At 42.6% G+C, this 72,089-nt stretch overlaps 10 non-coding genes and 2 pseudogenes across 10 annotated transcripts; 8 read left to right on the forward strand and 4 right to left on the reverse strand.

The window, feature by feature from the left end:
* Positions 1 to 10,084: 10,084 nt before the first annotated feature.
* On the forward strand, positions 10,085 to 10,253 carry LOC140286459 (U2 spliceosomal RNA; annotated as a pseudogene).
* A 410-nt stretch (positions 10,254 to 10,663) lies between these two features.
* Positions 10,664 to 10,777, forward strand: LOC140286474 (U5 spliceosomal RNA). The gene has a single exon (XR_011911277.1). It is a non-coding gene; the product is annotated as a U5 spliceosomal RNA (small nuclear RNA).
* A 275-nt stretch (positions 10,778 to 11,052) lies between these two features.
* LOC140286461 (U2 spliceosomal RNA) lies at positions 11,053 to 11,238 on the forward strand. The gene has a single exon (XR_011911266.1). It is a non-coding gene; the product is annotated as a U2 spliceosomal RNA (small nuclear RNA).
* A 529-nt stretch (positions 11,239 to 11,767) lies between these two features.
* Positions 11,768 to 11,955, reverse strand: LOC140286455 (U2 spliceosomal RNA). Its single transcript, XR_011911261.1, has one exon. It is a non-coding gene; the product is annotated as a U2 spliceosomal RNA (small nuclear RNA).
* Positions 11,956 to 12,230: 275 nt separating this feature from the next.
* Positions 12,231 to 12,344, reverse strand: LOC140286476 (U5 spliceosomal RNA). Its single transcript, XR_011911278.1, has one exon. It is a non-coding gene; the product is annotated as a U5 spliceosomal RNA (small nuclear RNA).
* Positions 12,345 to 12,754: 410 nt separating this feature from the next.
* On the reverse strand, positions 12,755 to 12,945 carry LOC140286460 (U2 spliceosomal RNA). The gene has a single exon (XR_011911265.1). It is a non-coding gene; the product is annotated as a U2 spliceosomal RNA (small nuclear RNA).
* Positions 12,946 to 43,413: 30,468 nt separating this feature from the next.
* Positions 43,414 to 43,590, reverse strand: LOC140286462 (U2 spliceosomal RNA; annotated as a pseudogene).
* A 4,697-nt stretch (positions 43,591 to 48,287) lies between these two features.
* Positions 48,288 to 48,478, forward strand: LOC140286472 (U2 spliceosomal RNA). Its single transcript, XR_011911275.1, has one exon. It is a non-coding gene; the product is annotated as a U2 spliceosomal RNA (small nuclear RNA).
* Positions 48,479 to 48,889: 411 nt separating this feature from the next.
* On the forward strand, positions 48,890 to 49,003 carry LOC140286477 (U5 spliceosomal RNA). Its single transcript, XR_011911279.1, has one exon. It is a non-coding gene; the product is annotated as a U5 spliceosomal RNA (small nuclear RNA).
* Positions 49,004 to 49,278: 275 nt separating this feature from the next.
* LOC140286479 (U2 spliceosomal RNA) lies at positions 49,279 to 49,466 on the forward strand. The gene has a single exon (XR_011911281.1). It is a non-coding gene; the product is annotated as a U2 spliceosomal RNA (small nuclear RNA).
* Positions 49,467 to 71,236: 21,770 nt separating this feature from the next.
* On the forward strand, positions 71,237 to 71,350 carry LOC140286467 (U5 spliceosomal RNA). The gene has a single exon (XR_011911270.1). It is a non-coding gene; the product is annotated as a U5 spliceosomal RNA (small nuclear RNA).
* Positions 71,351 to 71,662: 312 nt separating this feature from the next.
* LOC140286454 (U2 spliceosomal RNA) lies at positions 71,663 to 71,846 on the forward strand. Its single transcript, XR_011911260.1, has one exon. It is a non-coding gene; the product is annotated as a U2 spliceosomal RNA (small nuclear RNA).
* The last annotated feature ends 243 nt before the right edge of the window (positions 71,847 to 72,089 follow it).

Genomic DNA, 72,089 nt, shown 5'->3' on the forward strand with positions numbered 1-72,089 from the left:
TGAAGCAAAAACACACAGTTATATTGCCCGCTCATCACGTCATCTGTCTTTGGTTGATAGTTGATTGTTCTTCTAACTTTCCTCCCCAACCATCAGTTTAGGTTACCCAAAAGGAGTGTATTGCTCCATCACAAGTATGCTTCTTTCACATACAGGGTAATATGAAGAATTTTATGCCTAAAACCTATTTAGACATGCAAAAATATGAAGGACAAAGCAGTTTTAACTTGGTTTGAGTGAAGGAATTCATTTAATATCAAAATCCGGAATTGTGTAGAACTCGTGAAAAGAAGCTTATTCTTGGATTCCTGAAAAAATTTAGTGTTGTTGTTTCCTATCCTGAAACGTACTACGTTCGTTTTTGTTTAAAGCTATTTAGACATGGATAAATATGAAGGACAAAGCAGTTTTAACTTGGTTTGAGTGAAGGAATTCATTTTATATCAAAATCCGAAATTGTGTAGAACTCGTGAAAATAAGCTTATTCTCGGATTCCTAAAGGTTTAGTGTTGTTCTTTCCTATCCTGCAAAGTACAACGTTCTTTTTTGTTTAAAGCTATTTAGACATGGATAAATATGAAGGAAAAAGCAGTTTTAACTTGGTTTGAGTGAAGGAATTCATTTTATATCAAAATCCGGAATTGTGCATTATGTCAGCAGAATTGTAGTCTGAATACCTTTATGCCAAACAGATTTGCTTTGCCAAGGGAAGTTTTATAAATGTTTATTGTTTATGTTTACAATATATAAACTAGCAGAATAATTAATTCATCCTCCTGGTCCCTCCCACCCCGGAGAGGGCAGCCAGAGACTGGCTGCAATAGGCATCCCCGCTACCTGGGACCCAACACAGGGCAGGAGGGCCTGATGTCCACCAGGCTCGGGGCCTGCAGTCACCATATTCCGGGAGCTACTGTACCCCCAGAAGGAACCCATCCCGCCCCACCCCACTCAACCCAACCCCACCCCGGAGGACCTCTACAAAAACAAACAAACAACAACAAAAATCAAACAAACAAACAAACAAATCACCCGGTCACACCAGTCGCAGCAGCGAGACCCACCATCACCCAGGCCCCCCCAGGCCCCCCCCAACAGGGGAAAAGCACACCCCCACACAGACCCCCTCCCCCTCACCGCACGCCCCAACACCCTAAAGAAAATAACCACCTGCGGACACCTTGGAGTTCCCAGAGCAACAAGGCCGGCACCAGGACCTGCACCAACCCACGCATATTGTGGCATGTCCAGGGCAACCCAGACCCCCCAGGCACAGGCAGGGCCCCGCCTCGGGCGCAAGGCAGCGGCAAGCCACCAGGTCCAGGCCCAGCTCCACCACCCACGCCAGAGCGGCCCGGTCACCCGGTACAGAGCCAGCAGCCACCACCCCAAGGCCCCTAAGGGACCCCGCCCCACACCGCAAGACAGCCCCACCCGCAAGCCCCCAAAACTGCCCTCCAAGCCCGACACACAGTCCCCCCCAGCAATGACCAACCCGGTCCCCACGACCCGAGAGACCACCAGACGCCCGAAGCCACACAGCCCCCCCCAGCACACACCCAACCGCCCAGAGCGACGGGACAGCAACCCACCACCAACACTATGTGATCAAGCTAATAAGAGGGGACCAGAGAGAATTAAATTCAGCCAATTGATGTTTTGAGGAGGCAGACATTGTTTCCATGCTAATATAATCTAAAAGAAAATTTCTAAACTGGTTAATACACAGATTGTTCTTCGCTTTCCAGTTCATGAGAATAGTTTTCTTTGCTATACATAACACTGTGAGGATCATGTGTGCTAAGCTAAATTCCACGTTGATGTTGTCTAAGTCACCCAGTATGCACAGTGTGGGGCATGCAGGAATGCTACACTTTAGCCATGTTGATAGGTCCGCACAGACTTCAAGCCAGAACTTCTGGACAGGCGCACAAAACCACAAAGCGTGTGCATAATCATCAGGTGTGTTATCTGTGCAATGTGAGCAGATGTTTGAGTGTGTTAGACCCATCCTGAACATCCTTTGTCCTGTATAGTGTGTTCTATGAAGAATTTTGTATTGTATGAGCTGTAAATTAGGATTTTGAGTCATTCTGAAGGTGTTCAAACATATTTGTGGCCAGAAGCTATGACTAGAACTGATGGATAAATCTGCCTCCCATTTTGAGGATGGTAGAGACATTGTGTCATCTATCTTAGACAATAATTTATATATTTTTGATAGTAGTTTTGGGGTGCAGATGCTTAGAAATTCTGCTACCCTAATCGGGAGTTGTAAGTCTGGTTGGTGGAGGATATATTTCTTTGTTATTATAGACTTAAGTTGTTGATATTCTAGGAATTTATTGCTGCCTATCTCATGTTGTGATATGAGCTCATCAAATGAAATAAAATGTCCATTTTGGATTATATGTTCCAGATATTTGATTCCTTTGATCTTCCAGAGAGTAAAGTTTAGCATTTTTTTGTTTTGCAGGATGTCAGGATTGTTCCAGATGGGTGTAAGCTTACACGGGACAAGTGAAGACTTTGTTATTTTAAGAAATTCCCACCAGGCTGTCAGAGAGGTGCTGATGTTAATGCTTTTGAAACATTTGTGATTTTTTACGTTTTGACTAATAAGTGGCAGGTCAGAGATTTCCAGATTATCACACAATGCTTGTTCTATATTTATCCATGTTCATCTATTGGGCTAGGTTTAAACCATTTTTATATATACCGTAACCTATTGGCTAAGGAATAGTGCTGAAAATGAGGTAAATCTAATCCACCACTGTCCTTGGTCTTCTGTAGGGTTTTTAAACTAATACGTGGTGGTTTGTTTTTCCACAGAAATTTGGAGATGCATGAATCTAGTGACTTAAACCAAGTAGCAGGTTGGTTTTATGGGGATCATTGAGAACAAATAGTTAACTTTTGGTAGTATCATCATTTTAATGGTTGTAACTCTCCCCATAAGTGATATAGGTAAGGACTTCCAACGAGAGAGATTGTCCTCTACTGTCTTTAATAATTGCACATAAATTAGCTTTGTTAGCTCTGAGAGCCTGGAGGAAATGTTTATGCCTAAATATCTAATATTTCCTGACTGTAAAGTGATCGCAGGTACATTCTGGACCCTACAGTTAATGGGCAGAACTGTGGTCTTAGACCAATTGATAGAGTAGTCAGAAAGTGCTGAGAATTTATTTATGAGTGTGATCGTGTGAGTGAGAGACGTCTGTGAGTTCTGAAGGAAAAGTAATACATCATCAGCATAAAGACTTATTTTATGCTCAATATTTTGGGGTTGGATGTCTTTAATATTTCTATCTTGTCTGATAGCAGCTGCTAAAGGTTTGATGAAAATAGCAAAAAGTGAGGGAGAAAGTGAGCAACCCTGTCTTGTACTTCTCTGCAGACTGAAGCTTGGAGAAGTTTGATCATTTGTCCTGACACTTGCATTTGGGGAGTCAGTTATTTTCTTGTGAGGAGATAAGAGACTTTAATAATAATATCTTGCAAGAGAGAACAACACAGTACAGAATACAGAGTTGCTCTGACCACTGAAGCAAAAACACACAGTTATATTGCCCGCTCATCACGTCATCTGTTTTTGGGTATAATTGATTGTTCTTCTAACTTTCCTCCCCAACCATCAGTTGAGGTTACCCAGACACACTCGTAAATACCAGCCTAACCCTGTCCCCCCTAAAGTGCAGCTATCTCATTATAACAAGCCCACCATTGTAAAGAGGAATTTAAGAAAACAGGGCAGGGTGGTACCTTGCAGCTCGGTCATTTGCAGGTTATACACAGTAACACTCAATACAATGCATATAAGAATTATTTTCCATTACATTCCTCCCTTTTGATTATAATAATACCATTATATTAATCAACCCAAAAGAAACAAGGAAAATAATAACTTTATCTGTAAAACATCAGCCTGCATTTGCACACAACGTGAGTTTAAAATGCAGGCATCATAGTAATAAAGGGTCCAATGATAAACAATCAAAACATGAACAATTAAACATGATTATCTTCATCCCTCTCTAAGTCAGCGTCACTAGAGGAAAGATTTTGAAAGCAAGAAAGTTATTTGAGTCATTTGGTCTTTTTCACACTGTTGTTTAGATGGACTACATAAAAGGATGTCATCCACATACTGCAAAAGAGCAGAGCCTGTGGTTGATTGAAGTTAATCCAGACTAGCTTTGAGGGCAGCATTGTAAATAGTGGGACTTTCACAGTACCCCTGGCATAACCGGGTAAAAGTCCAAGATCTCCCTTCAAACTAAAAAGCAAACCAAAATGGGCTATCAGGGTGCACTGGCGACAAGTCAACCACTGAGAAAAACTGTGCATCTGATGTAATTTGAGACAAAATAGTGTGTGGGTTGGGCACAGTAGGAGCATGTGGCTGAACTGCAGCATTCACCGCTTGGAGGTCCTGTACAAAACGCCATTCATCTGGCTGGCCAGCATCTTTAATCTTTTTAACAGGAAACAATGGAGTAAGCACAGGTGAATTTTCAAAAGGAACAATAACGCCTGTTTTCTGAAAAGATTGAAAAACAGGTTTAATCCCTTTAATTGCTTCAGGCTTAAAAGGGTATTGTTTTTTACATGGACAAAAGTCTGATTTAGGGGTGACAATTACTGGTTCACAGCCTTTTATCAACCCCACATCATATTTGCTCTTAGCCCAAAGATCATTGGGCACTTCAGCCAACATGGGTATCGAAGACAAATCTGTTTCAGATAAAAAACATGCTTCAAAATGTGATTCTGTGGTAGGAATTAAGTCCACAGTTCTTTGACAATGCATTGTACTCAAAAATGTTTTTTTGTATGCTGACAATCGTTCAGAAAACATCAAATTTGGATCAGCAGGTGAAACAGTCCACTCCATTTCTTTCTGACATGTAACAACAAACTCTCCCACACCTTGTCACTGCCAGTGTGTACGTTTGGCCAAGGAAATGTGAGGGCGAGTACCACAAACATTAAAAAAATCGAAGTGCTCTGGAGTGAGCGACACAGCCAATAAAGTAGGCGCACATATTTTTTCACTTCTTCTCATAGTCATTGTCAGGCCCCAAAGAAATGTGTGATGTGCAGTGCAAATCAGTAGGTTGCATGAAATCAGAAAGGGGTGAAACTAACGCTTTTGCTTCTTCCACTAGTTGTTGTGAAAAAGGAGAGCTGGGAAGTTTCCACTCATAAGCATATGTAAGTGCCGATGAATCAAACTGCACTGCTGTGAAAACTTTGTCAGGCTGTAACATAACCTTAACACCCTCTGGTGTAGAAGTTAAAATAATGCCTAATTTACACATGAGATCACAGCCCATCAGGTTAATGGGACACAACTCTGATAACAAAAATGAGTGTTTGAAGGAGAGCTCATCGGGAGTGACAACACGCAATGGGCATTGTCATTTTCTCCTTCACAACCTGGCCTGATGCAGACATACAGTAAACGTGGTTTCCACTTAACTTTGGAGGACAATCAAACTCCCCTGACGTCACTACTGATGAACATAAGTTCCTATATTCTGAGAGAAATATCTTTGCTCTAGGACGGAAATAGCATGCAAAACTTTACTACGTGAATCACAGTCGGCAAGCGTTGCTTCACTACACAGAGCAGGAAAAATGTGTGAGTGTGTTTGTGCTATCACCCATTAGTGGAGGTTCCGCTGCCGCGTGACGTCCAGAACCTGCCTCCCACCCTCAGTCAGCCTTTTGCCCAATTTCATCACTTTTTAGCTGTGGACAGTCCTTCTTCCAGTGTCCAGTCTGGCCACAGTAAAAACAAATATTCGGATCATAGCTCTGGCGTGGCCCATTTCGACCTCCTCTCCCACACGTCCACGTCTTCGACTTCGGCCTCGTCCTCTGTTTACACCAACTGCGTAATACATGGTCATGGATGCCAAATGCAGCTCCTTTTCACACTTGTCCCTTTTGGTTGTCTTACGCGTCTCAACTTGGTTCTGAGCATGGCGAGTATATCGGCGAACGTCAGCCAAACGAGGACCCTCACACCATCCCACGTAAATGTTCTTTACTTCAGTGGCGACATCTATATAATATTGTCTGGGTCCCGTTAAAACATGTATTTTTCTTGTTTGCTTTAAAACAAGTATTCCCCATTTTCTATCCCTTCAGTAGCCAACCAGTTTGTATGGAGTACACTGGAGCAACTTGACTGATCAGTAAAACACTGCTTTTGTTGTCACCGCAAGGCTTCCCCCGTCGGTTGTTTCACTGAGACACTACTGAGTAACTACAACTCAACACAGTTTATACACATAACATTCATATACATACTAACAAACAAACAAACAATAATTTATCGCAATTTTCTCATCTCTGTTTGAACGTACACCCAGGTAAATATTCCTGTAGTCTTCTCATACCGACTATGGACCCATTCATTGTTTAACTTCACTGTTTTGCAAATCCTAATTGAATATTACACATTGACATTGAACTTTACTGGATAAGCAGGTCTTCATTGCATTCAGCAGCCTATATGTGAGCATCTATGTGTAAGCTGTTCTTCTTTGCATTTATCAGCAGCAAGCAATTCTTCACTGCACATGCATATGTAAATAGTAAAACAATTCCAATGTGTTAGCGAAACCTTCTATATCACAGTGGTTTCTAAGATCTATTTTAAGTTCTTTGCCATCAGTGAGATGACATAGCTTACAAAGTGTGTCAAATTATCACTGAAGATCTTTTCAGGAATTTCAAATCTAGAAATGAGTTATTTTACGCGTGATTTTGCTACTGAGAGTGCATCTGCTTGTGCACATGGAAATATTTCAGACCATTTGGTAAAAACCTCTGTTGTCACTGAGCAGAATCGTTTCCCTTAACATTAATTTAGTTCAATGAAATCTACACAATAATGAAATAATGAAATCCAAACAAATATGTTGAAAAAGATACACTGGCTTAGGGAATTATCTTCGTTTTGGTCTTAGATTGCCCTGTGGAATGTATTTTGCACATATTTGACCTGCTAGACAAAACTTTATTCATTTATTTATTCTAAAAAAAAAAATTCAATAATAAGTAAAACCATATGCTGTAAAAACCTTGTTCATTATTGCTTCCATCCCTCCTGTTGAGACATGACATGGTCCGTGGCTCAATACTGCAGCATATTTAAACAAATTCTTTGGCAGTATGGTTTTCCTTCCGGTCATTCATACGAGTCTATTGTAGATGGCAATTGAATAACATCTAATAATGCTAAAATATTTGTAGTTTATACATTTAGCTGTGGATGTCAACATACCTGTTTTTCCAATGCTGTGTTAACACATGTACAGTTGAGAAGGCATACTGACTGTCAGTGTAAACGTTAACAACCTTTTTGTTATTTAATTTACAAGCTTCAGTTAAAGCTACCAATTCGACTGCTTGAACAGAGTAATTTTTTGGTAGTGGTTGTTTTAAGAAAACTTCAGTTTCTGTTACTACTGCAAATCCTGTAGCATTTGTGCCATCAGGGTTTTTTGCTTGACCTGTTGAATAAATATAGTTATTTCTGCATTTTCATAACGTATATCAGTTAAGTCTGGCCTGGGTAAAACACTGATGGTTATTTCTGACATGCAATCATGAGGCTTTCCATCTGTGGGGTAGGTAGCAGTGTGGATGGATTAAGTGTAGCACATCTCTCGACAACAAGGTGTGGCTGTGAAAGAAGAACTGTTATGTAGGAGAGATGTCTGGTAAAGATATTTTGTTAAGTAACCATATCACAGCCACTGCATGAGGTACCTTAAGTGTTAATGGGTGAAATAACACCATTATTGTTGATGCCTGCACTGCCAATGGCTTCTGGCCATTGATTCAAAAGTACGATCTCGTCCCTGTTTCCCCCTTTCAGTGGACACTGGCCCCTAATTACCGCAATTCAGCAGGGGGTCTTTCATTAGGAGTACTGGACTCCCCCGTGCACGGTTTCAGCTCTGACCCTGGAAAGCGGAAAAAACGTTGAGATCTGGTTTGAGGACCCAATTGTTGAGAAAAGTCTCTCAATGAGACTCAGAGTTGCTGGAGTCAGTTAATGCAAATGTTTAATCTTGCAGCAAGTTCAAGAATGTGTGTGTGTATGGGTGTATGTGTGCGAACGTGTGTGAGTTTGTGTGTGTGAGAGTTTAAAGAACCTGTTATCCACATGCCGGTCTTAAGTAGTATGGCACAGGTCCAGCCTGTCTCATCTTTTTTGGAAGGTCCAGCGCTCGGCCGTAACCCTTCTGTCTGTTTGGACTCTCACATACATTCGGTTAATCATAGAAAAAAAACGAGAACAAAACTTTTTAGCCCCTTAAATTCATAAAACAGACATGGTGCAGTTATTTCCATTCTAGAAAATAAGAGTAATCACCACCATTCCTATAAATTCTGGATATTCTAACAATCTGAATCTTTTTTAAATGTTCGATGAAGCCCTTTGCTGTTCTGTTTAGAGACTCAGCTGATCATAAACCAAGTTTTGCTCTTGAACCAAGCTTCTAAACTCTTCACCTTTTTCATTTCTCAGTTAGTATTCACTTTAAAACTGATTAAAAGAAAAATTAAATGAATGCCTATCAACAAATGTGGGATCTAAACTCTAGTGCTTTCTCTAAAATAATTTCCTTTCTCAATTCAGAAATGTGTGTGTGTAAGTCACAACACCCGTGACACCAAAATGGCTTTCTTTTCTCTCTTTTCTCTACACTCTGCACTGTGAGCACACACACCAAATCAGAAAGGCTTTTTTCTCTCTTTTCTACATTATGGACTGTGGGGACACAAAACCGCTCTCTCTCTTTTTTTTTTTTGATTGTGTGCCAGGGCGTTGTCTCACGTATTAGATTATGCTTAAGATACGAATGGGTTTATCAGTCACATCAGAATCCATACATACTGATCCTCCCGTAAGAAAATGGTCGGATCTTATCAAACACACTTTGTTTCTTGTGACAAGTCAGCGAAACAGCGTATACACGTCAAGACACTGAATCAAGTTTGCCACAAGAACTCATAAGTTTGGCAGTATTGCTCTGCCGTCAGCAATCATACACCCATTTTATTTTCATGAGACATGTGCAGGCACCTGTTCATCTACTGTTCTATCACTATGAATTAGTTTATCTATTATCAATAAGGATACTTCTACAACTACTATCAAAGTATGTCCGGACTTCTTATGTTGTCAGTTGCTATATATGAATAAGTGGGTTGCTACTGAAAAGCATTAAGCATGTCACACAGCCCAAACATATAACATTTCAGGACACACCACACAGTTAACAACCACAGTGAAGCGTGTCAAAGCCCAAACATGTAACATTCAACAGGACACTTACACAACACATTCAAATCAAACAGTCAGACAACATACAAGAACATATACCCCAGCCGGCATTGCTCCCTGCCTATTTTCCTACAACTCACTATGTGTGCGCACACCTTTATTCACAAACTCTTCAACTTATACTCTTTTACCGAAGCTGCTACAGCTCGATTGGCCAAATACCCTTAGATCCTATTTCGGTGAATTTGACATCTGCCTTGTATGTAACAGATTAGCGGTTTAGCAGTTTTAATTTAGTTTGAGTGAAGGAATTCATTTTATAGCAAAATCCGAAATCGTGAAGAACTCATGAAAGTAAGCTTATTCTCGGATTCCTGAAACTTTAGATTTGCTCTTTCTTTTACTGCAAAGTACAACGTTGAGCAGCACTAATGAGTTGTTTCTATTTTTGGCAGGCTTTACCTTTGCGGATGAAGCCCTTTCTGTCTGTGCAAAAGAAATCTTGTTACTGTGCAGAGTGACTTCTCTGAGTAGAGTCGCCTTACTTGTTGCGACTGTGCCGATGTTCGAAGCTGGAGTGCAAAGTTGTTGCTTGAATGGTGCTCGCTGGAGCGTGTGGTAGTGTAAAGTTATACCATTTAAAAGGGCTGAAGAGTGCTCAGTGCAGCGGGTGGGCGGAGGTGCAAAGTGACACTATGGCCATAAAAAGAACACCGCTACAAGTGCGCATTGTGCCAGGAAGGGCCCTCGGACGTGAACCAGTGGACAGTTATCGCTTCTCTGCCTTTTGGCTAAGATCAAGTGTAGTATCTGATATGTCCTCTATGCGAGACTACATATTAAATGGATTTTTATCAATAGGAGTTGAAAAAGGAGCTTGCTCCGTTCACTCCAAGCATCGACCCGGTACTGCAGTGCCGCTGGGAACGGTGCGCTCTCCTCTGCTCTTGTGAAAAAGCAAACAGCGGTGCAGGATGGAAGTTTCAGGGAGCCTAAGATGAAACTTTCTTTTAATCTGCTGAGAAAAGAGAGTGAATGCGAAGCAGACTTTAACACGGCTCTGGGAGCGAGCCGAGTGCGGGCTAACCGGGACAATTGCTTGAAAGAAACGCGACACCGAATGAGCAGTCAGAACAAAGCCTCAATACGGTGTTCCCGTGTTGTTTGTGGCTGCCTTGTCTTTTGCACAGAGTAAAAGACAAGGCAGCCATCGAATAGGGCCCGATTGTTCCTACTTGGTCAGCCGAGGAGCAAGGGGGGGAGCAAGCGTCTCAACCAAGCAAAGCTCACCATGGGGAAGGTGGCTATGCCAACTAGCCTGATGCCCTGCTCCCGCAGTGATGGATAATCGTACACTGGTTTCTCTTCATAATGTACAAGTCTTTCGCCTTTTACTAAAGACTTCCGTGGAGAGCAGCACTAATGAATTGTTTCTATTTTTGGCAGGCTTTACCTTTGCGGGTGAAGCCCTTTCTGTCTGTGCAAAAGAAATCTTGTTACTGTGCAGAGTGACTTCTCTGAGTAGAGTCGCCTTACTTGTTGCGACTGTGCCGATGTTGCTTGAATGGTGCTCGCTGGAGCGTGCGGTAGTGTAAAGTTATACCATTTAAAAGGGTTGAAGAGTGCTCAGTGCAGCGGGTGGGCGGAGGTGCAAAGTGACACTATGGCCATAAAACGAACACCGCTACAAGTGCGCATTGTGCCAGGAAGGGCCCTCGGATGTGAACCAGTGGACAGATATCGCTTCTCGGCCTTTTGGCTAAGATCAAGTGTAGTATCTGTACTTATCAGTTTAATATGTGATATGTCTATGCAAGGACTACATATTAAATGGATTTTTATCAATAGGATTTGAAAAAGGAACGGTGCGCTCTCCTCTGCTCTTGTGAAAAAGCAAACAGCGGTGCAGGATGGAAGTTTCTTTTAATCTGCTGAGAAAAGAGAGTGAATGCGAAGCAGACTTTAACACGGCTCTGGGAGCGAGCCGAGTGCGGGCTAACCAGGAGAATTGCTTGAAAGAAACGCGACACCGAATGAGCGGTCAGAACAAAATCTCAATACGGTGTTCCTGTGGTGTTTTTATAAAATGCGGTGTAAAAAAAGGTGTGAATGCCCCATAGAAAACTAAAAGGTGGAGCGGAAGTGTTCGGCTGCAAGAAGGTGTGAATGTCCGACTATATTTGGTGAAAAGCAGGTGAAGCAAGGTCTGAATGCCTTAACCTTTTCTTACCCGCTTTTTACCAACTATGGTCGGACATTCGCAGCATCTTACAGCCGAACACCACCTCTCTAGCTTTTGATGATGTATGGTTGGGCATTCGCACCTTTTCTTAGCCATTTTTGAGGAATTATGGGTGGACATTCACACCTTCTTGCAGCTGAACACCTCTTCTCCCACTTATGATCATGTGCGGTTGGATATTCGAAAAATGTTTGCTTTTTCACAAGAGCAGAGGAGAGCGCACCGTTCCCAGCGGCACTGCAGTACCGGGTCGATGCTTTGAGTGAACGGAGCAAGCTCCTTTTTCAACTCCTATTGATAAAAATCCATTTAATATGTAGTCCTTGCATAGACATATCACATATTAAACTGATAAGTACAGATACTACACTTGATCTTAACCAAAAGGCCGAGAAGCGATATCTGTCCACTGGTTCACGTCCGAGGGCCCTTCCTGGCACAATGCGCACTTGTAGCGGTGTTCGTTTTATGGCCATAGTGTCACTTTGCACCTCCGCCCACCCGCTGCACTGAGCACTCTTCAACCCTTTTAAATGGTATAACTTTACACTACCGCACGCTCCAGCGAGCACCATTCAAGCAACATCGGCACAGTCGCAACAAGTAAGGCGACTCTACTCAGAGAAGTCACTCTGCACAGTAACAAGATTTCTTTTGCACAGACAGAAAGGGCTTCACCCGCAAAGGTAAAGCCTGCCAAAAATAGAAACAATTCATTAGTGCTGCTCTCCACGGAAGTCTTTAGTAAAAGGCGAAAGACTTGTACATTATGAAGAGAAACCAGTGTACGATTATCCATCACTGCGGGAGCAGGGCATCAGGCTAGTTGGCATAGCCACCTTCCCCATGGTGAGCTTTGCTTGGTTGAGACGCTTGCTCCCCCCCTTGCTCCTCGGCTGACCAAGTAGGAACAATCGGGCCCTATTCGATGGCTGCCTTGTCTTTTACTCTGTGCAAAAGACAAGGCAGCCACAAACAACACGGGAACACCGTATTGAGGCTTTGTTCTGACTGCTCATTCGGTGTCGCGTTTCTTTCAAGTAATTGTCCCGGTTAGCCCGCACTCGGCTCGCTCCCAGAGCCGTATTAAAGTCTGCTTCGCATTCACTCTCTTTTCTCAGCAGATTAAAAGAAAGTTTCATCTTAGGCTCCCTGAAACTTCCATCCTGCACCGCTGTTTGCTTTTTCACAAGAGCAGAGGAGAGCGCACCGTTCCCAGCGGCACTGCAGTACCGGGTCGATGCTTGGAGTGAACGGAGCAAGCTCCTTTTTCAACTCCTATTGATAAAAATCCATTTAATATGTAGTCCTCGCATAGAGGACATATCAGACATTAAACTGATAAGAACAGATACTACACTTGATCTTAGCCAAAAGGCCGAGAAGCGATAACTGTCCACTGGTTCACGTCCGAGGGCCCTTCCTGGCACAATGCGCACTTGTAGCGGTGTTCTTTTTATGGCCATAGTGTCACTTTGCACCTCCGCCCACCCGCTGCACTGAGCACTCTTCAGCCCTTTTAAATGGTATAACTTTACACTACCACACGCTCCAGCGAGTACCATTCAAGCAACAACTTTGCACTCCAGCTTCGAACATCGGCAAAGTCGCAACAAGTAAGGCGACTCTACTCAGAGAAGTCACTCTGCACAGTAACAAGATTTCTTTTGCACAGACAGAAAGGGCTTCACCCGCAAAGGTAAAGCCTGCCAAAAATAGAAACAACTCATTAGTGCTGCTCAACGTTGTACTTTGCAGTAAAAGAAAGAGCAAATCTAAAGTTTCAGGAATCCGAGAATAATCTTACTTTCATGAGTTCTTCACGATTTCGGATTTTGCTATAAAATGAATTCCTTCACTCAAACTAAATTAAAACTGCTAAACCGCTAATCTTTTACATACAAGGCAGATGTCAAATTCACCGAAATAGGATCTAAGGGTATTTGGCCAATCGAGCTGTAGCAGCTTCGGTAAAAGAGTATAAGTTGAAGAGTTTGTGAATAAAGGTGTGCGCACACATAGTGAGTTGTAGGAAAATAGGCAGGGAGCAATGCCGGCTGGGGTATATGTTCTTGTATGTTGTCTGACTGTTTGATTTGAATGTGTTGTGTAAGTGTCCTGTTGAATGTTACATGTTTGGGCTTTGACACGCTTCACTGTGGTTGTTAACTGTGTGGTGTGTCCTGAAATGTTATATGTTTGGGCTGTGTGACATGCTTAATGCTTTTCAGTAGCAACCCACTTATTCATATATAGCAACTGACAACATAAGAAGTCCGGACATACTTTGATAGTAGTTGTAGAAGTATCCTTATTGATAATAGATAAACTAATTCATAGTGATAGAACAGTAGATGAACAGGTGCCTGCACATGTCTCATGAAAATAAAATGGGTGTATGATTGCTGACGGCAGAGCAATACTGCCAAACTTATGAGTTCTTGTGGCAAACTTGATTCAGTGTCTTGACGTGTATACGCTGTTTCGCTGACTTGTCACAAGAAACAAAGTGTGTTTGATAAGATCCAACCATTTTATTACGGGAGGATCAGTATGTATGGATTCTGATGTGACTGATAAACCCATTCGTATCTTAAGCATAATCTAATACGTGAGACAACGCCCTGGCACACATTATGGACTGTCCCCACAGTCCATAATGTAGAAAAGAGAGAAAAAAGCCTTTCTGATTTGGTGTGTGTGCTCACAGTGCAGAGTGTAGAGAAAAGAGAGAAAAGAAAGCCGTTTTGGTGTCACGGGTGTTGTGACTTACACACACACATTTCTGAATTGAGAAAGGAAATTATTTTAGAGAAAGCACTAGAGTTTAGATCCACCATTTGTTGATAGGCATTCATTTAATTTTTCTTTTAATCAGTTTTAAAGTGAATACTAACTGAGAAATGAAAAAGGTGAAGAGTTTAGAAGCTTGGTTCAAGAGCAAAACTTGGTTTATGATCAGCTGAGTCTCTAAACAGAACAGCAAAGGGCTTCATCGAACATTTAAAAAAGATTCAGATTGTTAGAATATCCAGAATTTATAGGAATGGTGGTGATTACTCTTATTTTCTAGAATGGATAACTGCACCATGTCTGTTTTATGAATTTAAGGGGCTAAAAAGTTTTGTTCTCGTTTTTCTATGATTAACCGAATGTATGTGAGAGTCCAAACAGACAGAAGGGTTACGGCCGAGCACTGGACCTTCCAAAAAAGATGAGACAGGCTGGACCTGTGCCATACTAGTTAAGACCTGCCTGTGGATAACAGGTTCTTTAAACTCTCACACACACAAACTCACACACGTTCGCACACATACACCCACACACACACACACATTCTTGAACTTGCTGCAAGATTAAACATTTGCATTAACTGACTCCAGCAACTCTGAGTCTCATTGAGAGACTTTTCTCAACAATTGGGTCCTCAAACCAGATCTCAACGTTTTTTCCGCTTTCCAGGGTCGGAGCTGAAACCGTGCACGGGGGAGTCCAGTACTTCTAATGAAAGACCCCCTGCTGAATTGCGGTAATTAGGGGCCAGTGTCCACTGAAAGGGGGAAAAAGGGACGAGATCGTACTTTTGAATCAATGGCCAGAAGCCATTGGCAGTGCAGGCATCAACAATAATGGTGTTATTTCACCCATTAACACTTAAGGTACCTCATGCAGTGGCTGTGATATGGTTACTTAACAAAATATCTTTACCAGACATCTCTCCTACATAACAGTTCTTCTTTCACAGCCACACCTTGTTGTCGAGAGATGTGCTACACTTAATCCATCCACACTGCTACCTACCCCACAGATGGAAAGCCTCATGATTGCATGTCAGAAATAACCATCAGTGTTTTACCCAGGCCAGACTTAACTGATATACGTTATGAAAATGCAGAAATAACTATATTTATTCAACAGGTCAAGCAAAAAACCCTGATGGCACAAATGCTACAGGATTTGCAGTAGTAACAGAAACTGAAGTTTTCTTAAAACAACCACTACCAAAAAATTACTCTGTTCAAGCAGTCGAATTGGTAGCTTTAACTGAAGCTTGTAAATTAAATAACAAAAAGGTTGTTAACGTTTACACTGACAGTCAGTATGCCTTCTCAACTGTACATGTGTTAACACAGCATTGGAAAAACAGGTATGTTGACATCCACAGCTAAATGTATAAACTACAAATATTTTAGCATTATTAGATGTTATTCAATTGCCATCTACAATAGACTCGTATGAATGACCGGAAGGAAAACCATACTGCCAAAGAATTTGTTTAAATATGCTGCAGTATTGAGCCACGGACCATGTCATGTCTCAACAGGAGGGATGGAAGCAATAATGAACAAGGTTTTTACAGCATATGGTTTTACTAATTATTGAATTTTTTTTTTTAGAATAAATAAATTAATAAAGTTTTGTCTAGCAGGTCAAATATGTGCAAAATACATTCCACAGGGCAATCTAAGACCAAAACGAAGATAATTCCCTAAGCCAGTGTATCTTTTTCAACATATTTGTTTGGATTTCATTATTTCATTATTGTGTAGATTTCATTGAACTAAATTAATGTTAAGGGAAACGATTCTGCTCAGTGACAACAGAGGTTTTTACCAAATGGTCTGAAATATTTCCATGTGCACAAGCAGATGCACTCTCAGTAGCAAAATCACGCGTAAAATAACTCATTTCTAGATTTGAAATTCCTGAAAAGATCTTCAGTGATAATTTGACATACTTTGTAAACAATGTCATCTCACTGATGGCAAAGAACTTAAAATAGACCTTAGAAACCACTGTGATATAGAAGGTTTCGCTAACACATTGGAATTGTTTTACTATTTACATATGCATGTGCAGTGAAGAATTGCTTGCTGCTGATAAATGCAAAGAAGAACAGCTTACACATAGATGCTCACATATAGGCTGCTGAATGCAATGAAGACCTGCTTATCCAGTAAAGTTCAATGTCAATGTGTAATATTCAATTAGGATTTGCAAAACAGTGAAGTTAAACAATGAATGGGTCCATAGTCGGTATGAGAAGACTACAGGAATATTTACCTGGGTGTACGTTCAAACAGAGATGAGAAAATTGCGATAAATTTTTGTTTGTTAGTATGTATATGAATGTTATGTGTATAAACTGTGTTGAGTTGTAGTTACTCAGTAGTGTCTCAGTGAAACAACCGACGGGGGAAGCCTTGCGGTGACAACAAAAGCAGTGTTTTACTGATCAGTCAAGTTGCTCCAGTGTACTCCATACAAACTGGTTGGCTACTGAAGGGATAGAAAATGGGGAATACTTGTTTTAAAGCAAACAAGGAATTAGATGGGAAAAATACATGTTTTAACGGGACCCAGACAATATTATATAGATGTCGCCACTGAAGTAAAGAACATTTACGTGGGATGGTGTGAGGGTCCTCGTTTGGCTGACGTTCGCCGATATGCTCGCCATGCTCAGAACCAAGTTGAGACGCGTAAGACAACCAAAAGGGACAAGTGTGAAAAGGAGCTGCATTTGGCAACCATGACCATGTATTACGCAGTTGGTGTAAACAGAGGACGAGGCCGAAGTCGAAGACGTGGACGTGTGGGAGAGGAGGTCGAAATGGGCCACGCCAGAGCTATGATCCGAATATTTGTTTTTACTGTGGCCAGACTGGACACTGGAAGAAGGACTGTCCACAGCTAAAAAGTGATGAAATTGGGCAAAAGGCTGACTGAGGGTGGGAGGCAGGTTCTGGACGTCACGCGGCAGCGGAGCCTCCACTAATGGGTGATAGCACAAACACACTCACACATTTTTCCTGCTCTGTGTAGTGAAGCAACGCTTGCCGACTGTGATTCACGTAGTAAAGTTTTGCATGCTATTTCCGTCCTAGAGCAAAGATATTTCTCTCAGAATATAGGAACTTATGTTCATCAGTAGTGACGTCAGGGGAGTTTGATTGTCCTCCAAAGTTAAGTGGAAACCACGTTTACTGTATGTCTGCATCAGGCCAGGTTGTGAAGGAGAAAATGACAATGCCCATTGCGTGTTGTCACTCCCGATGAGCTCTCCTTCAAACACTCATTTTTGTTATCAGAGTTGTGTCCCATTAACCTGATGGGCTGTGATCTCATGTGTAAATTAGGCATTATTTTAACTTCTACACCAGAGGGTGTTAAGGTTATGTTACAGCCTGACAAAGTTTTCACAGCAGTGCAGTTTGATTCATCGGCACTTACATATGCTTATGAGTGGAAACTTCCCAGCTCTCCTTTTTCACAACAACTAGTGGAAGAAGCAAAAGCGTTAGTTTCACCCCTTTCTGATTTAATGCAACCTACTGATTTGCACTGCACATCACACATTTCTTTGGGGCCTGACAATGACTATGAGAAGAAGTGAAAAAATATGTGCGCCTACTTTATTGGCTGTGTCGCTCACTCCAGAGCACTTCGATTTTTTTAATGTTTGTGGTACTCGCCCTCACATTTCCTTGGCCAAACGTACACACTGGCAGTGACAAGGTGTGGGAGAGTTTGTTGCTACATGTCAGAAAGAAATGGAGTGGACTGTTTCACCTGCTGATCCAAATTTGATGTTTTCTGAACGATTGTCAGCATACAAAAAAACATTTTTGAGTACAATGCATTGTCAAAGAACTGTGGACTTAATTCCTACCACAGAATCACATTTTGAAGCATGTTTATTATCTGAAACAGATTTGTCTTCAATACCCATGTTGGCTGAAGTGCCCAATGATCTTTGGGCTAAGAGCAAATATGATGTGGGGTTGATAAAAGGCTGTGAACCAGTAATTGTCACCCCTAAATCAGACTTTTGTCCATGTAAAAAACAATACCCTTTTAAGCCTGAAGCAATTAAAGGGATTAAACCTGTTTTTCAATCTTTTCAGAAAACAGGCGTTATTGTTCCTTTTGAAAATTCACCTGTGCTTACTCCATTGTTTCCTGTTAAAAAGATTAAAGATGCTGGCCAGCCAGATGAATGGCGTTTTGTACAGGACCTCCAAGCGGTGAATGCTGCAGTTCAGCCACATGCTCCTACTGTGCCCAACCCACACACTATTTTGTCTCAAATTACATCAGATGCACAGTTTTTCTCAGTGGTTGACTTGTCGCCAGTGCACCCTGATAGCCCATTTTGGTTTGCTTTTTAGTTTGAAGGGAGATCTTGGACTTTTACCCGGTTATGCCAGGGGTACTGTGAAAGTCCCACTATTTACAATGCTGCCCTCAAAGCTAGTCTGGATTAACTTCAATCAACCACAGGCTCTGCTCTTTTGCAGTATGTGGATGACATCCTTTTATGTGGTCCATCTAAACAACAGTGTGAAAAAGACAGTGAATCTGTTGAAACATCTTCCTTCTTATGGCCATAAAGCCAGCCTTTCTAAGTTACAATTTGTACAGGACGAAGTCACCTTTTTGGGTCATGTGATTTCTAAGGATGGGCGCTCACTTTCTCCTAAACGTGTTGCTGCAGTTCAGATCATTCCTAAACCGGTTACTAAAAAACAGCTTATGTCATTCTTAGGTATAACATCTTACTGCAGGAACTTTATTCCTAACTACTCTTTTCTCGAAGCTCTCTTAGGTGCTCTTATCCATGGTAAAGGCAGCTGCAGTTATGACATGCAGCTCTAGTCAGCTGATCGTGTTCCATGTACTCCTGAGGCTGAATCAGCCTTTAGTCAGCTTAAGCTGGCTCTTCAAACAGCACCAACACTTGGCATTCCAGATCCTCATAAACCTTTCATACAGGCAGTTGATGAGAAGCATGGTTGTATGACATCTGTTCTTATGCAGGAACATGGGGCAGGCAAAGGCCAGTGGCTCATTTCTCAGCAAAACTGGACTCTGTGGCTGCAGGCCTGCCTGGTTGTCTTCGTGCTGTTGCAGCTGCAGAGAAAGCTGTCCTGGCCTCCCAAGATATTGTGGGCTACGCTAATTTGACTGTTTTGGTTCCTCATGCTGTTGCCATTATTCTTCTCGAGCAGAAAACTTCACATCTTTCAACTGCTTGTTGGATCAGATACACCTCTGTGCTCCTTGATATGCCAAATGTCACTGTTAAACGTTGTACTGTTCTGAATCCTGCTACTTTGCTTCCGACTCCTGAGGATGGGGAGCCTCATGACGCTCATGAAGCTGTTTTGGAACAAGTTTGTACACCCCGACCTGATCTTTTAGAGACTCCTCTTCCAAACTCTGACATGATTCTTTTTGTAGATGGATCAGCTTTGCGTGATCCAGCCACAGGTACTAACTGTGTTTGGTTTGCAGTATGTTCTTCACATGACACTTTGTTGTCTGGTTCTCTTCCTAAACATTTCTCTGCTCAAACTACTGAGCTTATTGCACTTACTGAAGCTTGTAAGTTGGCAGCTGGTAAGTCTGTCACTATTTACACAGATTCCAGATATGCTTTTGGTGTTGTTCATGACTTTGGTGCGCTGTGGAAACACAGGCATTTCCTTAAATCAGATGGTAAAACTATTCTGAACTCCAAGCAGGTTTCTGATCTTCTTGATGCGATCCTTTTGCCTACAGCAATCTCGGTCTGTAAGTGTGCGGCTCACACTAACTCAGACGATCCTGTTGCTTGTGGCAATGCCAGAGCTGATGCTGCAGCTAAGCAAGCAGCTAATTTTTTTCCTGTTTTCGCTTCCCTCTCTTTGCAGGCAGAAGACTCCCTCACAGATCTCCATGCTTTGCAAACTTTTGCCTCTGCAGATGAAATTTGGTCCTCTGGACGCATTTGGTCCTCTGTGGGTGCAACTCATACGGATGGTGTTTGGATGGGACCTGATGGTAAACCCTGTCTACCTAAACATTTTTTTCCTCATTTTTCAAAATTGACACATGGGTTGGACCATGTGTCAAAAGGGGGGATGCTGAATGCACTCACTGCTCAGTGGTTCACAAAAGGGTTCAGTTCATATGCGCAAAAATACTGTCAGTCATGTATGGTTTGTGCCACACATAATGTAGGAAAGGCATTACACACATCGCAAGTTGCACACCCTCCACCAGAGAAACCTTTTGAACATTTGATGATGGATTTTGTTGAACTCACACCAGCTGAAGGAAAGAAATATGCACTAGTAATAGTGGACGTGTTTAGTAAATGTGTTGAAGTTTTCCCTGCAAAACATGCAAACAGTAATGCAGTGACTAAAGCACTGCTAAACAGAAATCATTCCTAGATGGGGCATTCCAGAGAAGATCAGCAGTGATAATGGCACACATTTTGTAAACACTGCATTGACTGAGGTTGGTAAATTCCTGGGAATAAGCTTGCGCACACATTGTGCTTATCATCCACAGAGTGGAGGTGCTGTGGAAAGAGAAAATGGTACATTAAAGTCCAAGTTAGCCAAATGTTGTGAAGAAACAGGTCTGCCATGGACAAAAGCATTACCTATTGTGCTTACCTACATGAGAATGAGAATCAGAGCTCAAGTGAATCTCAGCCCATTTGAAACTTTATTTGGCAGACCTCCTAACCTGGGATTGGGACCTGTAACCAGACCCCTCCCTTCCACAACTGTTTGTGATGATGCTATGTTGTCTTACTGTCGAAACCTTTCCACTGTTCTATCTCAAGTTTCACAGGCAGTAAAAGCAGCCCTTCCAGCCACAGAAAACACACCACTCCAACCAGATGACAGGTGGTGAAGGAACTTCGCAGGAAACATTGGAAGTCCAAACGTTGGCAAGGCCCGTTCCAGGTGCTACTGGTCACTCACACAGCTGTTAAAGTTGCAGAGAGAGCAACCTGGATTCATGCCAGTCACTGTAAGAAGGTACCAGAACCAGTAGATGACTTCCACCCTGACATACATCAGCCTAACCAACACGCCCGGAAGGACAAAGATAAGAGTCAGCAGTAAAAGCTGTACTCCACCGGTGTGTTAAGTGCTAGTAACCTCTGACACCGAAGATTGAAACATCCTTACTGAGACCAGCGATGAAGATGATCATACACATGCTGTGAACCATGGAAGAAACTGTTTGTTGTTTGTATTTTCTTATTTGTAACCAGCATGTGCACATTGTATCTTGATTTCACAGGAAGCAATAATACAGGGCTGCTGTATTTCCCCACGACCCGAGAGACCACCAGACGCCCGAAGCCACACAGCCCCCCCCAGCACACACCCAACCGCCCAGAGCGACGGGACAGCAACCCACCACCACCACTATGTGATCAAGCTAATCAGAAGGGACCAGAGAGAATTAAATTCAGCCAATTGATGTTTTGAGGAAGCAGACATTGTTTCCATGCTAATATAATCTAAAAGAAAATTTCTAAACTGGTTAATACACAGATTGTTCTTCGCTTTCCAGTTCATGAGAATAGTTTTCTTTGCTATACATAACACTGTGAGGATCATGTGTGCTAAGCTAAATTCCACATTGATGTTGTCTAAGTCACCCAGTATGCACAGTGTGGGGCATGCAGGAATGCTACACTTTAGTCATGTTGATAGGTCCGCACAGACTTCAAGCCAGAACCTCTGGACAGGCGCACAAAACCACAAAGCGTGTGCATAATCATCAGGTGTGTTATCTGTGCAATGTGAGCAGATGTTTGAGTGTGTTAGACCTATCCTGAACCTTTGTCCTGTATAGTGTGTTCTATGAAGAATTTTGTATTGTATGAGCTGTAAATTAGGATTTCGAGTCATTCTGAAGGTGTTCAAACATATATGTGGCCAGAAGCTATGACTAGAACTGATGGATAAATACGCCTCCCATTTTGAGGACGGTAGAGACATTGTGTCATCTATCTTAGACAATAATTTATATATTTTTGATAGTAGTTTTGGGGTGCAGATGCTTAGAAATTCTACTACCCTAATCAGGAGTTGTAAGTCTGGTTGGTGGAGGATATATTTCTTTGTTATTATAGACTTAAGTTGTTGATATTCTAGGAATTTATTGCTGCCTATCTCATGTTGTGATATGAGCTCATCAAATGAAATAAAATGTCCATTTTGGATTATATGTTCCAGATGTTTGATTCCTTTGATCTTCCAGAGAGTAAAGTTTAGCATTTTTTTGTTTTGCAGGATGTCAGGATTGTTCCAGATGGGTGTAAGCTTACACGGGACAAGTGAAGACTTTGTTATTTTAAGAAATTCCCACCAGGCTGTCAGAGAGGTGCTGATGTTAATGCTCTTGAAACATTTGTGATTTTTTACGTTTTGACTAATAAGTGGCAGGTCAGAGATTTCCAGATTATCACACAATGCTTGTTCTATATTTATCCATGGTTCATCTATTGGGCTAGGTTTAAACCATTTTGATATATACTGTAACCTATTGGCTAAGGAATAGTGCTGAAAATTAGGTAAATCTAATCCACCACTGTCCTTGGTCTTCTGTAGGGTTTTTAAACTAATACGTGGTGGTTTGTTTTTCCACAGAAATTTGGAGATGCATGAACCTAGTGACTTAAACCAAGTAGCAGATGGTTTTATGGGGATCATTGAGAACAAATAGTTAACTTTTGGTAGTATCATCATTTTAATGGTTGTAACTCTCCCCATAAGTGATATAGGTAAGGACTTCAAACGAGAGAGATCGTCCTCTACTGTCTTTAATAATTGCACATAATTTAGCTTTGTTAGCTCTGAGAGCCTGGAGGAAATGTTTATGCCTAAATATCTAATATTTCCTGACTGTAAAGTGATCGCAGGTATATTCTGGTCCCTATAGTTAATGGGCAGAACTGTGGTCTTAGACCAATTGATAGAGTAGTCAGAAAGTGCTGAGAATTTATTTATGAGTGTGATCGTGTGAGTGAGAGACGTCTGTGAGTTCTGAAGGAAAAGTAATACATCATCAGCATAAAGACTTATTTTATGCTCAATATTTTGGGGTTGGATGCCTTTAATATTTCTATCTTGTCTGATAGCAGCTGCTAAAGGTTCGATGAAAATAGCAAAAAGTGAGGGCGAAAGTGGGCAACCCTGTCTTGTACCTCTCTGCAGACTGAAGCTTGGAGAAGTTTGATCATTTGTCCTGACACTTGCACTTGGGGAGTCAGTTATTTTCTTTTGAGGAGATAAGAGGCTTTAATAATAATATCTTGCAAGAGAGAACAACACAGTACAGAATACAGAGTTGCTCTGACCACTGAAGCAAAAACACACAGTTATATTGCCCACTCATCACGTCATCTGTTTTTGGGTATAGTTGATTGTTCTTCTAACTTTCCTCCCCAACCATTAGTTGAGGTTACCCAGACACACTCGTAAATACCAGCCTAACCCTGTCCCCCCTAAAGTGCAGCTATCTCATAATAACAAGCCCACCATTGTAAAGAGGAATTTAAGAAAACAGGGCAGGGTGGTACCTTGCAGCTCAGTCATTTGCAGGTTATACACAGTAACACTCAATACAATGCATATAAGAATTATTTTCCATTACATTCCTCCCTTTTGATTATAATAATACCATTATATTAATCAACCCAAAAGAAACAAGGAAAATAATAACTTTATCTGTAAAACATCAGCCTGCATTTGCACACAACGTGAGTTTAAAATGCAGGCATCATAGTGATAAAGGGTCCAATGATAAACAATCAAAACATGAACAATTAAATATGATTATCTTCATGCCTCTCTAAGTCAGCGTCACTAGAGGAAAAATTTTGAAAGCAAAAAAGTTCTTTGAGTCATTTGAATCATTTGGTGAGATACATACAATGAGGCCTTTCACACAGGGAAAAATACAGCAGCCCTGTATTATTGCTTCCTGTGAAATCAAGATACAATGTGCACATGCTGGTTACAAATAAGAAAATACAAACAACAAACAGTTTCTTCCATGGTTCACAGCATGTGTATGATCATCTTCATCGCAGGTCTCAGTAAGGATGTTTCAATCTTCGGTGTCAGAGGTTACTAGCACTTAACACACCGGTGGAGTACAGCTTTTACTGCTGACTCTTATCTTTGTCCTTCCGGGCGTGTTGGTTAGGCTGATGTATGTCAGGGTGGAAGTCATCTACTGGTTCTGGTACCTTCTTACAGTGACTGGCATGAATCCACGTTGCTCTCTCTGCAACTTTAACAGCTGTGTGAGTGACCAGTAGCACCTGGAACGGGCCTTGCCAACGTTTGGACTTCCAATGTTTCCTGCGAAGTTCCTTCACCACCTGTCATCTGGTTGGAGTGGTGTGTTTTCTGTGGCTGGAAGGGCTGCTTTTACTGTCTGTGAAACTTGAGATAGAACAGTGGAAAGGTTTCGACAGTAAGACAACATTAGGGGTAAGCACAATAGGTAATGCTTTTGTCCTGTTTCTTCACAACATTTGGCTAACTTGGACTTTAATGTACCATTTTCTCTTTCCACAGCACCTCCACTCTGTGGATGATAAGCACAATGTGTGCGCAAGGTTATTCCCAGGATTTTACCAACCTCAGTCAATGCAGTGTTTACAAAATGTGTGCCATTATCACTGCTGATCTTCTCTGGAATGCCCCATCTAGGAATGATTTCTGTTTAGCAGTGCTTTAGTCACTGCATTACTGTTTGCATGTTTTGCAGGGAAAACTTCAACCCATTTACTAAACACGTCCACTATTACTAGTGCATATTTCTTTCCTTCAGCTGGTGTGAGTTCAACAAAATCCATCATCAAATGTTCAAAAGGTTTCTCTGGTGGAGGGTGTGCAACTTGCGATGTGTGTAATGCCTTTCCTACATTATGTGTGGCACAAACCATACATGACTGACAGTATTTTTGCGCATATGAACTGAACCCTTTTGTGAACCACTGAGCAGTGAGTGCATTCAGCATCCCCCCTTTTGACACATGGTTCAACCCATGTGTCAATTTTGAAAAATGAGGAAAAAAATGTTTAGGTAGACAGGGTTTACCATCAGGTCCCATCCAAACACCATCCGTATGAGTTGCACCCACAGAGGACCAAATGCGTCCAGAGGACCAAATTTCATCTGCAGAGGCAAAAGTTTGCAAAGCATGGAGATCTGTGAGGGAGTCTTCTGCCTGCAAAGAGAGGGAAGCGAAAACAGGAAAAAAATTAGCTGCTTGCTTAGCTGCAGCATCAGCTCTGGCATTGCCACAAGCAACAGGATCGTCTGAGTTAGTGTGAGCCGCACACTTACAGACCGAGATTGCTGTAGGCAAAAGGATCGCATCAAGAAGATCAGAAACCTGCTTGGAGTTCAGAATAGTTTTACCATCTGATTTAAGGAAATGCCTGTGTTTCCACAGCGCACCAAAGTCATGAACAACACCAAAAGCATATCTGGAATCTGTGTAAATAGTGACAGACTTACCAGCTGCCAACTTACAAGCTTCAGTAAGTGCAATAAGCTCAGTAGTTTGAGCAGAGAAATGTTTAGGAAGAGAACCAGACAACAAAGTGTCATGTGAAGAAAATACTGCAAACCAAACACAGTTAGTACCTGTGGCTGGATCACGCAAAGCTGATCCATCTACAAAAAGAATCATGTCAGAGTTTGGAAGAGGAGTCTCTAAAAGATCAGGTCGGGGTGTACAAACTTGTTCCAAAACAGCTTCACAGTCATGAGGCTCCCCATCCTCAGGAGTCAGAAGCAAAGTAGCAGGATTCAGAACAGTACAACGTTTAACAGTGACATTTGGCATATCAAGGAGCACAGAGGTGTATCTGAGCCAACAAGATGTTGAAAGATGGGAAGTTTTCTGCTCGAGAAGAATAATGGCAACAGCATGAGGAACCAAAACAGTCAAATTAGCGTAGCCCACAATATCTTGGGAGGCCAGGACAGCTTTCTCTGCAGCTGCAACAGCACAAAGACCACCAGGCAGGCCTGCAGCCACAGAGTCCAGTTTTGCTGAGAAATGAGCCACTGGCCTTTGCCTGCCCCATGTTCCTGCATAAGAACAGATGTCATACAACCATGCTTCTCATCAACTGCCTGTATGAAAGGTTTATGAGGATCTGGAATGCCAAGTGTTGGTGCTGTTTGAAGAGCCAGCTTAAGCTGACTAAAGGCTGATTCAGCCTCAGGAGTCCATGGAACACGATCAGCTGACTGGAGCTGCATGTCATAACTGCAGCTGCCTTTACCATGGATAAGAGCACCTAAGAGAGCTTCGAGAAAAGAGTAGTTAGGAATAAAGTTCCTGCAGTAAGATGTTATACCTAAGAATGACATAAGCTGTTTTTTAGTAACCGGTTTAGGAATGATCTGAACTGCAGCAACACGTTTAGGAGAAAGTGAGCGCCCATCCTTAGAAATCACATGACCCAAAAAGGTGACTTCGTCCTGTACAAACTGTAACTTAGAAAGGCTGGCTTTATGGCCATAAGAAGGAAGATGTTTCAACAGATTCACTGTCTTTTTCACACTGTTGTTTAGATGGACCACATAAAAGGATGTCATCCACATACTGCAAAAGAGCAGAGCCTGTGGTTGATTGAAGTTAATCCAGACTAGCTTTGAGGGCAGCATTGTAAATAGTGGGACTTTCACAGTACCCCTGGCATAACCGGGTAAAAGTCCAAGATCTCCCTTCAAACTAAAAAGCAAACCAAAATGGGCTATCAGGGTGCACTGGCGACAAGTCAACCACTGAGAAAAACTGTGCATCTGATGTAATTTGAGACAAAATAGTGTGTGGGTTGGGCACAGTAGGAGCATGTGGCTGAACTGCAGCATTCACCGCTTGGAGGTCCTGTACAAAACGCCATTCATCTGGCTGGCCAGCATCTTTAATCTTTTTAACAGGAAACAATGGAGTAAGCACAGGTGAATTTTCAAAAGGAACAATAACGCCTGTTTTCTGAAAAGATTGAAAAACAGGTTTAATCCCTTTAATTGCTTCAGGCTTAAAAGGGTATTGTTTTTTACATGGACAAATGTCTGATTTAGGGGTGACAATTACTGGTTCACAGCCTTTTATCAACCCCACATCATATTTGCTCTTAGCCCAAAGATCATTGGGCACTTCAGCCAACATGGGTATCGAAGACAAATCTGTTTCAGATAAAAAACATGCTTCAAAATGTGATTCTGTGGTAGGAATTAAGTCCACAGTTCTTTGACAATGCATTGTACTCAAAAATGTTTTTTTGTATGCTGACAATCGTTCAGAAAACATCAAATTTGGATCATCAGGTGAAACGGTCCACTCCATTTCTTTCTGACATGTAGCAACAAACTCTCCCACACCTTGTCACTGCCAGTGTGTACGTTTGGCCAAGGAAATGTGAGGGCGAGTACCACAAACATTAAAAAAATCGAAGTGCTCTGGAGTGAGCGACACAGCCAATAAAGTAGGCGCACATATTTTTTCACTTCTTCTCATAGTCATTGTCAGGCCCCAAAGAAATGTGTGATGTGCAGTGCAAATCAGTAGGTTGCATGAAATCAGAAAGGGGTGAAACTAACGCTTTTGCTTCTTCCACTAGTTGTTGTGAAAAAGGAGAGCTGGGAAGTTTCCACTCATAAGCATATGTAAGTGCCGATGAATCAAACTGCACTGCTGTGAAAACTTTGTCAGGCTGTAACATAACCTTAACACCCTCTGGTGTAGAAGTTAAAATAATGCCTAATTTACACATGAGATCACAGCCCATCAGGTTAATGGGACACAACTCTGATAACAAAAATGAGTGTTTGAAGGAGAGCTCATCGGGAGTGACAACACGCAATGGGCATTGTCATTTTCTCCTTCACAACCTGGCCTGAGGCAGACATACAGTAAACGTGGTTTCCACTTAACTTTGGAGGACAATCAAACTCCCCTGACGTCACTACTGATGAACATAAGTTCCCATATTCTGAGAGAAATATCTTTGTTCTAGGACGGAAATAGCATGCAAAACTTTACTACGTGAATCACAGTCAGCAAGCGTTTCTTCACTACACAGAGCAGGAAAAATGTGTGAGTGTGTTTGTGCTATCACCCATTAGTGGAGGCTCCGCTGCCGCGTGACGTCCAGAACCTGCCTCCCACCCTCAGTCAGCCTTTTGCCCAATTTCATCACTTTTCAGCTGTGGACAGTCCTTCTTCCAGTGTCCAGTCTGGCCACAGTAAAAACAAATATTCGGATCATAGCTCTGATCCCACACGTCCACGTCTTCGACTTCGGCCTCGTCCTCTGTTTACACCAACTGCGTAATACATGGTCATGGCTGCCAAATGCAGCTCCTTTTCACACTTGTCCCTTTTGGTTGTCTTACGCGTCTCAACTTGGTTATGAGCATGGCGAGCATATCGGCGAACGTCAGCCAAACGAGGACCCTCACACCATCCCACGTAAATGTTCTTTACTTCAGTGGCGACATCTGGCATGAGGCCTTTAATTATTGCATTGCATGCAATACTCTCCCATGGTCCTGATTCATTACCCAAATCCCTTGGTCTCTGATGACCGCTGTGCTTGCTGACTTCCTCAAGGATGCGGTGTACAAAATCATCAGTCCCTTCACCGGGTTTCTGTTTGCAGGTGTAAATGTGGGACATATTGATTTTGGTTGGAAATTGAGTGGTGATGGCTTGACACAGTATTTGGTTGGCTGCTTCATATTGAGCGTTATCATTATGTCCTCGTTCACTGTTGGTAGGTCGCAAATCCAGTTGTAGCATACTGGCCTCTATTTTCTAGAGGTCGGACGGTTTGAACTTTTTTGCCAATATGCGACGCAATTCAACCCCAGTCGGGCAGAATTGTGCGCAGAAATCTCGCAACTCGTCAGCAAAATGGGGTCCAGAAATCTCTGGATCTGGTAAGCATTGTTATGCTTCCATGATGTCAGTCTCAGTCCAGGGTCGATAAACCAGTAATGGTCCAGTGGGAACTGCAACTTTAACCATAGGCATGGTTTGAATCTGGTTTTGTTTTTTCTCATGTTTAGATCTCTGAAGTCCAGATTGTGGGTAAAGGATTTTTGTCACTTGCGTTAAAAGTTCTTGGGCAGGTACGCTGGAGAACCAAACGTCTTCCTTTTCCTCATCATCAGACCTATGTAGCTGATGTTGTGAGAATGATGGAATTTCTTCCCAAGGGAGGATGGAAGAAGTCCCTTCTTCCCGAGAGCCAGAGGCTTGTGGCAGGGCTGGCTGTTGTTGTTGCAGGCGTCGTGGAGGGCAGGAGTCCAGGTCTGGATCCGGCACAGCTAATACTGAATTATTATCATCATTCCGTCATGGCATTTGTTTAACATTTTCCTTTCTTTCTCTTAATACACTTTATTTTTTCCAAAATTCTATACCTTTCTTACTTCTTATTTAAACTTAATTTTCTTTTTTTTTGCTTCATCTCTTTCTCATATTTGCAAAACTTTTCTTCTAATTTTCTTATTTCTAACATACTAAAAGAACCTTCTGGTGGAAAACCTCTGGACCATATGTCTTTTTCATTTCATCATGCTTAGGTCCCCCGGTAGGGTCAAAAGTCTGAGACCTACTGTTTCCAATTCTCAGACTTGGAATGGGGAAATATATTCCTTCACTCAAAGGACGTCTCCAATGAGGACCTTAATCTCTACTCACACTTCTTCGGAGTACTTCACACTTCTTCGGACTGCTTCAAAAGTTTCACTTACCCATGAAATCTCTGTCTCACTAATGACACAACCGGGAAACCCTCTTTTATTCAAATAAAAACTAAAAAGCAGTCCTATCGTCTCAGACTATCATATTTCAAAAATGATCCCAGCGCTGGTATTCAAGAAAAGGACCTGCCAGTCCTCTCTCTCAGAAAAGGCCTTGGAGGTATGAGGCTGGAACAGCTACTTCAGTCCAGGCTGGCCATGCACTGCGATCCGGTCCAGAGACACCAGTCGAGGGATCCTGTTCGTGACGCCAAAATTGTGGTGGAAATTTAGTAACGCACAGAGTCAGTTATTTTCTTCTGAGGAGATAAGAGGCTTTAATAATAATATCTTGAAAGAGAGAACAACACAGTACAGAATACAGAGTTGCTCTGAAGCAAAAACACAGTTATATTGCCCGCTCATCACGTCATCTGTCTTTGGTTGATAGTTGATTGTTCTTCTAACTTTCCTCCCAAACCATCAGTTTAGGTTACCCAAAAGGAGTGTATTGCTCCATCACAAGTATGCTTCTTTCACATACAGGGTAATATGAAGAATTTTATGCCTGAAACCTATTTAGACATGCAAAAATATGAAGGACAAAGCAGTTTTAACTTAGTTTGAGTGAAGGAATTCATTTTATATCAAAATCCGGAATTGTGTAGAACTCGTGAAAAGAAGCTTATTCTTGGATTCCTGAAAAAATTTAGTGTTGTTGTTTCCTATCCTGAAAAGTACTACGTTCGTTTTTGTTTAAAGGTATTTAGACATGGATAAATATGAAGGACAAAGCAGTTTTAACTTGGTTTGAGTGAAGGAATTAATTTTATATCAAAATCCGATATTGTGTAGAACTCGTCAAACGACGCTTATTCTCGGATTCCTGAAAAGGTTTAGTGTTGTTCTTTCCTATCCTGCAAAGTACAACGTTCTTTTTTGTTTAAAGCTATTTGGACATGGATAAATATGAAGGACAAAGCAGTTTTAACTTAGTTTGAGTGAAGGAATTCATTTTATATCAAAATCCGAAATTGTGTAGAACTCGTGAAAATAAGCTTATTCTCGGATTCCTAAAGGTTTAGTGTTGTTGTTTCCTATCCTGCAAAGTACAACGTTCTTTTTTGTTTAAAGCTATTTAGACATGGATAAATATGAAGGAAAAGCAGTTTTAACTTGGTTTGAGTGAAGGAATTCATTTTATATCAAAATCCGGAATTGTGCATTATGGCAGCAGAATTGTAGTCTGAATACCTTTATGCCAAACAGATTTGCTTTGCCAAGGGAAGTTTTATAATTGTTTATTGTTTATGTTTACAATATATAAACTAGCAGAATAATTAATTCATCCTCCTGGTCCCTCCCACCCCGGAGAGGGCAGCCAGAGACTGGCTGCAATAGGCATCCCCGCTACCTGGGACCCAACACAGGGCAGGAGGGCCTGATGTCCACCAGGCTCGGGGCCTGCAGTCACCATATTCCGGGAGCTACTGTACCCCCAGAAGGAACCCATCCCGACCCACCCCACTCAACCCAACCCCACCCCGGAGGACCTCTACAAAAACAAACAAACAACAACAAAAATCAAACAAACAAACAAACAAATCACCCGGTTACACCAGTCGCAGCAGCCCGGGCCTGAGACCCACCATCACCCAGGCCCCCCCAGGCCCCCCCCAACAGGGGAAAAGCACACCCCCATACAGACCCCCTCCTCCTCACCGCACGCCCCAACACCCTAAAAAAAATAACCACCTGCGGACACCTTGGAGTTCCCAGAGCAACAAGGCCGGCACCAGGACCTGCACCAACCCACGCATGCTGTGGCATGTCAAGGGCAACCCAGACCCCCCAGGCACAGGCAGGGCCCCGCCCCGGGCACAAGGCAGCGGCAAGCCACCAGGTCCAGGCCCAGCTCCACCACCCACGCCAGAGCGGCCCCGTCACCCGGTACAGAGCCAGCAGCCACCACCCCAAGGCCCCTAAGGGACCCCGCCCCACACCGCAAGACAGCCCCACCCGCAAGCCCCCAAAACTGCCCTCCAAGCCTGACACACAGTCCCCCCAGCAATGACCAACCGCCCAGAGCGACGGGACAGCAACCCACCACCAACACTATGTGATCAAGCTAAGACCAGAGAGAATTAAATTCAGCCAATTGATGTTTTTAGGAGGCAGACATTGTTTCCATGCTAATATAATCTAAAAGAAAATTTCTAAACTGGTTAATACACAGATTGTTCTTCGCTTTCTAGTTCATGAGAATAGTTTTCTTTGCTATACATAACACTGTGAGGATCATGTGTGCTAAGCTAAATTCCACGTTGATGTTGTCTAAGTCACCCAGTATGCACAGTGTGGGGCATGCAGGAATGCTACACTTTAGCCATGTTGATAGGTCCGCACAGACTTCAAGCCAGAACTTCTGGACAGGCGCACAAAACCACAAAGCGTGTGCATAATCATCAGGTGTGTTATCTGTGCAATGTGAGCAGATGTTTGAGTGTGTTAGACCCATCCTGAACATCCTTTGTCCTGTATAGTGTGTTCTATGAAGAATTTTGTATTGTATGAGCTGTAAATTAGGATTTCGAGTCATTGTGAAGGTGTTCAAACATATTTGTGGCCAGAAGCTATGACTAGAACTGATGGATAAATCTGCCTCCCATTTTGAGGACGGTAGAGACATTGTGTCATCTATCTTAGACAATAATTTATATATTTTTGATAGTAGTTTTGGGGTGCAGATGCTTAGAAATTCTGCTTCCCTAATCGGGAGTTGTAAGTCTGGTTGGTGGAGGATATATTTCTTTGTTATTATAGACTTAAGTTGTTGATATTCTAGGAATTTATTGCTGCCTATCTCATGTTGTGATATGAGCTCATCAAATGAAATAAAATGTCCATTTTGGATTATATGTTCCAGATGTTTGATTCCTTTGATCTTCCACAGAGTAAAGTTTAGCATTTTTTTGTTTTGCAGGATGTCAGGATTGTTCCAGATGGGTGTAAGCTTACACGGGACAAGTGAAGACTTTGTTATTTTAAGAAATTCCCACCAGGCTGTCAGAGAGGTGCTGATGTTAATGCTTTTGAAACATTTGTGATTTTTCACGTTTTGACTAATAAGTGGCAGGTCAGAGATTTCCAGATTATCACACAATGCTTGTTCTATACTTATCCATGTTCATGTATTGGGCTAGGTTTAAACCATTTTGATATATACTGTAACCTATTGGCTAAGGAATAGTGCTGAAAATTAGGTAAATCTAATCCACCCTGTCCTTGGTCTTCTGTAGGGTTTTTAAACTAATACGTGGTGGTTTGTTTTTCCACAGAAATTTAGAGATGCATGAATCTAGTGACTTAAACCAAGTAGCAGGTGGTTTTATGGGGATCATTGAGAACAGATAGTTAACTTTTGGTAGTATCATCATTTTAATGGTTGTAACTCTCCCCATAAGTGATATAGGTAAGGACTTCCAACGAGAGAGATCGTCCTTTACTGTCTTTAATAATTGCACATTGAGGCGGCCTGTTGCCACTGCGGGTTCTTTCAGAGAGACTCAGAGACAGAGGACGGTTCAACGTATAGTTTATTTAACCCTTTTTCATGAATGTGGAGTCGTTCGCAGGCCTTCCCTCCCGGTTCGTGCTGCCGACTCCACTTCAATCCTCCTTACAGCTCTGAGTTTTTTAAAGAGGAGAGTGATTAGACAAGTGACTGCCGGTGTACTAATCACTCACCTAGTCCTGCTCCCCAGAGCTCTCTCCACAGCTCTCTCCTGCAGCTGATGCACCACGCCCCCTCCACATACCTCCACCGCCTCACCTTGGCCGGGGAGCGGTCCGGCCTAACCTACCCCCCCCCCCCCCCCCCCCCCCCCCCCCCCCCACCTCGCCATGCGAGCTGTAAAGGAAGTCGGCCACCGCCATCTGTGCCCCCGGCCTATGGACCACTTTGAATTTAAAAGGCTGTAGTGCCAGATACCAGCGGGTGATCCGTGCATTGACATTTTTCATTCGGTGGAGCCACTGGAGGGGAGCAAGGTCCGAGCAAAGGGTGAATGGGCGCCCCAGCAAGTAATACCGCATAGCGCCGACCACCCACCGGATGGCCAGGCACTCCCTCTCCATCGTGTTGTATCTGGTCTCCCTCTCGGATAGTTTCTGGCTGATGTAAAGCACTGGGCGGTCAACGCCCCGCACCTGCTGGGACAGAACAGCCCCTGACCCCCTTCCCGATGCATCAGTCTGCAGGACAAATGGGAGAGAGGAGTTAGGTGTGTGGAGAAGAGGCTCCCCACAGAGGGTCTGCTTTACCCTCTCAAGTGACACCTGGCACTGCTTCGTCCACCGGACCGGATCAGAGGCACCTTTTCGCGAAGTTGGGAATAAATCGCCGGTAATATCCGGCCAGCCCCAAAAACCGCCTCACCTCTTTCTTGATCTTAGGTTTTGGGCAGGCTGCAATCGCTGCTGTCTTGTCTACCTGTGGACGCACCTGTCCGCCGCCCAAGAGGTACCCCAGATACCGTACCTCCCTCCATCCAACTGCACACTTCTTTGGGTTGGCCGTGAGCCCCGCCTGCCGCAGTGACTCCAGCACTGCCGCCATCTGCTGAACATGCTCCGCCCAGCTGTTGCTATGAATGATGACGTCATCCAGGTAAGCGGCAGCATACGCAGGAACTTACATCATGAAAAGCGAGATCAGAGGTGTTTGGCTGAGAGAAGGCCACAGTTTGCGATGCAATAATTAAAGGCCTCATGCCAGATGTCGCCACTGAAGTAAAGAACATTTACGTGGGATGGTGTGAGGGTCCTCGTTTGGCTGACGTTCGCCGATATGCTCGCCATGCTCATAACCAAGTTGAGACGCGTAAGACAACCAAAAGGGACAAGTGTGAAAAGGAGCTGCATTTGGCAGCCATGACCATGTATTCCGCAGTGTGTGTAAACAGAGGACGAGGCCGAAGTCGAAGACGTGGACGTGTGGGAGAGGAGGTCGAAATGGGCCACGCCAGAGCTATGATCCGAATATTTGTTTTTACTGTGGCCAGACTGGACAGCTGAAAAGTGATGAAATTGGGCAAAAGGCTGACTGAGGGTGGGAGGCAGGTTCTGGACGTCACGCGGCAGCGGAGCCTCCACTAATGGGTGATAGCACAAACACACTCACACATTTTTCCTGCTCTGTGTAGTGAAGAAACGCTTGCCGACTGTGATTCACGTAGTAAAGTTTTGCATGCTATTTCCGTCCTAGAGCAAAGATATTTCTCTCAGAATATAGGAACTTATGTTCATCAGTAGTGACGTCAGGGGAGTTTGATTGTCCTCCAAAGTTAAGTGGAAACCACGTTTACTGTATGTCTGCATCAGCCCAGGTTGTGAAGGAGAAAATGACAATGCCCATTGCGTGTTGTCACTCCCGATGAGCTCTCCTTCAAACACTCATTTTTGTTATCAGAGTTGTGTCCCATTAACCTGATGGGCTGTGATCTCATGTGTAAATTAGGCATTATTTTAACTTCTACACCAGAGGGTGTTAAGGTTATGTTACAGCCTGACAAAGTTTTCACAGCAGTGCAGTTTGATTCATCGGCACTTACATATGCTTATGAGTGGAAACTTCCCAGCTCTCCTTTTTCACAACAACTAGTGGAAGAAGCAAAAGCGTTAGTTTCACCCCTTTCTGATTTCATGCAACCTACTGATTTGCACTGCACATCACACATTTCTTTGGGGCTATGAGAAGAAGTGAAAAAATATGTGCGCCTACTTTATTGGCTGTGTCGCTCACTCCAGAGCACTTCGATTTTTTAATGTTTGTGGTACTCGCCCTCACATTTCCTTGGCCAAACGTACACACTGGCAGTGACAAGGTGTGGGAGAGTTTGTTGCTACATGTCAGAAAGAAATGGAGTGGACCGTTTCACCTGCTGATCCAAATTTGATGTTTTCTGAACGATTGTCAGCATACAAAAAAACATTTTTGAGTACAATGCATTGTCAAAGAACTGTGGACTTAATTCCTACCACAGAATCACATTTTGAAGCATGTTTTTTATCTGAAACAGATTTGTCTTCGATACCCATGTTGGCTGAAGTGCCCAATGATCTTTGGGCTAAGAGCAAATATGATGTGGGGTTGATAAAAGGCTGTGAACCAGTAATTGTCACCCCTAAATCAGACATTTGTCCATGTAAAAAACAATACCCTTTTAAGCCTGAAGCAATTAAAGGGATTAAACCTGTTTTTCAATCTTTTCAGAAAACAGGCGTTATTGTTCCTTTTGAAAATTCACCTGTGCTTACTCCATTGTTTCCTGTTAAAAAGATTAAAGATGCTGGCCAGCCAGATGAATGGCGTTTTGTACAGGACCTCCAAGCGGTGAATGCTGCAGTTCAGCCACATGCTCCTACTGTGCCCAACCCACACACTATTTTGTCTCAAATTACATCAGAGGCACAGTTTTTCTCAGTGGTTGACTTGTCGCCAGTGCACCCTGATAGCCCATTTTGGTTTGCTTTTTAGTTTGAAGGGAGATCTTGGACTTTTACCCGGTTATGCCAGGGGTACTGTGAAAGTCCCACTATTTACAATGCTGCCCTCAAAGCTAGTCTGGATTAACTTCAATCAACCACAGGCTCTGCTCTTTTGCAGTATGTGGATGACATCCTTTTATGTAGTCCATCTAAACAACAGTGTGAAAAAGACAGTGAATCTGTTGAAACATCTTCCTTCTTATGGCCATAAAGCCAGCCTTTCTAAGTTACAGTTTGTACAGGACGAATGTGTACAATGTGCACATGCTGGTTACAAATAAGAAAATATAAACAACAAACAGTTTCTGCCATGGTTCACAGCATGTGTATGATCACCTTCATCGCAGGTCTCAGCAAGGATGTTTCAATCTTCGGTGTCAGAGGTTACTAGCACTTAACACACCGGTGGAGTACAGCTTTTACTGCTGACTCTTATCTTTGTCCTTCCGGGCGTGTTGGTTAGGCTGATGTATGTCAGGGTGGAAGCCATCTACTGGTTCTGGTACCTTCTTACAGTGACTGGCATGAATCCAGGTTGCTCTCTCTGCAACTTTAACAGCTGTATGAGTGACCAGTAGCACCTGGAACGGGCCTTGCCAACGTTTGGACTTCCAATGTTTCCTGCGAAGTTCCTTCACCACCTGTCATCTGGTTGGAGTGGTGTGTTTTCTGTGGCTGGAAGGGCTGCTTTTACTGTCTGTGAAACTTGAGATAGAACAGTGGAAAGGTTTCGACAGTAAGACAACATAGCATCATCACAAACAGTTGTGGAAGGGAGGGGTCTGGTTACAGGTCCCAATCCCAGGTTAGGAGGTCTGCCAAATAAAATTTCAAATGGGCTGAGATTCACTTGAGCTCTGATTCTCATTCTCATGTAGGTAAGCACAATAGGTAATACTTTTGTCCATGGCAGACCTGTTTCTTCACAACATTTGGCTAACTTGGACTTTAATGTACCATTTTCTCTTTCCACAGCACCTCCACTCTGTGGATGATAAGCACAATGTGTGCGCAAGGTTATTCCCAGGAATTTACCAACCTCAGTCAATGCAGTGTTTACAAAATGTGTGCCATTATCACTGCTGATCTTCTCTGGAATGCCCCATCTAGGAATGATTTCTGTTTAGCAGTGCTTTAGTCACTGCATTACTGTTTGCATGTTTTGCAGGGAAAACTTCAACCCATTTACTAAACACGTCCACTATTACTAGTGCATATTTCTTTCTTTCAGCTGGTGTGAGTTCAACAAAATCCATCATCAAATGTTCAAAAGGTTTCTCTGGTGGAGGGTGTGCAACTTGCGATGTGTGTAATGCCTTTCCTACATTATGTGTGGCACAAACCATACATGACTGACAGTATTTTTGCGCATATGAACTGAACCCTTTTGTGAACCACTGAGCAGTGAGTGCATTCAGCATCCCCCCTTTTGACACATGGTCCAACCCATGTGTCAATTTTGAAAAATGAGGAAAAAAATGTTTAGGTAGACAGGGTTTACCATCAGGTCCCATCCAAACACCATCCATATGAGTTGCACCCACAGAGGACCAAATGCGTCCAGAGGACCAAATTTCATCTGCAGAGGCAAAAGTTTGCAAAGCATGGAGATCTGTGAGGGAGTCTTCTGCCTGCAAAGAGAGGGAAGCGAAAACAGGAAAAGATTTAGCTGCTTGCTTAGCTGCAGCATCAGCTCTGGCATTGCCACAAGCAACAGGATCGTCTGAGTTAGTGTGAGCCGCACACTTACAGACCGAGATTGCTGTAGGCAAAAGGATCACATCAAGAAGATCAGAAACCTGCTTGGAGTTCAGAATAGTTTTACCATCTGATTTAAGGAAATGCCTGTGTTTCCACAGTGCACCAAAGTCATGAACAACACCAAAAGCATATCTGGAATCTGTGTAAATAGTGACAGACTTACCAGCTGCCAACTTACAAGCTTCAGTAAGTGCAATAAGCTCAGTAGTTTGAGCAGAGAAATGTTTAGGAAGAGAACCAGACAACAAAGTGTCATGTGAAGAACATACTGCAAACCAAACACAGTTAGTACCTGTGGCTGGATCACGCAAAGCTGATCCATCTACAAAAAGAATCATGTCAGAGTTTGGAAGAGGAGTCTCTAAAAGATCAGGTCGGGGTGTACAAACTTGTTCCAAAACAGCTTCACAGTCATGAGGCTCCCCATCCTCAGGAGTCGGAAGCAAAGTAGCAGGATTCAGAACAGTACAACGTTTAACAGTGACATTTGGCATATCACAGAGGTGTATCTGAGCCAACGAGCAGTTGAAAGATGTGAAGTTTTCTGCTCGAGAAGAATAATGGCAACAGCATGAGGAACCAAAAAAGTCAAATTAGCGTAGCCCACAATATCTTGGGAGGCCAGGACAGCTTTCTCTGCAGCTGCAACAACACGAAGACAACCAGGCAGGCCTGCAGCCACAGAGTCCAGTTTTGCTGAGAAATGAGCCACTGGCCTTTGCCTGCCCCATGTTCCTGCATAAGAACAGATGTCATGCTTCTCATCAACTGCCTGTATGAAAGGTTTATGAGGATCTGGAATGCCAAGTGTTGGTGCTGTTTGAAGAGCCAGCTTAAGCTGACTAAAGGCTGATTCAGCCTCAGGAGTCCATGGAACACGGTCAGCTGACTGGAGGCCTTTACCATGGATAAGAGCACCTAAGAGAGCTTCGAGAAAAGAGTAGTTAGGAATAAAGTTCCTGCAGTAAGATGTTATACCTAAGAATGACATAAGCTGTTTTTTAGTAACCGGTTTAGGAATGATCTGAACTGCAGCAACACGTTTAGGAGAAAGTGAGCGCCCATCCTTAGAAATCACATGACCCAAAAAGGTGACTTCGTCCTGTACAAACTGTAAATTAGAAAGGCTGGCTTTAAGGCTATAAGAATGAAGATGTTTCAACAGATTCACTGTCTTTTTCACACTGTTGTTTAGATGGACTACATAAAACGATGTCATCCACATACTGCAAAAGAGCAGAGCCTGTGGTTGATTGAAGTTAATCCAGACTAGCTTTGAGGGCAGCATTGTAAATAGTGGGACTTTCACAGTACCCCTGGCATAACCGGGTAAAAGTCCAAGATCTCCCTTCAAACTAAAAAGCAAACCAAAATGGGCTATCAGGGTGCACTGGCGACAAGTCAACCACTGAGAAAAACTGTGCATCTGATGTAATTTGAGACAAAATAGTGTGTGGGTTGGGCACAGTAGGAGCATGTGGCTGAACTTTAGCATTCACCGCTTGGAGGTCCTGTACAAAACGCCATTCATCTGGCTGGCCAGCATCTTTAATCTTTTTAACAGGAATCAATGGAGTAAGCACAGGTGAATTTTCAAAAGGAACAATAACGCCTGTTTTCTGAAAAGATTGAAAAACAGGTTTAATCCCTTTAATTGCTTCAGGCTTAAAAGGGTATTGTTTTTTACATGGACAAAAGTCTGATTTAGGGGTGACAATTACTGGTTCACAGCCTTTTATCAACCCCACATCATATTTGCTCTTAGCCCAAAGATCATTGGGCACTTCAGCCAACATGGGTATCGAAGACAAATCTGTTTCAGATAAAAAACATGCTTCAAAATGTGATTCTGTGGTAGGAATTAAGTCCACAGTTCTTTGACAATGCATTGTACTCAAAAATGTTTTTTTGTATGCTGACAATCGTTCAGAAAACATCAAATTTGGATCAGCAGGTGAAACGGTCCACTCCATTTCTTTCTGACATGTAGCAACAAACTCTCCCACACCTTGTCACTGCCTGTGTGTACGTTTGGCCAAGGAAATGTGAGGGCGAGTACCACAAACATTAAAAAAATCGAAGTGCTCTGGAGTGAGCGACACAGCCAATAAAGTAGGCGCACATATTTTTTCACTTCTTCTCATAGTCATTGTCAGGCCCCAAAGAAATGTGTGATGTGCAGTGCAAATCAGTAGGTTGCATGAAATCAGAAAGGGGTGAAACTAACGCTTTTGCTTCTTCCACTAGTTGTTGTGAAAAAGGAGAGCTGGGAAGTTTCCACTCATAAGCATATGTAAGTGCCGATGAATCAAACTGCACTGCTGTGAAAACTTTGTCAGGCTGTAACATAACCTTAACACCCTCTGGTGTAGAAGTTAAAATAATGCCTAATTTACACATGAGATCACAGCCCATCAGGTTAATGGGACACAACTCTGATAACAAAAATGAGTGTTTGAAGGAGAGCTCATCAGGAGTGACAACACGCAATGGGCATTGTCATTTTCTCCTTCACAACCTGGCCTGATGCAGACATACAGTAAATGTGGTTTCCACTTAACTTTGGAGGACAATCAAACTCCCCTGACGTCACTACTGATGAACATAAGTTCCTATATTCTGAGAGAAATATCTTTGCTCTAGGACGGAAATAGCATGCAAAACTTTACTACGTGAATCACAGTCGGCAAGCGTTTCTTCACTACACAGAGCAGGAAAAATGTGTGAGTGTGTTTGTGCTATCACCCATTAGTGGAGGCTCCGCTGCCGCGTGACGTCCAGAACCTGCCTCCCACCCTCAGTCAGTCTTTTGCCCAATTTCATCACTTTTCAGCTGTGGACAGTCCTTCTTCCAGTGTCCAGTCTGGCCACAGTAAAAACAAATATTCGGATCATAGCTCTGGCGTGGCCCATTTCGACCTCCTCTCCCACACGTCCACGTCTTCGACTTCGGCCTCGTCCTTTGTTTACACCAACTGCGTAATACATGGTCATGGCTGCCAAATGCAGCTCCTTTTCACACTTGTCCCTTTTGGTTGTCTTACGCGTCTCAACTTGGTTCTGAGCATGGCGAGCATATCGGCGAACGTCAGCCAAACGAGGACCCTCACACCATCCCACGTAAATGTTCTTTACTTCAGTGGCAACATCTGGCATGAGGCCTTTAATTATTGCATCGCAAACTGTGGCCTTCTCTCAGCCAAACACCTCTGATCTCGCTTTTCATGATGTAAGGTTGGGCATTCAGACCTTGCTTCACCTGCTTTTCACCAAATATAGTCGGACATTCACACCTTCTTGCAGCCGAACACTTCCACTCCACCTTTTAGTGTTCTATCACACCTTTTTTTTCACCGCATTTTATAGATTATGGTTGGAAATTCTCAACCACTCTCATCCGAAGACCTCTCCTCCCGCTTTTGTTAATATATTTGAACTTTAGTCGGACATTCACACCTTCTTGCAGCCGAACCACCTCCGCTCCCTGTTTTGATCATGTATGGTCTGGCAATACTACCTTTTCTTACCCATTTTTCAGGAATTATGGGTGGACATTCAAACCTTCCTGCAGCTGAACACCTCCTCTCCCGCTTATGATCATGTGCGGTTTGATATTCGAAAATTTTCTTTCATGTTTTCTAGCAATTATTGATGGACATTCAGACCTTCTTGCAGCTGAACACCTCCGCTCCCGCTTTTGTTAATATATTTGAACTTTAGTCAGACATTCACACCTACTTGCAGCCGAACACCACCTCTCTAGCTTTTGATGAGGTATGGTCCGGCATTCTTACCGTTTCTAACACATTTTTCAGCAATTATGGTAGGACATTCACACCTTCTTGCAGCTGAACACCTCCTCTCCCACTTATGATCATGTGCGGATTGATTTTCGAAAATTTTCTTTCATGTTTTCTAGCAATTAATAATGGACATTTAGACCTTCTTGCAGCTGAACACCTCCGCTCCCGCTTTTGATCATACATTGTCAGGCATTCGCACCTTGTCTTACCCGCTTTTTACAAACTTTAGTCGAACATTCACACCTTTTTGCAGCCGAACACAGTTTTTTGCAGCCGAATTTGGGCATTCGAACCTTTTCATACCCACTTTTTACCAACTATGGTCGGACATTCACACCGTCTTACAACGGAACACCTCCACTCCCTCTTTTGATGGTGTATGTTCGGGCATTCGAACCTTTTCTTACCCGCTTTTTACAAACTATGCTCGGACATTCAAACCTTCTTGTAGCCGAACACATCCACTCGTGCTTTTGATGATGTATGGTATGGCATTCGAACCTACTTGTTGCCCGCTTTTCATTAATTATGGGTGGACATTCACACCTTGTCGCAGCCAAACACCTCCGCTCCCTGGTTTGATCATGTATGGTTGGACATTCGCACCTTTTCTCACCCGCTTTTTGCAAACTATGGTCGGCCATTCACAGCTTCCTCTCCACCATACTTGTATGGTGGGATATTCACACCCACTTGCATCCGAAGACCTCCGCCCCCACTTTTGTTGATATTTAGTCGGTCATTCGCACCTTACCCGCTTTTGGCAAACTATGGCCTTCTTGCAGCCAAAAACCTCTGATCTCGCTTTTGATGATGTAAGGTTGGGCATTCAGACCTTGCTTCACCTGCTTTTCACCAAATATAGTCGGACATTCACACCTTCTTGCAGCCGAACACTTCCGCTCCACCTTTTAGTTTTCTATGGGGCATTCACACCTTTATTTTCACCGCATTTTATAAAAACACCACAGGAACACCGTATTGAGGCTTTGTTCTGACCGCTCATTCGGTGTCGCGTATCTTTCAAGCATTTCTCCTGGTTAGCCCGCACTCGGCTCGCTCCCAGAGCCGTGTTAAAGTCTGCTTCGCATTCACTCTCTTTTCTCAGCAGACTAAAAGAAACTTCCATCCTGCACCGCTGTTTGCTTTTTCACAACAGCAGAGGAGAGCGCACCGTTCCCAGCGGCACTGCAATACCGGGTCGATGCTTGGAGTGAACGGAGCAAGCTCCTTTTTCAACTCCTATTGATAAAAATCCATTTAATATGTAGTCCTTGCATAGACATATCACATATTAAACTGATAAGTACAGATGGATTATGTGCAATTATTAAAGAGAGTAGAGGACGATCTCTCTCGTTGGAAGTCCTTACCTATATCACTTATGGGGAGAGTTACAACCATTAAAATGATGATACTACCAAAAGTTAACTATTTGTTCTCAATGATCCCCATAAAACCATCTGCTACTTGGTTTAAGTCACTAGATTCATGCATCTCCAAATTTCTGTGGAAAAACAAACCACCACGTATTAGTTTACAAACCCTACAGAAGACCAAGGACAGTGGTGGATTAGATTTACCTCATTTTCAGCACTATTCCTTAGCCAATAGGTTACAATATATATCAAAATGGTTTAAACCTTGTTGTTGTCACAGTTCCCAGAGACGTTGTAATCGTTGAGGATTCTATATTCACCCCCTCATTAGAGGCACGTGTTGCAGATTGATGACACTGAATCTTCTTCTCTGTTCATTGCTGGCATCATTCCCAGCATCGTAAGTGTTCGTGGCATTGTTAGCCTCTTCTTCTGGATCTTGATATCGAGCATCCTTTTGTATTTCTGGTTTGTAAGTCCTCTCTCTTCGTTCACCGGAGTCTTCGTCTCTTTGTCCTTGAGTTTGGTGATTTTTTCTTTTTTTGATGCCTTGACACAGTGTGACAGGTGATACCACGTGGGAGATCCTTTAACTTGGACTGCTGTCCCTGTGCTGCGAAATGGCTGTGCTGCTCAAATGGTCTCTCCTTCATCATATACACAGTTATTTATACATCACCTTCCACCATGAAGCGTTGTCCCTTTTTGTTTCTCTCTTTGTTCTTAAAATGCTGTTATGCATGTCTAAACCAATCCATTAAACTAGATCATTTTGGCAGTAAAGCGATCTACAATGTGCTTGGTCGCAAAGCTGCTCATCTGTGGTAAACAGCTCTTCAGAAAGGCATTCTTCAATTGATTTCACTAATTTTATGTAATAATTTTGTGATTTCCTACAAAACTACACTTCTTCTCCCATCTGTCTGAGTATTTAATATTGTCTGGGTCCCGTTAAAACATATATTTTTCCCATCTAATTCCTTGTTTGCTTTAAAACAAGTATTCCCCATTTTCTATCCCTTCAGTAGCCAACCAGTTTGTATGGAGTACACTGGAGCAACTTGACTGATCAGTAAAACACTGCTTTTGTTGTCACCGCAAGGCTTCCCCCGTCGGTTGTTTCACTGAGACACTACTGAGTAACTACAACTCAACACAGTTTATACACATAACATTCATATACATACTAACAAACAAACAAACAATAATTTATCGCAATTTTCTCATCTCTGTTTGAACGTACACCCAGGTAAATATTCCTGTAGTCTTCTCATACCGACTATGGACCCATTCATTGTTTAACTTCACTGTTTTGCAAATCCTAATTGAATATTACACATTGACATTGAAATTTACTGGATAAGCAGGTCTTCATTGCATTCAGCAGCCTATATGTGAGCATCTATGTGTAAGCTGTTCTTCTTTGCATTTATCAGCAGCAAGCAATTCTTCACTGCACATGCATATGTAAATAGTAAAACAATTCCAATGTGTTAGCGAAACCTTCTATATCACAGTGGTTTCTAAGATCTATTTTAAGTTCTTTGCCATCAGTGAGATGACATAGTTTACAAAGTGTGTCAAATTATCACTGAAGATCTTTTCAGGTATTTCAAATCTAGAAATAAGTTATTTTACGCGTGATTTTGCTACTGAGAGTGCATCTGCTTGTGCACATGGAAATATTTCAGACCATTTGGTAAAAACCTCTGTTGTCACTGAGCAGAATCGTTTCCCTTAACATTAATTTAGTTCAATGAAATCTACACAATAATGAAATAATGAAATCCAAACAAATATGTTGAAAAAGATACACTGGCTTAGGGAATTATCTTCGTTTTGGTCTTAGATTGCCCTGTGGAATGTATTTTGCACATATTTGACCTGCTAGACAAAACTTTATTCATTTATTTATTCTAAAAAAAAAAATTCAATAATTAGTAAAACCATATGCTGTAAAAACCTTGTTCATTATTGCTTCCATCCCTCCTGTTGAGACATGACATGGTCCGTGGCTCAATACTGCAGCATATTTAAACAAATTCTTTGGCAGTATGGTTTTCCTTCCGGTCATTCATACGAGTCTATTGTAGATGGCAATTGAATAACATCTAATAATGCTAAAATATTTGTAGTTTATACATTTAGCTGTGGATGTCAACATACCTGTTTTTCCAATGCTGTGTTAACACATGTACAGTTGAGAAGGCATACTGACTGTCAGTGTAAACGTTAACAACCTTTTTGTTATTTAATTTACAAGCTTCAGTTAAAGCTACCAATTCGACTGCTTGAACAGAGTAATTTTTTGGTAGTGGTTGTTTTAAGAAAACTTCAGTTTCTGTTACTACTGCAAATCCTGTAGCATTTGTGCCATCAGGGTTTTTTGCTTGACCTGTTGAATAAATATAGTTATTTCTGCATTTTCATAACGTATATCAGTTAAGTCTGGCCTGGGTAAAACACTGAGGGTTATTTCTGACATGCAATCATGAGGCTTTCCATCTGTGGGGTAGGTAGCAGTGTGGATGGATTAAGTGTAGCACATCTCTCGACAACAAGGTGTGGCTGTGAAAGAAGAACTGTTATGTAGGAGAGATGTCTGGTAAAGATATTTTGTTAAGTAACCATATCACAGCCACTGCATGAGGTACCTTAAGTGTTAATGGGTGAAATAACACCATTATTGTTGATGCCTGCACTGCCAATGGCTTCTGGCCATTGATTCAAAAGTACGATCTCGTCCCTTTTTCCCCCTTTCAGTGGACACTGGCCCCTAATTACCGCAATTCAGCAGGGGGTCTTTCATTAGGAGTACTGGACTCCCCCGTGCACGGTTTCAGCTCCGACCCTGGAAAGCGGAAAAAACGTTGAGATCTGGTTTGAGGACCCAATTGTTGAGAAAAGTCTCTCAATGAGACTCAGAGTTGCTGGAGTCAGTTAATGCAAATGTTTAATCTTGCAGCAAGTAACCCTTCTGTCTGTTTGGACTCTCACATACATTCGGTTAATCATAGAAAAACGAGAACAAAACTTTTTAGAACCTTAAATTCATAAAACAGACATGGTGCAGTTATTTCCATTCTAGAAAATAAGAGTAATCACCACCATTCCTATAAATTCTGGATATTCTAACAATCTGAATCTTTTTTAAATGTTCGATGAAGCCCTTTGCTGTTCTGTTTAGAGACTCAGCTGATCATAAACCAAGTTTTGCTCTTGAACCAAGCTTCTAAACTCTTCACCTTTTTCATTTCTCAGTTAGTATTCACTTTAAAACTGATTAAAAGAAAAATTAAATGAATGCCTATCAACAAATGTGGGATCTAAACTCTAGTGCTTTCTCTAAAATAATTTCCTTTCTCAATTCAGAAATGTGTGTGTGTAAGTCACAACACCCGTGACACCAAAACGGCTTTCTTTTCTCTCTTTTTTCTACACTCTGCACTGTGAGCACACACACCAAATTTATCAGTCACATCAGAATCCATACATACTGATCCTCCCGTAATAAAATGGTCGGATCTTATCAAACACACTTTGTTTCTTGTGACAAGTCAGCAAAACAGCGTATACACGTCAAGACACTGAATCAAGTTTGCCACAAGAACTCATAAGTTTGGCAGTATTGCTCTGCCGTCAGCAATCATACACCCATTTTATTTTCATGAGACATGTGCAGGCACCTGTTCATCCACTGTTCTATCACTATGAATTAGTTTATCTATTATCAATAAGGATACTTCTACAACTACTATCAAAGTATGTCCGGACTTCTTATGTTGTCAGTTGCTATATATGAATAAGTGGGTAGCTACTGACAAGCATTAAGCATGTCACACAGCCCAAACATATAACATTTCAGGACACACCACACAGTTAACAACCACAGTGAAGCGTGTCAAAGCCCAAACATGTAACATTCAACAGGACACTTACACAACACATTCAAATCAAACAGTCAGACAACATACAAGAACATATACCCCAGCCAGCATTGCTCCCTGCCTATTTTCCTACAACTCACTATGTGTGCGCACACCTTTATTCACAAACTCTTCAACTTATACTCTTTTACCGAAGCTGCTACAGCTCGATTGGCCAAATACCCTTAGATCCTATTTCGGTGAATTTGACATCTGCCTTGTATGTAACAGATTAGCGGTTTAGCAGTTTTAATTTAGTTTGAGTGAAGGAATTCATTTTATAGCAAAATCCGAAATCGTGAAGAACTCATGAAAGTAAGCTTATTCTCGGATTCCTGAAACTTTAGATTTGCTCTTTCTTTTACTGCAAAGTACAACGTTGAGCAGCACTAATGAGTTGTTTCTATTTTTGGCAGGCTTTACCTTTGCGGATGAAGCCCTTTCTGTCTGTGCAAAAGAAATCTTGTTACTGTGCAGAGTGACTTCTCTGAGTAGAGTCGCCTTACTTGTTGCGACTGTGCCGATGTTCGAAGCTGGAGTGCAAAGTTGTTGCTTGAATGGTGCTCGCTGGAGCGTGTGGTAGTGTAAAGTTAGACCATTTAAAAGGGCTGAAGAGTGCTCAGTGCAGCGGGTGGGCGGAGGTGCAAAGTGACACTATGGCCATAAAAAGAACACCGCTACAAGTGCGCATTGTGCCAGGAAGGGCCCTCGGACGTGAACCAGTGGACAGTTATCGCTTCTTGGCCTTTTGGCTAAGATCAAGTGTAGTATCTGTTCTTATCAGTTTAATGTCTGATATGTCCTCTTTGCGAGGACTACATATTAAATGGATTTTTATCAATAGGAGTTGAAAAAGGAGCTTGCTCCGTTCACTCCAAGCATCGACCCGGTACTGCAGTGCCGCTGGGAATGGTGCGCTCTCCTCTGCTCTTGTGAAAAAGCAAACAGCGGTGCAGGATGGAAGTTTCAGGGAGCCTAAGATGAAACTTTCTTTTAATCTGCTGAGAAAAGAGAGTGAATGCGAAGCAAACTTTAACACGGCTCTGGGAGCGAGCCGAGTTCGGGCTAACCGGGAGAATTGCTTGAAAGAAACGCGACACCGAATGAGCAGTCAGAACAAAGCCTCAATACGGTGTTCCCGTGTTGTTTGTGGCTGCCTTGTCTTTTGCACAGAGTAAAAGACAAGGCAGCCATCGAATAGGGCCCGATTGTTCCTACTTGGTCAGCCGAGGAGCAAGGGGGGGGAGCAAGCGTCTCAACCAAGCAAAGCTCACCATGGGGAAGGTGGCTATGCCAACTAGCCTGATGCCCTTCTCCCGCAGTGATGGATAATCGTACACTGGTTTCTCTTCATAATGTACAAGTCTTTCGCCTTTTACTAAAGACTTCCGTGGAGAGCAGCACTAATGAATTGTTTCTATTTTTGGCAGGCTTTACCTTTGCGGGGGAAGCCCTTTCTGTCTGTGCAAAAGAAATCTTGTTACTGTGCAGAGTGACTTCTCTGAGTAGAGTCGCCTTACTTGTTGCGACTGTGCCGATGTTGCTTGAATGGTGCTCGCTGGAGCGTGCTGTAGTGTAAAGTTATACCATTTAAAAGGGTTGAAGAGTGCTCAGTGCAGCGGGTGGGCGGAGGTGCAAAGTGACACTATGGCCATAAAAAGAACACCGCTACAAGTGCGCATTGTGCCAGGAAGGGCCCTCGGACGTGAACCAGTGGACAGATATCGCTTCTCGGCCTTTTGGCTAAGATCAAGTGTAGTATCTGTACTTATCAGTTTAATATGTGATATGTCTATGCAAGGACTACATATTAAATGGATTTTTATCAATAGGAGTTGAAAAAGGAGCTTGCTCCGTTCACTCCAAGCATCGACCCGGTACTGCAGAACCGCTGGGAACGGTGCGCTCTCCTCTGCTCTTGTGAAAAAGCAAAGAGCGGTGCAGGATGGAAGTTTCTTTTAATCTGCTGAGAAAAGAGAGTGAATGCGAAGCAGACTTTAACACGGCTCTGGGAGCGAGCCGAGTGCGGGCTAACCAGGAGAATTGCTTGAAAGAAACGCGACACCGAATGAGCGGTCAGAACAAAGCCTCAATACGGTGTTCCTGTGGTGTTTTTATAAAATGCGGTGTAAAAAAAGGTGTGAATGCCCCATAGAAAACTAATAGGTGAATCGGAAGTGTTCGGCTGCAAGAAGGTGTGAATGTCCGACTATATTTGGTGAAAAGCAGGTGAAGCAAGGTCTGAATGCCCAACCTTACATCATCAAAAGCGAGATCAGAGGTTTTTGGCTGCAAGAAGGCCATAGTTTGCCAAAAGCGGGTAAGGTGCGAATGATCGGCTAAATATCAACAAAAGTGGGGGCGGAGGTCTTCGGATGCAAGTGGGTGTGAATATCCCACCATACAAGTATGGTGGAGAGGAAGCTGTGAATGGCCGACCATAGTTTGCAAAAAGCGGGTGAGAAAAGGTGCGAATGTCCAACCATACATGATCAAAACAGGGAGCGGAGGTGTTTGGCTGCGACAAGGTGTGAATGTCCACCCATAATTAATGAAAAGCGGGCAACAAGTAGGTTCGAATGCCCAACCATACATCATCAAAAGCAGGAGTGGATGTGTTCGGCTACAAGAAGGTTTGAATGTCCGAGCATAGTTTGTAAAAAGCGGGTAAGAAAAGGTTCGAATGCCCGAACATACACCATCAAAAGAGGGAGCGGAGGTGTTCCGCTGTAAGACGGTGTGAATGTCCGACCATAGTTGGTAAAAAGTGGGTATGAAAAGGTTCGAATGCCCAAATTCGGCTGCAAAAAACTGTGTTCGGCTGCAAAAAGGTGTGAATGTTCGACTAAATTTTGTAAAAAGCGGGTAAGACAAGGTGTGAATGCCTGACAATGTATGATCAAAAGCGGGAGCGGAGGTGTTCAGCTGCAAGAAGGTCTAAATGTCCATTTTTAATTGCTAGAAAACATGAAAGAAAATTTTCGAAAATCAATCCGCACATGATCATAAGTGGGAGAGGAGGTGTTCAGCTGCAAGAAGGTGTGAATGTCCTACCATAATTGCTGAAAAATGTGTTAGAAACGGTAAGAATGCCGGACCATACATCCTCAAAAGCTAGAGAGGTGGTGTTCGGCTGCAAGTAGGTGTGAATGTCTGACTAAAGTTCAAATATATTAACAAAAGCGGGAGGAGAGGTCTTTGGATGAGTGGTTGAGAATTTCCAACCATAATCTATAAAATGCGGTGAAAAAAAAGGTGTGATAGATACCTAAAAGGTGGAGCGGAAGTGTTCGGCTGCAAGAAGGTGTGAATGTTATATATATAGTTGGTGAAAAGCAGGTGAAGCAAGGTCTGAATGCCCAATCTTACATCATCAAAAGCGAGATCAGAGGTGTTTGGCGGCAAGAAAACGGGTAAGGTGTGAATGACCGACTAAATATCAACAAAAGTGGGGGCGGAGGTCTTCGGATGCAAGTGGGTGTGAATATCCCACCATACAAGTATGGTGGAGAGGAAGCTGTGAATGGCCGACCATAGTTTGCAAAAAGCGGGTGAGAAAAGGTGCGAATGTCCAACCATACATGATCAAAACAGGGAGCGGAGGTGTTTGGCTGCGACAAGGTGTGAATGTCCACCCATAATTAATGAAAAGCGGGCAACAAGTAGGTTCGAATGCCCAACCATACATCAACAAAAGCAGGAGTGGATGTGTTTGGCTACAAGAAGGTTTGAATGTCCGAGCATAGTTTGTAAAAAGCGGGTAAGAAAAGGTGCGAATGCCCGACAAAGTATGATCAAAAGAGGGAGTGGAGGTTTTCGGCTACAAGAAGGTTTGAATGTACGACCATAGTTTGTAAAAAGCGGGTAAGAAAAGGTGCGAATGCCCGAACATACACCATCAAAAGAGGGAGCGGAGGTGTTCCGCTGAAAGACGGTGTGAACGTCCGACCAAAGTTTGTAAAAAGCAGTTAAGAAAAGGTTTGAATATCCAACCAAACATAATCAAAAGTGGGAGCAGAGCTGTTCGACTGCAAGTAGGTGTGAATGTCCGACCATAGTTGGTAAAAAGCGGGTAAGAAAAGGTTAAAAAACCCGACTGTACACAATCAAAAGAGGGAGCGGACGTGTTTCGCTGCAAGAAGGTGTGAATGTCCGAGCATAGTTTGTAAAAAGTGGGTAAGAAAAGGTTCGAATGCCAGAACATACACCATCAAAAGAGGGAGCGGAGGTGTTCCGCTGTAAGAAGGTGTGAATATCCGACCATAGTTGGTAAAAAGCGGGTAAGAAAAGGTTCGAATGCCAAAATATACACCATCAAAAGCGGAAGCCGAGGTGTTCGGCTGCAAGTAGGTGTGAATGTCAGATCATAATTTGCAAAAAGCTGATGAGAAAGGTGTGAATGACCGACAATAATTGCTGAAAAATGTGTTAGGAAAGGTAAGAATGCCGGACCATTCATCATCAAAAGCGGGAGAAGAGGTGTTCGGCTGCAAGAAGCTGTGAATGTCCAGCCATAATTACTCAAAAACGGGTACGAAAAGGTAGTATTGCCAGACCATAAATGATCAAAAAAGGGAGCGGAGGTTTTCCGCTGTAAGAAGGTGTGAATATCCGACCATAATTGGTAAAAAGCGGGTAAGAAAAGGTGCGAATGCCCGACAATGTATGATCAAAAGAGGGAACGGAGGTTTTCGGCTGCAAGAAGGTCTAAATGTCCAACCATAATTTGTAAAAACCGGGGAAGAAAAGGCTCGGAAGCCCAACTATACACCATCAAAAGCGGGAGCGGAGGTGTTCAGCTGCAAGAAGGTCTGATTGTCCATCAATAATTGCTAGAAAACATGAAAAAAAAATTTCGAATATCCAACCGCACATGATCATAAGTGGGAGAGGAGGTGTTCAGCTGCAAGAAGGTGTGAATGTCCACCCATAATTCCTCAAAAATGGGTAAAAAAAAAGGTGCGAATGCCCAACCATACATCATCAAAAGCAGTACTGGATGTGTTAGGCTACAAGAAGGTTTGAATGTCCGAGCATAGTTTGTAAAAAGCGGGTAAGAAAAGGTTCGAATGCCCGAACATACACCATCAAAAGAGGGAGCGGAGGTGTTCCGCCATAAGAAGGTGTGAATGTCCGACCGTAGTTGGTTAAAATACCCGACTGTACACAATCAATAGCGGGAGCGAATGTGTTCGGCTACAAGAAGGTGTGAATGGCCGACCATTTTTTGTAAATAGCGGGTAAGAAAAGGTGCGAATGCCCGACAATGTATGATCAAAAGAGGGAGCGGAGGTTTTCGGCTAAAAGAAGGTCTGAATGTCCAACCATAATTTGTAAAAACCGGGGAAGAAAAGGCTCGAAAGCCCGACTATACACCATCAAAAGCGGGAGCAGAGGGGTTCAGCTTCAAGACGGTCTGAATGTCCATCAATAATTGCTAGAAAACATGAAAGAAAATTTTCGAATATCAAACCGCACATGATCATATGCGGGAGAGGAGGTGTTCAGCTGCAAGAAGGTGTGAATGTCCACCCATAATTCCTGAAAAATGGGTAAAAAAAGGTGCGAATGCCCAACCATACATCATCAAAAGCATGTGTGAATGTCAGATCATAATTTGCAAAAACCTGATGAACACATCAAATTTGGATCAGCAGGTGAAACAGTCCACTCCATTTCTTTCTGACATGTAGCAACAAACTCTCCCACACCTTGTCACTGCCAGTGTGTACGTTTGGCCAAGGAAATGTGAGGGCGAGTACCACAAACATTAAAAAAATCTAAGTTCTCTGGAGTCAATAAAGTAGGCGCACATATTTTTTCACTTCTTCTCATAGTCATTGTCAGGCCCCAAAGAAATGTGTGATGTGCAGTGCAAATCAGCAGGTTGCATGAAATCAGAAAGGGGTGAAACTAACGCTTTTGCTTCTTCCACTAGTTGTTGTGAAAAAGGAGAGCTGGGAAGTTTCCACTCATAAGCATATGTAAGTGCAGATGAATCAAACTGCACTGCTGTGAAAACTTTGTCAGGCTGTAACATAACGTTAACACCCTCTGGTGTAGAAGTTAAAATAATGCCTAATTTACACATGAGATCACAGCCCATCAGGTTAATGGGACACAACTCTGATAACAAAAATGAGTGTTTGAAGGAGAGCCCATCTGGAGTGACACACGCAATGGGCGATGTCATTTTCTCCTTCACAACCTGGCCTGATGCAGACATAGAGTAAACGTGGTTTCCACTTAACTTTGGAGGACAATCAAACTCCCCTGACGTCACTACTGATGAACATAAGTTCCTATATTCTGAGAGAAATATCTTTGCTCTAGGACGGAAATAGCATGCAAAACTTTACGACGTGAATCACAGTCGGCAAGCGTTTCTTCACTACACAGAGCAGGAAAAATGTGTGAGTGTGTTTGTGCTATCACCCATTAGTGGAGGCTCCGCTGCCACGTGACGTCCAGAACCTGCCTCCCACCCACAGTCAGCCTTTTGCCCAATTTCATCACTTTTCAGCTGTGGACACAGCCACAGTAAAAACAAATATTCGGATCATAGCTCTGGCGTGGCCCATTTCGACCTCCTCTCCCACACGTCCACGTCTTCGACTTCGGCCTCGTCCTCTGTTTAAACCAACTGCGTAATACATGGTCATGGCTGCCAAATGCAGCTCCTTTTCACACTTGTCCTATATCTTAAGCGTCTCAACTTGGCTCTCAGCATGGCGAGCATATCGGCGAACGTCAGCCAAACGAGGACCCTCACACCATCCCACGTAAATGTTCTTTACTTCAGTGGCGACATCTGGCATGAGGCCTTTAATTATTGCATTGCATGCAATACTCTCCCATGGTCCTGATTCATTACCCAAATCCCTTGGTCTCTGATGACCGCTGTGCTTGCTGACTTCCTCAAGGATGCGGTGTACAAAATCATCAGTCCCTTCACCGGGTTTCTGTTTGCAGGTGTAAATGTGGGACATATTGATTTTGGTTGGAAATTGAGTGGTGATGGCTTGACACAGTCTTTGGATGGCTGCTTCATATTGAGCGTTATCATTATGTCCTCGTTCACTGTTGGTAGGTCGCAAATCCAGTTGTAGCATACTGGCCTCTATTTTGCAGAGGTCGGTCAGTTTGAACTTTTTTGCCAATATGCGACGCAATTCAACCCCGGTCGGGCAGAATTGTGCGCAGAAATCTCGCAACTCGTCAGCAAAATGGGGTCCAGAAATCTCTGGATCTGGTAAGCATTGTTATGCTTCCATGATGTCAGTCTCAGTCCAGGGTCGATAAACCAGTAATGGTCCAGTGGGAACTGCAACTTTAACCATAGGCATGGTTTGAATCTGGTTTTGTTTTTTCTCACGTTTAGATCTCTGAAGTCCAGATTGTGGGTAAAGGATTTTTGTCACTTGCGTTAAAAGTTCTTGGGCAGGTACGCTGGAGAACCAAACGTCTTCCTTTTCCTCATCATCAGACCTATGTAACTGATGTTGTGAGAATGATGGAATTTCTTCCCGAGGGAGGATGGAAGAAGTCCCTTCTTCCCGAGAGCCAGAGGCTTGTGGCAGGGCTGGCTGTTGTTGTTGCAGGCGTCGTGGAGGGCAGGAGTCCAGGTCTGGATCCGGCACAGCGAGAGCGCTCAGGGTGGGGTAAAGAGGTGCAGAAGGAGAAAAAGTGTTATCAGTGGAATATGGTGATGGTTTAAAAGAAGATTCAGTCTTAATCAGAGCTGAATTATCTTTTCGTCCACATACTAAATTATTATCATCATTCCGTCATGGCATTCGTTTAACATTTTCCTTTCTTTCTCTTAATACACTTTATTTTTTCCAACATTCTATACCTTTCTTACTTCTTATTTAAACTTAATTTTCTTTTTTTTTGCTTCATCTCTTTCTCATATTTGCAAAACTTTTCTTCTAATTTTCTTTTTTCTAACATACTAAAAGAACCTTCAGGTGGAAAACCTCTGGACCATATTTCTTTTTCATTTCAACATGCTTAGGTCCCCCGGTAGGGTCAAAAGTCTGAGACCTACTGTTTCCCATTCTCAGACTTGGAATGGGGAAATATATTCCTTCACTCAAAGGACGTCTCCAATGAGGACCTTAATCTGTACTCACACTTCTTCGGAGTACTTCACACTTCTTCGGACTGCTTCAAAAGTTTCCCTTACCCATGAAATCTCTGTCTCACTAATGACACAACTGGGAAACCCTCTTTTATTCAAATAAAAACTAAAAAGCAGTCCTATCATCTCAGACTATCATATTTAAAAAATGATCCCAGCGCTGGTATTCAGGAAAAGGACCTGCCAGTCCTCTCTCTCAGAAAAGGCCTTGGAGGTATGAGGCTGGAACAGCTACTTCAGTCCAGGCTGGCCATGCACTGCGGTCCGGTCCAGAGACACCAGTCGAGGGATCCTGTTCGTGACGCCAAAATTGTGGACATAGAAGGGCATGTTGAAGGTGTGAATGTCCGACCATAGTTGGTAAAAAGCGGGTAAGAAAAGGTTAAAATACCCGACTCTACACAATCAATAGCGGGAGCGGAGTTGTTCGGCTAAAAGAAGGTGTGAAAGTCCTACCATGGTTTGTAAAAAGCGGGTAAGAAAAGGTTCGAATGCCAAAATATACACCATCAAAAGCGGAAGCCGAGGTGTTCGGCTGCAAGTAGGTGTGAATGTCAGATCATAATTTGCAAAAAGCTGATGAGAAAGGTGTGAATGATCGACAATAATTGCTAAAAAATGTGTTAGAAAAGGTAAGAATGCCGGACCATTCATCATCAAAAGCGGGAGAAGAGGTGTTCGGCTGTAAGATGGTGCGAATGTCCGACCATAGTTGGTAAAAAGCGGGTAAGAAAAGGTTCGAATGCCCGAATATATACCATCAAAAGCGGAAGCGGAGGTGTTCGGCTGCAAGAAGGTGTGAACGTCCGACCAAAGTTTGTAAAAAGCAGGTAAGAAAAGGTGCGAATGCCCGAACATACACCATCAAAAGAGGGAGCGGAGGTGTTCCGCTGAAAGACGGTGTGAATGTCCGACCATAGTTGGTAAAAAGCGGGTAAGAAAAGGTTCGAATGCCCGAATATATACCATCAAAAGCGGAAGCGGAGGTGTTCGGCTGCAAGAAGGTGTGAACGTCCGACCAAAGTTTGTAAAAAGCAGTTAAGAAAAGTTTCGAATATCCAACCAAACATAATCAAAAGTGGGAGCAGAGCTGTTCGACTGCAAGTAGGTGTGAATGTCCACCCATAATTCCTGAAAAATGGGTAAGAAAAAAAGGTGTGAATGCCCAACCATACATCATCAAAAGCAGGAGTGGAAGTGTTCGGCTACAAGAAGGTGTGAACGTCCAACCAAAATATGTAAAAAGAAGTTAAGAAAAGGTTCGAATATCCAACCAAACATAATCAAAAGCGGGAGCAGAGCTGTTCGACTGCAAGTAGGTGTGAATGTCAGATCATAATTTGCAAAAAGCTGATGAGAAAAGGTTCGAATGCCCGACTATACACCATCAAAAGCGGGAGCAGAGGTGTTCCGCTGTAAGACGGTGTGAATGTCCGACCATAGTTGGTAAAAAGCGGGTAAGAAAAGGTTAAAATAGCCGACTGTACACAATCAATAGCGGGAGCGAAGTTGTTCGGCTACAAGAAGGTGTGAACGTCCGACCATGGTTTGTAAAAAGCATTTAAGAAAAGGTTCGAATATCCAACCAAACATAATCAAAAGCGGGAGCAGAGCTGTTCGACTGCAAGTAGGTGTGAATGTCCAGCCATAATTACTCACAAACGGGGGAAGAAAAGGTAGTATTGCCAGACCATACATGATCAAAACAGGGAGCGGAGGTTCAGCTGCAAGGTGTGAATGTCTGACTATAGTTTGTAAAAAGCGGGTAAGACAAGGTGCGAATGCCCAACAATGTATGATCAAAAGAGAGAGCGGAGGTGTTCGGCTGCAAGGTCTGAATGTCCAACCATAATTTGTAAAAACCGGGTAAGAAAAGGCTCGAAAGCCCGACTATACATCATCAAAAGCGGGAGCGGAGGTGTTCAGCTGCAAGAAGGTGTGAATGTTCGACTAAAGTTTGTAAAAAGCTGGTAAGACAAGGAGCGATGTCCCGACATTGTATGATCAAAAGCGGGAGCGGAGGTGTCCAGCTGTGAGTAGGTGTGAATGTCCGACCATAATTGCTGAAAAATGTGTTAGAAAAGGTAAGAATACTGGACCATACATCATCAAAAGCGGGAGAGGTGGTGTTCGGCTGCAAGAAGGTGTGAAAGTCCGACAATGGTTTGTAAAAAGCGGGTAAAAAAAGGTTCGAATGCCCGAATATACATCATCAAAAGCGGAAGCGGAGGTGTTCGGATGCAAGAAGGTGTGAACGTCCGACCAAAGTTTGTAAAAAGCAGTGAAAAGAGAGAAAAAGCATTTCGTGAGTTCTGCATGATTTGGGATTTTGCTTATAAAATGCATTACTTCACTCAAACTATGTTAAAACTGATTTGTCCTTCATATTTACCATGTCTAGAAATATTTAAACAAAAAAACAACGTTGTACTTTGCAGTAAAAGAAAGAGCAAATCTAAAGTTTCAGGAATCCGAGTATAAGCCTGCTTTCCTGAGTTCTGCACGATTTCGGATTTTGCTATAAAATGAATTGCTTTGCTCAAACCAAGTTAAAACTGCTTTGTCCTTCCATATTCATCAATGTCTAGATCGACTTCAACAAAGACTTTGCAGTAAAAGAAGTTGAAATCCATCTACACATTGATAAATATGAAGGACAAAGCAGTTCCCACTTGCCCATAAGAAAATAAGCTTATTCTCGGATTCCTGATCCTTCAGTGTTGCTCTTTCTTCTACTGCAAAATACAATGTTGTTCTTTGTTGAAGTCGATCTAGACATTGATAAATATGAAGGAAAAAGCAGTTTTAACTTGGTTTGAGTGAATGAATTAATTTTATACATAAAATCCGAAATCGTGCAGAACTCATGAAAATAAGCTTATTCTCGGATTCCTAAAACTTTTGATTTGCTCTTTCTTTTATTGCAAAGTACAACGTTGTTTTTTTGTTTAAATCTATCGAGACATTGATAAATATGAAGGTAAAAGCCGTTCTAACATAGTTTGAGTGAAGGAATTAATTTTATAGATAAAATCCCAAATCATGCAGAACTCCTCAAAAGGGAGGTATGGCTTAATCACAAGTGTGGCTATTTCTCATTCAGGGTAATATGAGGAAGTTTATGCTTGAAATATATGTAGAAATGGGTACATATGAAGGACAAAGCAGTGTTAACTTAGTTTGCGTGAAGAAATTCATTTTATACATAAAATCCGAAATCGTGCAGAACTCATGAAAATAAGCTTATTCTCGGATTCCTAAAACTTTTGATTTGCACTTTCTTTTACTGCAAAGTACAACGTTGTTTTTTGTTGAAATCTATCTAGACATTGATAAATACCAGCCGAAACTCTGCTGCCGCTTTTGATAATTTATGGTTGGGCATTCTTACCTTTTCTTACCCGCTTTTTACAAATTATGATCTTACATTCACACCTACTTGCAGTCGAACACCTTCTCATCCACTTATGATCATGTGCGGTTGGGCTTTCGCACCTTTTCTTACCCATTTTTCAGTAATTATGGGTGGACATTCAGACCTTCTTGCAGCCGAAAACCTCCGCTCCTCTTTTGATCATACATTGTCGGGCATTCACACCTTGTCTTACCCGCTTTTTACAAACTTTAGTCGGACATTCAAACCTTCTTGCAGCTGAACCACCTCCGCTCCCTGTTTTGATCATATATGGTCTGGCAATAGTACCTTTTCTTACCCGTTTGTGAGTAATTATGGCTGGACATTCACACCTTCTTGCAGCCGAACACAACCTCTCCCGCTTTTGATGATATATGGTCCGGCATTCTTACCTTTTCTAACACATTTTTCAGCAATTATGGTCGGACATTCACACCTACTCACAGACGAACACCTCCGCTCCCACATTTGATGGTGTATAGTCGGGATTTCTCACCCTTTCTCATCAGCTTTTTGCAAATTATGATCTGATATTCACACCTACTTGCAGTCGAAAAGCTCTGCTCCCGCTTTTGATTATGTTTGGTTGGATATTCGAACATTTTCTTAAAGCTTTTTACAAACTTTGGTCGGACGTTCACACCGTCTTGCAGCCGAACACCTCCGCTTCCGCTTTTGATGGTGTATAGTCGGGCATTCGAGCCTTTTCTTACCCACCTATTACTTACTATGGTTGGACATTCAAACCTTCTTGTAGCCGAACACATCCGCTCCTGCTTTTGATGATGTATGATTTGGCATTCGCACCTTTTCTTACCCATTTTTCAGTAATTTTTGGTCGGACATTCACACCTTCTTGCACCTGAACACCTCTGCTCCCGCTTTTGATGGTGTATAGTCGGGCTTTCGAGCCTTTTCTTCCCCGATTTTTACAAATTATGGTTGGACATTCAGACCTTGCAGCCGAAAACCTCCGCTCCCTCTTTTGATCATACATTGTCGGGCATTCGCCCCTTGTCTTACACGGTTTTTACAAACTTTAGTCAGACATTCACACCTTGCAGCTGAACCACCTCCATTCCCTGTTTTGATCATGTGTGGTCTGGAAATGCTACCTTTTCTTCCCCCGTTTGTGAGTAATTATGGCTGGACATTCACACCTACTTGCAGCCGAAAAACCACCTCTCCCGCTTTTGATGATGTATTGTCCGGCATTCTAGTCTTTTCTATCACATTTTTCAACAATTATGATCTGACGTTCACACCTTCTTGCAGCCGAACACCCCCGCTTCCGCTTTTGATGGTATATATTCGGGTATTCGAACCTTCTCTTACCCGCTTTTTACAAACCATGGTTGGACTTTCATACCTTCTTGTTGCTGAACAACTCCACTCCTGCTTTTGATGATTTATGGTTGGACATTCGCATCTTTCCCTACCCATTTTTCAGTAATTATGGGTGGATATTCACATCTTCTTGCAGCTGAACACCTCCTCTCCCGCTAATGATCATGTAAGGTTTGATATTCGAAAATTTTCTTTCATGTTTTAAAGCAATTATTAATGGACATTCACACCTACTTGCAGCCGAACACCACCTCTCCCGCTTTTGATGATGTATGGACCGGCATTCTTACCTTTTCTAACACATTTTTCAGCAATTATGGTTGGAGAATCACACCTACTCACAGCCGAACAACTCCGCTACCGCATTTGATGGTGTATAGTCGGGATTTCTCACCCTTTCTCATCAGCTTTTTGCAAATTATTCTCTGACATTCACACCTACTTGCAGTCGAACAGCTCTGCTCCCGCTTTTGATTATGTTTGGTTAGATATTCGAACCTTTTCTTAACTGCTTTTTACAAACTTTGGTTGGACGTTCACACCTTCTTGTAGCCGAACACATGCACTCCTGCTTTTGATGATGTATGGTTGGGCATTCGCACCTTTTTTTTTACCCATTTTTCAGGTATTATGGGTGGACATTCACACCTTCTTGCAGCTGAACACCTCCTCTCCCACTTATGATCATTTGTGGTTTGATTTTCGAAAATTTTCTTTCATGTTTTCTAGCAATTATTGATGGACATTTAGAGCTTCTTGCAGCTGAACACCACCTCTCCCGATTTTGATGATGTATGGACCGGCATTTTTACCTTTTCTAACACATTTTTCAGCAATTATGGTTGGAGATTCACACCTACTCACAGCCGAATAACTCCGCTACCGGATTTGATGGTGTATAGTCGGGCATTCTCACCCTTTCTCATCAGCTTTTTGCAAATTATGATCTGACATTCACACCTACTTCCAGTCGAACAGCTCTGCTCCCGCTTTTGATTATGTTTGGTTAGATATTCGAACCTTTTCTTAACTGCTTTTTACAAACTTTGGTCGGACGTTCACAATATCTTGCAGCCGAACACCTCCGCTTCCGCTTTTGATGGTGTATATTCGGGCATACGAACCTTTTCTTACCCGCTTTTTACAAACCAAGGTCGGACTTTCACACCTTCTCTTAGCTGAACAACTCCGCTCCCTCTTTTGATTGTGTACAGTCGGGTAATTTAACCTTTTCTTACCCGCTTTTTACCATCTATGGTCGGACATTCACACCGTCTTACAGCGGAACACCTCCGCTCCCTCTTTTGATGATGTATGGTTAGGCATTCGCACCTTTTCTTACCCATTTTTCAGTAATTATGGGTAGACATTCACACCTTCTTGCAGCTGAACACCTCCTCTCCCGCTTATGATCATGTGCAGTTTGATATTCGAAAATTTTCTTTCATGTTTTCTAGCAATTATTGATGGACATTCAGACCGTCTTGCAGCTGAACACCTCCGCTCCCACTTTTGATGGTGTATAGTCGGGCATTCGAGCCTTTTCTTCCCCGGTTTTTACAAATTATGGTTGGACATTCAGACCTTCTTGCAGCCGAAAACCTCCACTCCCTCTTTTGATCATACATTGTCGGGCATTCGCACCTTTTCTTACCCGCTTTTTACAAACCATGGTCAGACTTTCACACCTTTTAGTAGCCGAACAACTCCGCTCCCGCTATTGATTGTGTACAGTCGGGTATTTTAACCTTTTCTTACCCGCTTTTTACCAACTATGGTTGGACATTCACACCTTCTTACAGCAGAAACACCTCCGCTCCCTGTTTTGATTATGTATGGTTTGACATTCGCACCTTCTCTCACCCGCCTTTTACTATGGTCGGCCATTCACAGCTTCCTCTCCACCATACTTGTATGGTGGGATATTCACACCCACCTGCATCCGAAGACCTCCGCCCCCACTTTTGTTGATATTTAGTCGGTCATTCGCACCTTACCCGCTTTTGGCAAACTATGGCCTTCTTGCAGCCAAACACCTCTGATCTCGCTTTTGATGATGTAAGGTTGGGCATTCAGACCTTGCTTCACCTGCTTTTCAAAAAATATAGTCGGACATTCACACCCACTTGCATCCGAAGACCTCCGCCCCAAATTTTGTTGATATTTAGTCGGACATTCGCACCTTACCCGCTTTTGGCAAACTATGGCCTTCTTGCAGCCAAACACCTCTGATCTCGCTTTTGATGATGTAAGGTTGGGCATTCAGACCTTGCTTCACCTACTTTTCACCAAATATAGTCGGACATTCACACCTTCTTGCAGCCGAACACTTCCGCTCCACCTTTTAGTGTTCTATCACACCTTTTTTTCACCGCATTTTATACATTATGGTTGGAAATTTTCAACCACTCTCATCCGAAGACCTCTCCTCCCGCTTTTGTTAATATATCTGAACTTTAGTCGGACATTCACACCTTCTTGCAGCTGAACACCTCCTCTCCCACTTATGATCATGTGTGGTTTGATTTTCGAAAATTTTCTTTCATGTTTTCTAGCAATTATTGATGGACATTTAGAGCTTCTTGCAGCTGAACACCACCTCTCCCGATTTTGATTATGTATGGACCGGCATTTTTACCTTTTCTAACACATTTTTCAGCAATTATGGTTGGAGATTCACACCTACTCACAGCCGAACAACTCCGCTACCGCATTTGATGGTGTATAGTCGGGCATTCTCACCCTTTCTCATCAGCTTTTTGCAAATTATGATCTGACATTCACACCTACTTGCAGTCGAACAGCTCTGCTCCCGCTTTTGATTATGTATGGTTGGATATTCGAACCTTTTCTTAACTGCTTTTTACAAACTTTGGTTGGACGTTCACACCTTCTTGTAGCCGAACACATGCACTCCTGCTTTTGATGATGTATGGTTGGGCATTCGCACCTTTTTTTTACCCATTTTTCAGGTATTATGGGTGGACATTCACACCTTCTTGCAGCTGAACACCACCTCTCCCGATTTTGATGATGTATGGACCGGCATTTTTACCTTTTCTAACACATTTTTCAGCAATTATGGTTGGAGATTCATACCTACTCACAGCCGAACAACTCCGCTATCGCATTTGATGGTGTATAGTCGGGCATTCTCACCCTTTCTCAACAGCTTTTTGCAAATTATGATCTGATATTCACACCTACTTGCAGTCGAACAGCTCTGCTCCCGCTTTTGATTATGTTTGGTTGGATATTCGAACATTTTCTTAACTGCTTTTTACAAACTTTGGTCGGACGTTCACACCGTCTTGCAGCCGAACACCTCCGCTTCCGCTTTTGATGGTATATAGTCGGGCATTCGAGCCTTTTCTTACCCGCCTATTACTTACTATGGTTGGACATTCAAACCTTCTTACAGCCGAACACATCCGCTCCTGCTTTTGATGATGTATGATTTGGCATTCGCACCTTTTCTTACCCATTTTTCAGTAATTTTTGGTCGGACATTCAGACCTTCTTGCACCTGAACACCTCTGCTCCCGCTTTTGATGGTGTATAGTCGGGCTTTCGAGCCTTTTCTTCCCCGATTTTTACAAATTGTGGTTGGACATTCAGACCTTGCAGCCGAAAACCTCCGCTCCCTCTTTTGATCATACATTGTCGGGCATTCGCCCCTTGTCTTACACGGTTTTTACAAACTTTAGTCAGACATTCACACCTTGCAGCTGAACCACCTCCATTCCCTGTTTTGATCATGTGTTGTCTGGAAATGCTACCTTTTCTTCCCCCGTTTGTGAGTAATAATGGCTGGACATTCACACCTACTTGCAGCCGAAAAACCACCTCTCCCGCTTTTGATGATGTATTGTCCGGCATTCTAGTCTTTTCTATCACATTTTTCAGCAATTATGATCTGACATTCACACCTACTTGCAGTCGAACAGCTCTGCTCCCGCTTTTGATTATGTTCGGTTGGATATTCAAACCTTTTCTTAACTGCTTTTTACAAACTTTGGTCGGACGTTCACACCTTCTTGCAGCCAAACACCTCCGCTTCCGCTTTTGATGGTATATATTCGGGTATTCGAACCTTCTCTTACCCGCTTTTTACAAACCATGGTTGGACTTTCATACCTTCTTGTAGCTGAACAACTCCACTCCTGCTTTTGATGATTTATGGTTGGACATTCGCATCTTTTCCTACCCATTTTTCAGTAATTATGGGTGGATATTCACACCTTCTTGCAGCTGAACACCTCCTCTCCCGCTAATGATCATGTAAGGTTTGATATTCGAAAATTTTCTTTCATATTTTAAAGCAATTATTAATGGACATTCACACCTACTTGCAGCCGAACACCACCTCTCCCGCTTTTGATGATGTATGGACCGGCATTCTTAGCTTTTCTAACACATTTTTCAGCAATTATGGTTGGAGAATCACACCTACTCACAGCCGAACAACTCCGCTACCGCATTTGATGGTGTATAGTCGGGATTTCTCACCCTTTCTCATCAGCTTTTTGCAAATTATTCTCTGACATTCACACCTACTTGCAGTCGAACAGCTCTGCTCCCGCTTTTGATTATGTTTGGTTAGATATTCGAACCTTTTCTTAACTGCTTTTTACAAACTTTGGTTGGACGTTCACACCTTCTTGTAGCCGAACACATGCACTCCTGCTTTTGATGATGTATGGTTGGGCATTCGCACCTTTTTTTTTACCCATTTTTCAGGTATTATGGGTGGACATTCACACCTTCTTGCAGCTGAACACCTCCTCTCCCACTTATGATCATTTGTGGTTTGATTTTCGAAAATTTTCTTTCATGTTTTCTAGCAATTATTGATGGACATTTAGACCTTCTTGCAGCTGAACACCACCTCTCCCGATTTTGATGATGTATGGACCGGCATTTTTACCTTTTCTAACACATTTTTCAGCAATTATGGTTGGAGATTCACACCTACTCACAGCCGAATAACTCCGCTACCGGATTTGATGGTGTATAGTCGGGCATTCTCACCCTTTCTCATCAGCTTTTTGCAAATTATGATCTGACATTCACACCTACTTCCAGTCGAACAGCTCTGCTCCCGCTTTTGATTATGTTTGGTTAGATATTCGAACCTTTTCTTAACTGCTTTTTACAAACTTTGGTCGGACGTTCACAATATCTTGCAGCCGAACACCTCCGCTTCCGCTTTTGATGGTGTATATTCGGGCATACGAACCTTTTCTTACCCGCTTTTTACAAACCAAGGTCGGACTTTCACACCTTCTCTTAGCTGAACAACTCCGCTCCCTCTTTTGATTGTGTACAGTCGGGTAATTTAACCTTTTCTTACCCGCTTTTTACCATCTATGGTCGGACATTCACACCGTCTTACAGCGGAACACCTCCGCTCCCTCTTTTGATGATGTATGGTTAGGCATTCGCACCTTTTCTTACCCATTTTTCAGTAATTATGGGTAGACATTCACACCTTCTTGCAGCTGAACACCTCCTCTCCCGCTTATGATCATGTGCAGTTTGATATTCGAAAATTTTCTTTCATGTTTTCTAGCAATTATTGATGGACATTCAGACCGTCTTGCAGCTGAACACCTCCGCTCCCACTTTTGATGGTGTATAGTCGGGCATTCGAGCCTTTTCTTCCCCGGTTTTTACAAATTATGGTTGGACATTCAGACCTTCTTGCAGCCGAAAACCTCCACTCCCTCTTTTGATCATACATTGTCGGGCATTCGCACCTTTTCTTACCCGCTTTTTACAAACCATGGTCAGACTTTCACACCTTTTAGTAGCCGAACAACTCCGCTCCCGCTATTGATTGTGTACAGTCGGGTATTTTAACCTTTTCTTACCCGCTTTTTACCAACTATGGTTGGACATTCACACCTTCTTACAGCAGAAACACCTCCGCTCCCTGTTTTGATTATGTATGGTTTGACATTCGCACCTTCTCTCACCCGCCTTTTACTATGGTCGGCCATTCACAGCTTCCTCTCCACCATACTTGTATGGTGGGATATTCACACCCACCTGCATCCGAAGACCTCCGCCCCCACTTTTGTTGATATTTAGTCGGTCATTCGCACCTTACCCGCTTTTGGCAAACTATGGCCTTCTTGCAGCCAAACACCTCTGATCTCGCTTTTGATGATGTAAGGTTGGGCATTCAGACCTTGCTTCACCTGCTTTTCAAAAAATATAGTCGGACATTCACACCCACTTGCATCCGAAGACCTCCGCCCCAAATTTTGTTGATATTTAGTCGGACATTCGCACCTTACCCGCTTTTGGCAAACTATGGCCTTCTTGCAGCCAAACACCTCTGATCTCGCTTTTGATGATGTAAGGTTGGGCATTCAGACCTTGCTTCACCTACTTTTCACCAAATATAGTCGGACATTCACACCTTCTTGCAGCCGAACACTTCCGCTCCACCTTTTAGTGTTCTATCACACCTTTTTTTCACCGCATTTTATACATTATGGTTGGAAATTTTCAACCACTCTCATCCGAAGACCTCTCCTCCCGCTTTTGTTAATATATCTGAACTTTAGTCGGACATTCACACCTTCTTGCAGCTGAACACCTCCTCTCCCACTTATGATCATGTGTGGTTTGATTTTCGAAAATTTTCTTTCATGTTTTCTAGCAATTATTGATGGACATTTAGAGCTTCTTGCAGCTGAACACCACCTCTCCCGATTTTGATTATGTATGGACCGGCATTTTTACCTTTTCTAACACATTTTTCAGCAATTATGGTTGGAGATTCACACCTACTCACAGCCGAACAACTCCGCTACCGCATTTGATGGTGTATAGTCGGGCATTCTCACCCTTTCTCATCAGCTTTTTGCAAATTATGATCTGACATTCACACCTACTTGCAGTCGAACAGCTCTGCTCCCGCTTTTGATTATGTATGGTTGGATATTCGAACTTTTTCTTAACTGCTTTTTACAAACTTTGATTGGACGTTCACACCTTCTTGTAGCCGAACACATGCACTCCTGCTTTTGATGATGTATGGTTGGGCATTCGCACCTTTTTTTTACCCATTTTTCTGGTATTATGGGTGGACATTCACACCTACTCACAGCCGAACACCTCCGCTCCCGCATTTGATGGTGTATATTCGGGCATACGAACCTGTTCTTACCCGCTTTTTACAAACCATGGTCGGACTTTCACACCTTCTTGTAGCTGAACAACTCCGCTCCCTCTTTTGATTGTGTACAGTCGGGCATACAAATCTGTTCTTACCCGCTTTTTACAAACTATGGTCGGACATTCAAACCTTCTTGTAGCCGAACACATCCACTCCTGCTTTTGATGATGTATGGTTGGGCATTCGCACCTTTTCTTACCCATTTTTCAGTAATTATGGGTGGATATTCACACCTTCTTGCAGCGGAACACCTCCTCTCCCGCTTATGATTATGTGCGGTTTGATATTCGAAAATTTTCTTTCATGTTTTATAGCAATTATTGATGGACATTCATACCTTCTTGAAGCCGAACACATCCACTCCTGCTTTTGATGATGTATGGTTGGGCATTCGAACCTACTTGTTGCCCGTTTTTCATTAATTATGGGTGGACATTCACACCTTGTCGCAGCCAAACACCTCCGCTCCCTGTTTTGATCATACATTGTCGGGCATTCGCACCTTTTCTTACCCGCTTTTTATTAACTTTAGCCGGACATTAACACCTTCTTTCAGCTTAACCACCTCCGCTCCCTGTTTTGATCATGTATGGTCTGGCAATACTACCTTTTCTTACCCATTTGTGAGTAATTATGGCTGGACATTCACACCTACTTGCAGCCGAACACCACCTCTCCCGTTTTTGATGATGTATGGAACGGCATTCTTACCTTTTCTAACACATTTTTCAGCAATTATGGTTGGAGATTCACACCTACTCACAGCCGAACACCTCCGCTCCCGCATTTGATGGTGTATATTCGGGCATACGAACCTGTTCTTACCCGCTTTTTACAAACCATGGTCGGACTTTCACACCTTCTTGTAGCTGAACAACTCCGCTCCCTCTTTTGATTGTGTACAGTCGGGCATACAAATCTGTTCTTACCCGCTTTTTACAAACTATGGTCGGACATTCAAACCTTCTTGTAGCCGAACACATCCACTCCTGCTTTTGATGATGTATGGTTGGGCATTCGCACCTTTTCTTACCCATTTTTCAGTAATTATGGGTGGATATTCACACCTTCTTGCAGCGGAACACCTCCTCTCCCGCTTATGATTATGTGCGGTTTGATATTCGAAAATTTTCTTTCATGTTTTATAGCAATTATTGATGGACATTCATACCTTCTTGAAGCCGAACACATCCACTCCTGCTTTTGATGATGTATGGTTGGGCATTCGAACCTACTTGTTGCCCGTTTTTCATTAATTATGGGTGGACATTCACACCTTGTCGCAGCCAAACACCTCCGCTCCCTGTTTTGATCATGTATGTTTTGACATTCGCACCTTTTCTCACCTGCTTTTTACTATTGTCGGCCAATCACAGCTTCCTCTCCACCATACTTGTATGGTAGGAAATTCTCACCCACTCTCATCCGAAGACCTCTCCTCCCGCTTTTGTTAATATTTAGTCGGGCATTCGAACCTTTTCTTACCCACTTTTTACAAATTATGGTCGAACATTCCCACCTACTTGCAGCTGAATACTTCCGCTCCACCTTTTAGTGATGTATGGTTGGCATTTGCACCTTTTGTTACCCTCTTTTTATACTGATTGCTGAAGATTAAGTTGTTCTTTCTCAAACTACAATTTTTTTTTAATTGTTGAAACTTGATTTGAAGTGGATAAATAAGGAGGACAAACAGTTTTAAGTCACCCTGATAGAAGAAATTAATTTTATAGCAAAATCTGTATTTCGTCATATGTCGAGAGATGCTTATTGCTGAAGAAGTTCTTTCTCATTCTACAAAGTACAACGTTGTTTATCGTTGAAACTTGATTAGACATGAATAAATATGAAGGACAAAGCAGTCTTAACTTGGTTTGAGTTAATTAATTCGTTTTATAGGAGAATCCGAATTCGTGCTTATTTTTGGATTCCTGAAGAATGAGTCTGGTTCTTTCTCATAATACAAAGTTTGTTGTTTATTGTTGAAACTTCATCAGAAGTGAAGAAATAAATGAATGCCTATCAACAAATGTGGGATCTAAACTCTACTGCTTCCTCTAAAATAATTTATTTTCTCAATTCAGAAATGTGTGTGTGTAAGTCACAACACCCGTGAAACCAAAACGGCTTTCTTTTTTCTCTTTTCTCTACACTCTGCACTATGAGCACACACACCAAATCAGAAAGGCTTTTTTCTCTCTTTTCTACATTATGGACTGTGGGGACACAAAACCGCTCTCTCTTTTTTTTTTTGATTGTGTGCCAGGGCGTTGTCTCACGTATTAGATTATGCTTAAGATACGAATGGGTTTATCAATCACATCAGAATCCATACATACTGGTCCTCCCGTAATAAAATGGTCGGATCTTATCAAACACACTTTGTTTCTTGTGACAATCAAGTCAGCGAAACAGCGTATACACGTCAAGACACTGAATCAAGTTTGCCACAAGAACTCATAAGTTTGGCAGTATTGCTCTGCCGTCAGCAATCATACACCCATTTTATTTTCGTGAGACATGTGCAAGCACCTGTTCATCTACTGTTCTATCACTATGAATTAGTGATCTATTATCAATAAGGATACTTCTACAACTACTATCAAAGTATGTCCGGACTTCTTATGTTGTCAGTTGCTATATATGAATAAGTGGGTAGCTACTGACAAGCATTAAGCATGTCACACAGCCCAAACATATAACATTTCAGGACACACCACACAGTTAACAACCACAGTGAAGTGTCAAAGCCCAAACATTCAACAGGACACTTACACAACACATTCAAATCAAACAGTCAGACAACATACAAGAACATATACCCCAGCCGGCATTGCTCCCTGCCTATTTTCCTACAGCTCACTATGTGTGCGCACACCTTTATTCACAAACTCTTCAACTTATACTCTTTTACCGAAGCTGCTACAGCTCGATTGGCCGAATACCCTTAGATCCTATTTCGGTGAATTTGACATCTGCCTTACATGTAACAGATTAGCGGTTTAGCAGTTTTAATTTAGTTTGAGTGAAGGAATTCATTTTATAGCAAAATCCGAAATCGTGAAGCACTCATGAAAGTAAGCTTATTCTCGGATTCCTGAAACTTTAGATTTGCTCTTTCTTTTACTGCAAAGTACAACGTTGTTTTTTTTGTTTAAATCTTTCTAGACATGGTAAATATGAACGACAAAGCAGTTTTAACATAGTTTGAGTGAAGGAATTCATTTTATAGATAAAATCCCAAGAGTCTGCAGAGAAAAGAGAGTGAATGCGAAGTAGACTTTAACACGGCTATGGGAGCGAGCCGAGTGTCGGCTAACCGGGAGAATTGCTTGAAAGAAACGCGACACAGAATGAGCGGTCAGAACAAAGCCTCAATACGGGATTCTCGTGGTGTTTTTGTTGCTGCCTTGTCTTTTGCATAGAGTAAAAGACAAGGCAGCCATCGAATAGGGCCCGATTGTTCCTACTTGGTCAGCCGAGGAGCAAGGGGGGGGGGGCAAGCGTCTCAACCAAGCAAAGCTCACCATGGGGAAGGTGGCTATACCAACTAGCCTGATGCCCTGCTCCCGCAGTGACGGATAATCGTACTCTGGTTTCTCTTCATAACATACAAGTCTTTCGCCTTTTACTAAAGACTTCCGTGGAGAGCAGCACTAATGAGTTGTTTCTATTATTGTCAGGCTTTACCTTTGCGGGTGAAGCCCTTTCTGTCTGTGCAAAAGAAATCTTGCTACTTTGCAGAGTGACTTCTCTGAGTAGAGTCGCCTTACTTGTTGCGACTGTGCCGATGTTCGAAGCTGGAGTGCAAAGTTGTTGCTTGAATGGTGCTTGCTGGAGCATGCGGGAGTGCAAAGTTATACCATTTAAAAGGGCTGAAGAGTGAGTGCTCAGTGCAGCGGGTGGGCGGAGGTGCAACGTGACACTCTGGCCACCTATGGCCATAAAAAGAACACTGCTACAAGTGCGCATTGTGCCAGCAAGGGCCCTCGGACCTGAAACAGTGGACAGTTATCGCTTCTCGGCCTTTTGGCTAAGATCAAGTGTAGTATCTGTTCTTATCAGTTTAATATGTCCTCTATACGAGGACAACATATAAAATGGATTTTTAAGAATAGGAGTTGAAAAAGAAGCTTGCTCCGTTCACTCCAAGCCTCGACCCGGTACTGCAGTGCCGCTGGGAACGGTGCGCTCTCCTCTGCTCTTGTGAAAAAGCAAACAGCGGTGCAGGATGGAAGTTTCAGGGAGCCCAAGATGAAACTTTCTTTTAATCTGCTGAGAAAAAGAGTGAATGCGAAGTGGACTTTAACACGGCTCTGGGAGCGAGCCGAGTGCGGGCTAACCGGGAGAATTGCTTGAAAGAAACGCGACACCGAATGAGTGGTCAGAACAAAGCCTCAAGACGGTGTTCCCGTGGTGTTTGTGGCTGCCTTGTCTTTT

This window comes from Leuresthes tenuis, unplaced genomic scaffold (genome assembly GCF_036924035.1).
Source record: "Leuresthes tenuis unplaced genomic scaffold, fLeuTen1.0.hap1 SCAF_95, whole genome shotgun sequence".
NCBI classification, from domain to species: domain Eukaryota; kingdom Metazoa; phylum Chordata; class Actinopteri; order Atheriniformes; family Atherinopsidae; genus Leuresthes; species Leuresthes tenuis.